General features: G+C 43.2%; 2 protein-coding genes across 7 annotated transcripts in view; both read right to left on the bottom strand.

The window, feature by feature from the left end:
* Positions 1–15,006: 15,006 nt before the first annotated feature.
* HTRA1 (HtrA serine peptidase 1) lies at positions 15,007–51,481 on the bottom strand. Its single transcript, XM_082486663.1, has 9 exons — positions 51,002–51,481; positions 34,330–34,429; positions 33,798–34,002; positions 22,192–22,386; positions 21,459–21,491; positions 19,400–19,514; positions 19,234–19,291; positions 18,270–18,365; positions 15,007–15,731 (listed from the first exon to the last, which is right to left on the bottom strand). Exons 1-9 carry the CDS (start codon positions 51,468–51,470, stop codon positions 15,563–15,565), a joined length of 1,440 nt encoding a protein of 479 aa, XP_082342789.1. The 5' UTR covers positions 51,471–51,481; the 3' UTR covers positions 15,007–15,562.
* A 10,946-nt stretch (positions 51,482–62,427) lies between these two features.
* PLEKHA1 (pleckstrin homology domain containing A1) overlaps positions 62,428–72,089 on the bottom strand; it is a gene marked incomplete at its 5' end in the record, with an annotated part of 24,282 nt that continues 14,620 nt past the window's right edge. For 2 of the 6 annotated variants that reach the window (XM_082486197.1, XM_082486195.1), the window contains 5 exons: positions 64,661–64,963; positions 67,127–67,167; positions 68,311–68,400; positions 69,631–69,694; positions 70,548–70,612. In XM_082486197.1, coding sequence (XP_082342323.1) covers positions 64,738–64,963; positions 67,127–67,167; positions 68,311–68,400; positions 69,631–69,694; positions 70,548–70,612 — 486 coding nt within the window. In that variant the 3' untranslated portion in view covers positions 64,661–64,737. Of the gene's footprint in view, positions 64,964–67,096; positions 67,202–68,310; positions 68,401–69,630; positions 69,695–70,547; positions 70,613–72,089 lie in introns of all 6 variants that reach the window. The other 4 variants (XM_082486196.1, XM_082486194.1, XM_082486192.1 and 1 more) reach the window with 3 other exon arrangements.

The following is a 72,089-nucleotide window of genomic DNA, read 5'->3' on the forward strand; positions in this document are numbered from 1 at the left end:
TGAATTTGAAGACTTATCATTACCATCCAAGACAAGATCATGGTGGCAGCCATCGCCTCGGAGATCCTGATAGAGGAGGGTGCCGGAATTTATAGGTAGAGACGTTAAAGGGTGTAGTTCAGCAGCCCAATCTGTCCCTTCAGTAAGTCAATACCAAACACATTGCCTCACTGCTCTTACTTCCCTAACTTCCATGACTTTATGTTTGATTTGTTACCCAACATTTATAGCTTCCTGGTTCTACAAAAAGACAACACCTGACATCTTCCTCAGGAGAGGTAGAGATGAAAAAAGGTTGCAATAGCTGCAATTTTTCCATTCCATCACTCCTTCAGCTGCGAAGTTCTGCTGCTGTCACAAACGTAACATGTCCCTTTCTCGGGTTTGAGTTGTATTTGAGCCACAGTTGCTTTTTACATCTGGGTAGCAGGGCCTTCCTTTTTGTGACTGCAGATATGGAACGGTAAGAGCACAGTGGCAAACAATTGAGGGGCTTACAGAGACTCTTCTGATTGGCCTGGACTCGCTTGGGGAGACAGACCCACCAGCTGCTGGGAAGGCATCACCCAGAGACAACCGTCACATCTACCGTCCCTTAAAATTTTTGTGAAGCTACAGTTTCAGGAACTGTCAAATATCACACATAACTTAGCGTCAACTGAACTTAAATATTAGTTACACACTAGTTAAATTTCTGGAGGTAGAAGAGTTTGGAGCTAGGATGCTGAGCTGCCTTCAGTTCTCCTAGGCTATTTTTATGAGTGTTTCTGTCCTAATAGATGTCACATACAAGTGCAGTCGAAAGTGAGTACTTTAATCTTTTGATCCCCCTTGTTCATCATTCAGCATGCTTTATCTTCACCAGGGTAGCAAGACTGACAGTATGTTTAAGGTCTACAAGTTATCTACCGCAAAACTGAAACCACCAAAGTCACCTTCTGAATTTTGTCACAAATTCAAGTTAAAATTCAATGGTTCACTGTTCACTGTCAAATTGCACAAACCTTCCCAGAGAACGAGGTGTTTAACTCCGAGGGTAGGGGCAAGTATAGAAAATAAAGGAAAATTCCTCCGGAATTCTCTATTTTTGAAGCTCTTAAGAACTTTACAGATTCCTTGGTGCAGTCGTCCCAGTGGGATTTAAAATGTATTTAAGATAACAGACAAATAATGGGATCCAATGGAACTCTACAATGGATTTTTACAAAGAGAAACTATATTCCGAGTCATGATCAGGTTTCAGTGGATCCAAGTGCCCATCAAAGACCCTGCATTTGCACAGCACTGCTAAATTTGGCAACATTTGAACAATACATGAAACCCCAGAGCCACAGAAAGATTTAGCCTAGAAAGGGCCTCTGGAAACCATCTGGTCCAACCCCAAAGTCAAAGCAGTTTTAGCTTCAAGTTTGACCAAGTGACTCAGGGTCTTAGTTATTCTGGTGATGTAGAATTCTGCAGGTTTGTTTTCTAGACAAACTGCAAAAACTTCTAGTAAATAAAGATTTGACATGCTGGTTGTTCCTGCTTCTAATTTTAGATATGTTTGGATTCATTACTGATGATAAACGCATTACTTCTCAGGAACTCAGAAATGTGTTTCTTGTTCTTCATGAAACATGCAATGCAACAGTCCTGGTCCAGAACAGCCGGGACCCAAACTTGATACAGTAGAGGAGAGTCAGAAGATGAAAAGAAGGAAGGAAGCACAAACTCCACAGTGGGAAGGGGAAAAAAGAAAGAGTTACTTTGTTAGACATGCAAACAGTTCATTGACTCTGTAAACATGGGTGGTCTTCTCTTATCATGGTTTTGCAAGCCAGATGGGAGAAATGGTCATTCAGAGGGATTGAAGGAATTAAGGGAGGTGGCTTGGCAAACAAGTTGGGGCAGCTGTTGCATACCCAGAGATATGAAAGAAAAGCAAAACCAGATTAAAAACCTTGAAAACTCAACAACAGGTGTTAATATTTGAATGGAAAAGGACAGCACGTGAGACAACTTCAAACCCAATACAGTTTGCTTGGAACAGTGAAGAGTAATTAATTCAGTCAGCAACTGGAGACAGCCATGCAGCTTGGCCATGGGATACCGGCTTCTCTCCTCGTACAGAGGCCCCTGCCACCCCTCTGCTGCACTCGCTTCCAGCAACGGTCATTTCTCAGTAGCCGTTAAGGAACAAATATGTACAAGTAAGGTGGTGCATCTGACAATTTGTGAACTCTAGAATATGGTGTCAAATTGACTTCCCTTGTAGATGACTTGCTTGCACTTGGCCCCTGTCCTCTCCCGCCACTTTGTTCAGCCATACAGCCCTTTAGCTCACACGGTACAGATCTCCCCAGCACCACCTCTGCAAGCTTGTTCTTCAGTTCGCCCCGTGTTTTTTATGTTACACAACTCTGGCTGTGTTCACTATGGATGTCTGAGAGCCCATGCACAGCCAGAACAGAACTGATTAAAGGTATTACTTGATTGCAATGTACCAGCAACAGAGAAGTCACAGCCGTGGACAATGTCATAGACACTGCATTCCCCACCACGTGGCTATATGGGGGTGTCCTCTTTTCATTCCTCTTCTGCACCTCCTTCTTCTCTTGGCTTGCCTTTCCTCTCTGCTCCATGGCTGGCTCCTTCCTCCCCCAAAGGAGTGACATTTAGGTCCACAGTAGTAGCTCATAGAAGGGCACAGTGCAGGAGAGCAGCCAGTGTTCGGCCAAGACCCGTAGCTGGTGTGTTACAGGTGAGAGTATCCAGGTGAGCAGATGAAGACAGCAATTTGTGAGAGTCGAGTTGCATAAGGAAATAATTGCATTGATCTTATGATACTCAGGATTTATGACATGTTCCTGAACAGTAACTGTAGCCCTGGCTGGAGTGAATACTTTTGAAAAATGGGAAGAAAAAATGCTGATCATAAATTCACATCAAATTCAGCAAACAATTTAATTCAAGCAAAATGCTGATGTGTAAAAAAATCCTGTTCTGTATCTGTCATAACAAAATGTTTCAAATGAAGTTGTTGGGAATTGACCCAACCTATTTTTTTAAAGCTTGAAGAACCTGAGAGCAAAACGACACTGTTCCTTTGAGGCAGTGTAAGATTGCAACTGAAAAATTTGTTATTCACCGGCTCTGCTATTATTCAACTGCTTGGCCCATGCCTAGAAGAGATGTTGAACTGTTGAGGGAGAGAGGAGACTTGGGATTATCTATCATCTGGGAAAGCTACTAGGCAGATAGTCATGAAAGACACAAAACTTGTGCCTCGTCTCCATTTTGTGGTCCTGTTGGTTGCCCCCCATCTGCTTCCAGCTCCTCTCCCTCTCCCAGACCTCCACTGACTCCAAACCCCCCAGCTAATGAACACCAACCTCTTCTTCCTACCCAAGTGAGGGACACAAGCTCATTACCACATCTGAATGCAACGAGATCTGTTTACCAAAGGTCTGTATGAGATAACAGAAATCAATTGCTTTTACCTAACAATGAGGGGACATCTTGCAGAGCAGGAACTGTTTAATCCCTATTTACTTTCTGGTAACAAACACCCCAATGTATTATACAGCGTGTCAGAGCACAACATAGTTCTTATATTCATATACACTTTTCACTCCTTAAATCAACACGCTCAGACCTGCAGCTGGTAAAGACAGATAAAGGCTCAATGGCAAAGGAAAAATAAATGAAAAATATGATCTCAGAATATCCTTGACACTATGAAGTCTGAATATCTAAGGTTTACACAAACAGTTATCAGAACAGAGACAATAATGAGACCTAGAGCAGGGACTAGGACGGAGGCTTGCATGCTTTTAAGCAGCCTTTAGTCACTGCTAAAAAGCTGCTCTTTACCCTGAAACTCTTTGTGTCTGGCACCACGCAGGTAGAAGCACGGAGACCTCTCCTACCCTGGCCAGCTGATAGTCAAGTGTTTAGATTGGTTTTCTGGGATGAGATAGCTGGATTTGAGCCCTTCTAACCTTGGGCATTTCCTTGCTGAGCAGACTAACTTTTGAGCCTTTTTAAGACGGGAACCACCCATGCTCAGAAGGGAAGTGGCTTCTACTTTCCCATCTGCGAGTAGCCTCATCCAGTCACAGGGCACGCAGCACTTGCTCAGACCACCCACCATTTCAGCGCTTTTAGGCAGGTACTAAATGTCTGAGTCCCAATAATCAAATTTAAGTGCCTCCAAGGTTGGTGGCAACTGGCGCCAGCAAGAGAGGGGAAGGGCAGTTCAGCTTCCATCCATCCAAGATGGCCCTTGAATCTTGCCTTAAGCTTGTTGAACAAACTTGGTCTAATACCTGACAAAACAGCAGAAGTCGAAAGAGGCGAGCAGTGCCTTGCAGAAGGAGGATGGCTCTGAAACAATTTATTGTTTGCTGAACACAGTAAGGAAAATAATTCCTAGAGTGAGCCATTAAACCACAATCCCATAAAATTTCACTGAAACATAAAAGGTTTACCATAAACTTAAGGATAACCAGAAGCATTTGACAGATATCACAGCTTGAAAACTTAATGTTTTCTTGCAACCAAGAACTCCAAAACCAAAGCTGGTGCTACAGTTCACAACCTGTCATGAATTGCTTCACCGCCAAAAATGACAAAACATTTTGTTTTGTCATTAAATAAAGTTTAACACTGATTTTACACAAATATTGACAATATTCTGACATTGTTTATGCAGTGAGAGAGAAATTAACAATGCTGCGTATTATTAACACATACTTTTTTTGGCCTATACAGTTTGGCCAACTTCCTAAACAATCCATCTCACTTAGGTTTGAATTTAGGGCACGAGTTTCCTGAACTCAGCTGGGCTGGGCTGGTCACTGCTAGCTCTAAACTTAGCAGTTATGCCCTTTTTTCCCAATATGACTTGTAATTGCATCAAATACTTCTGCCATCCTGACAAAATAAATAAGTCCAGAGCCAGACTAAAAGTCAAAGCCAAGGGCATTTCTATTAAAAAGGAGAGAGACTTTGCCCAGAAGGACACTTAGAAGAAAAAAAGGAAACCACAAAAATGTGCTTCATGGGGGGAACAACTGTTTGACCAGCACAAAACCATGACTGAGATCTGCAGTTGTGTCCTCCTTCATTATCGTAACGTGTTTTCCAAAATACTGCGCAGCACTTGCCAAGTGTCCTTTGGCCTCAGAGCAATATTTGGAGACAAAACTGACTTCCAACACCAAATGCCAGAAATGTGGATGTTTAAGGCTGCACACTGGGAGTCTCCCACTCAGAGAAGCCCAAGCACACACCAAAGCCATGAATGACCACCGGCACCCAAATACAGGTCGCTGCTCTGAAGGACCAGCCCCTGGCCACGGCTCCAGCCTGGCACCGATGCTCTTGGTGGAGGCAGTCCCAGCTCTCCTTACTCCTGCGCTGCCCTACTACAGGAGGTTTGGGATGAGATTAAAGCACTTTTCTCTGCCTTGGGTTTCTGTGCCACTTCCCATTGCCTTGATCTTCAGAGTCACTGCACAGTGTCTGGGAATAATTTTCCGTGGCCTTTGTTTTAAATAAATTTATTATATTTCTTTGCTGAAGCAGACTTTCCTGGAAGCACAATTTCCGCGCTGTAGCTGAGGGTTGGCAAGGGTCTGATTCAGAAACAGAAAATCCCAACCCAATTCCCTGCAGGGCAGCAGCTATGAGAATTGCAAACACCATTTTATAAAAAACATAGAGGCAACATATCACAATAATGAGGTGCCAGGCAAAACTCAGAGGCAAAATCCTCCCAGAAAACCATGTTTCTTACCAACACCCAGCCCTGTCTGACCCTTCGAATAGGACTTTGAGTCCCAGGGGAACTCCAGGGTGGTGCCACCCTACTTGTTGCACCAGCCATCTGCCCAGTATCATGCTGATCTACTTCATTTTCAATGACACCCGCAACAACAGGGCACCTTTGCCAAGTTCACATTCGAGATCTACCACAGAAGGGCTCAAACAACATACAGAAGAAAAAAAAAATGTCTTAATATGGTGCATTTTTGTAAATACAAAGCTGTCCGACTCCTGCAAAGCCCACCCTGTGTGTCTTGTTGACTGTGTGTCTTGTTGACTTTCTGAGCAATGCCCAATTCCATAGAAGAACCTATATACGCTTGACTTGGACATCAATTCATCTTAGAAAGTCTGTATTAACCCTTCTGAGTTCTTGTTGCCTGGGAAGAAATGTAGGCACAGGAAACAAACTTAAGAAATGAATTGCCATAAACCAAATTTTGATGTGGACGTCCTGAGTGGCCAGAAGCTCATCTCTTCCGAAAGATTTAATTCTCATTCAAAAGGTTAATTGTTTTGTTAAGTGTAAATATTTGGTAGGTTGCTGGAATTGTTTTCCTGTAATGAGTTTCAAGTTTTAGTAGTAGCAGCATAGGTAACATAATAAAACGTGTGGATGTAATTTTGACCAAAGGGCGTTGCACAGACAATTATTGTATTTGAACGTAATAATTAATGGTTGATTCTAAATAACGCGATTTACAATTACATAAAATAAGTGGTTAATAGCATGTTATAGTTATTTGATGGTTATATGAAAGTTATGTAAAGATTTCCCTACAGCAATATCTGGATATCATGACATCTAATCAAGATAAATAAAATAAATAACCCTTTCCATTTTAGCAATAAAGCTTCTACTACTTGATTTCTGTTTAAGCAACTCTAGGATGCCTGTAATAAAGATGAGACAGTACATGTTGCCTTGTTCAATCCTCAGTTTATTTATCTGGTGGCCAACAACTGTGTGGTATAGCTGCAGCTGCAGGGAAAAGCCCTTTATCTACACAGATTTTCTAATGCGGGAGATTGTGTGTGATGCCCTAAATTGTGAGGGAAACAGCTGAAGAAGAAGTGAGTCAGAGCTACAAAAAGACTGGTTCAATCAGCACAGACAGCCTACAGACATACCTAAGAGCAGATAAGACTACCGAGAAAAAAAACTATCCCACCAGAAAACATGTTATTTGCAGTAATATGAGTAGTATATTTATATATAATTATACCTATCTTAGTATACTGTATGTAATTTAATGTGGAAGCTATCTAGAACTAAGCAGTAAACAAGATTCTCTGATAACGTTTTACTGCTGAGATGATATGAAGAGTGAGAAATGAGGCACAAAGGTCTCCCTGTTCTCCTGAAATCACACATAAAATAAAGTGTGCAATATCTCTTCTTGAAAATGGATTAATAATTGACTGAAAAAAATAATCGTAAATTGTATTATGCATTCATCAACTTGTTACTACATATCCACATTGCATTGAAACAATAACACTAAATATTTAACATAAACAAGAGAAGTCTAGTTGGATGGTGCTAACGACCAGCGAACACGCTGCCACAGACACACGGGGTACACGAGCGCTGTGAGCTACCACAGCAGCTCCTGCGGAGGGGAACCAGGTGCCAAAACCGGGCTGCAATTTCAAACCCTCAGAGACTGAAGCCAGAGTGAAAGAATCAATATTATCCTATGTAACATGGCTCCACTGCGAGCCGCAGACAAACCAATTATCAGTCCCCCCTGAGTTGCTAGAAGGTGCAGCTGGACCACTGCGTGTGGCTTTACTTTATCCATGTGGCTGCAAGTGATGCCCTTCGGCCAGGCTGGGCACCTCAAGAAGGATTTGAATCAACCGAAAAGAGCCCAGTAATGAGGACAGGTATAGAAAACGTGACCCGAGAGAAAAAAGATTAAAATAATTGCTGAGGACAATTGTCCTCTGTCTTCAGAGGAAAAAAATCCCAAAGGGGGGGATGTGATAGCAGTCTTCAAATATACGATAAGTTGCTGAAAAGAGGAAGCAGGCAACACGCGATGCCCACGCTCATAGCAGACAGGGAAAGTAGTAAAGCTTTTCAGTAACAACCTGAAAGGTTATTCAACATCAGGAAAAAAATTGACTGTACAGCTGGTGGGAGTCGGCAAATTTATGGAACCCTCAGACAGGACTGATACGAGTGCGAATGGCTGGGCTGTGCGCAGGAGATGCATCACCTCCCAAAGCACATCTGCCGTGGAGATACTGCGCGCGGTTGCAGGAATATCCCTCCTGATTTGTAAGGCAACAGTCCTGAGGTCGTTCTGCTGTAGACTGGGGACTGAGCTGGTGACATGAGGCTCCAAAGGAGAGTGAACGCAGAGGTTATTTACAGCTGCTCCCGCTTCCTATCTTGGGCTGTGCCAAGAGTGGAGCTGCAGTACCTAACATTTCTGGTAACAAATCAAATGACACTATGAACATCTGTGGGTTGAGATTTGCTCTTACTGTTTGGTTTTTTTTTCCTCCAGGACAGACAGTGTTGAGCAGAGAGCTTTGGCAGACTAGCTTTTAATTAAAAAATTTTAAAAAATAAAATATCGCTCTGTTCTTCAGGACATAAAGCAAGTTGAGCAGAGGAAGCCCTCGCGTGTGGTGGCAAGGTTTGTGATGTCCCTCAGCGCTTGCAGGAAGTCATTGCAGAGGCTGGAACCGACCCCAGCAGAGCTCTTCCTTCTGCGAGAGAAGGCAGGAGTGGTGCGCAATGTGCTTTTCTGTTAAACAAAAAAAAAAAAAAAACACTTATCTGCGAATAAATAAAAGCAAAACTAATAGATTGTAAGAAAGGAAGAAGATGCGTGTCATTGCTTCAGTATATTGTTATCTTTTACATAAGTCTGTATATGTAGTTATAAGCTTTACATGGTTTTAAACCCTTTTCTGTTACATCAATAAAATATCCCTCTCCCACTAACGGTGAGGCTGCGATGCAGCATTCTTTTGCCAACTCCCCTTCAAAAGGAAGGTTTCCTTCAGGATCCCAGCCTCCAGTTCAAGCCAGACATACCCTTCTGGGCCACAGATGACGACTAACCCTGCTGCTGGCTTTCGCGAGCCCCATCTCATCGGCGGGAGGAGCACCGCTGCGATTGCGCTGCCACAGCCGCGTCCAGCTACTCAAATTGCGCTTGAGCGCTCAGCCTCCCTCGGCCTCAGTGGGTCCTCGTCTTTGCAAGCAAGATGCTGTCTCTGATCATGCTTTCTGATTCAGATGTGAAGAAACGTGCTCGTATTCTCCAGTTTAATTCCGGGCGCGTTTTATTACAGATTGCAGAGTGACAGCTAGAGCTTCTTCTGTGTTATATTTGCCCGTTTCTGGTTGACTTGCAGGTTTGTGGGTTTTTTTGGTTTTATTTCCTGTAAGAGCAAAGCTGTACAGGATTTCAAACATCACAGCATTCTGAAACTTGCTAAGTTTCCAGCCCAGACTGTCAACTCTCCTTCCTTGCCAGATACAGGAACTTACCCAAGAGGCAGACAGAACCTACGCTTCCCTCGCCAGACCTGCCCAGTCCCTCTGAAAGTTGGAAGCAAGTCTTTTATGAGAACAACTTGCAGCTTTTCTTTCTGAACAAACGCTCAGTTCAGGCTTCCATGGGCATCTGCTTTTCCCCCTTCATCACCCTCCTCCTGTGAGAGGTCACCCCCACTCAACAGCACCAAGAGAAAGTGCTTAATAATTGCAGTGGGATGTCCATACTCAGCTTGTGCAGCTTCCACAGACGATGGTGTTGAGATTTTAGCTTCAATTCGCCCCCTCGTGGACTCACCTGACCAGAGGTTTTTAAAAATACCTATTTATCTGTGCAGGTGGTGAGCCCCTGGCGCAGGTTGCCCCGAGAAGCTGTGGCTGCCCCATCCCTGGAGGTGTTCAAGGCCAGGTTGGACGGGGCTTGGAGTGACCTGGGCTGGTGGGAGGTGTCCCTGCCCATGGCAGGGGGGTTGGAACTGGATAATCATTAAGCTCCCTCCCAACCCAAACCATTCTGTGATTCTATGGGATGCTGCTCCTCTCTCAGCTTTTGGGGGCTTTGGGAAAGGGGGGCAGCCAAGCAGACACAGCGAGACCCCACAGCTTCCCCAGGGACACACCCTAAATCCAGCTTTCTCAATCAGTAACATCTCACACCTGCATTTTCCTCTGCAAAGAGGTGGTCTGCACCATTAGCTCCATCTCGCAGGGGGAAGGAAGGCTGTGCTTCCACTGGAACCAGCCACAGCCCATGAACAGGAGACAGAAGACATGCAGCAACCCCGTGGGTGCCACCTGCCCCAAAAACTCAATGGGGGCAACCAGGACGATGCTCAACTTCACTTCTCATGCAAGTGCTGCAAGAAAGTCACCAGTTAGAAAAGGTCTGAATTTGCAAGGTTACCCTGGAGTTCAAAAGAAGATGGGATGAACTAGTGCTAAGTAATGGTGCTTAAACTCTGCATGCCATGGGGCTTCCGATGAAAGCAAGGGAGCACATAAGAAAAATGCAAAGTGCAGGATCAAATTCAGTGCTATGATAAGCCTGTTTGTTTTAATAGCAGTTAAAAGCATAAACCTAAGAAAAAAAAAAGCAGTTAATATGAATTAAAAGTATGAAGGAAATGGAACAGAGAAAGAGAACAAAGACTGGTCTGGTTGTATCAGTAAGATGGACCAACTGCTTTAATTATTCAGGGAAGGTAATTTTATGTATTTGTACATGAGTCTTTGAATAGAAAGTCCTTTCTGTACTTAAAAAAAAAAAAAAAGAAAATTAACTGACATGGTTTTCCATGAACACTTTTCATCTCAATCTGCTTTGAAAAAAAATCTGAGACATTCATCAGAAGCTGCTGCATGGAAGAGCCAGACCATTTGGGCCATGTCTGCCCAGTGAGCGCAGCAGCAAGAGGTACCGGTAAACCAAGCCATTGCCATTATGTGGTGCTCTAATCCCATAGACTGAGGCAAATACATTCCCTTCCTATGCACCAGTAGCTTTGTACCCACACCCCTGGTAAGATGGTAATTCACGTAAGCAGCAGCTTTCTGGCAGGTTCAGAGAGATCAGTTAATTGGAACTGCTTAGAGCGACAGCCACGGAAACCTGACGGAGCAGGTTCCAGCAGCAGCGCACTGCTCTAACACAGTCCATTTCCCGCAGATACTCACACTGTAAACTTTCTGAAAAATCACTGTGCTCTCTGCACAGACACCGAACAGAAAAGGTATGAATAGAACAAGTATTTAATTTTCCTCTCCAGTATGTTATGCAGTATTTCCAAGCTACTAAACTTAATTCTTTACCAAATTCTGTAAATGTGACTCCCATGCTTTAGCTGTGACTCACTTTCTCTCTAATCAATTCCTAATTATTATCCACTTCCTCAGAGAGTCTGTGGGGACAGATACTGCAGTACCCTGACTACTAAACAAAACCATAAAAATTGGAGGAAAACTTTCCAGAAAATGCAGATTAAAATGATAAGATGCTCTGGTAGCTTCTTTCCTCGCTTGCTCTGTCCAGTTAGTGGAATTAAGTATGCACTGGTTTTAGCAGTAATTTTGTGCAATACGTAACACTTAACAAATCAAGTTATTGCATATTCACAGAGTAACAGTGCAAAGAGGCTAAACTGGATCACTTCCAGTGGGTCCAGCCCTGACTTCCCAGCATCTTGCACAAGAGAACGGAGTTTGGGGGTTGAGGGGAACAAACCAGATGGGGGGGAGGGGGGATGCTAGACACCTGTACAGCACAGCTGGACACACAGTGCAGGATGTACAGACATACAGCTTACACACACCAAGAGTGTAAAATCAGCAAAACTTTCTGCTCCGCATTTCTATACAGTCGAGAACGATGATGCCCTTCACATTATGAGCAATCCTACCAATCCCTTCATCTCCGGATAACTTTATCCGATGCTGGTTGAATTTTGGGATCCGGATGGGAGGTGGCCAGGCTGAGGTTTGCATCCTGACCTCGAGGGTACAGCAAGATGAGGCAGACCTTTAGCCATCACTTCTCTGCCTAGCTCCTTCCTGTCTCTTAGGGAGGTTTCTGCCTCTCGGTGCGATGAAAGCCTCTCAACAGCTCGCTGATATTTAACTTCAAAGTCTGACTTAACGTCAGCCCAGGGTGCAATTTCGATTTCCTTTCGCTGACATTCATCAGCAGTGCTAATAGGGAGAGAGTCGGAACAAAGAGAGGGGGGAAATGGAATAAAGGATGCCACGTACCATCCTTATTTTCTGGGTGGAAGAATGGGAAATAATATGGGAATTTAGGAACAGCAGGAATAATCTCAAATATAATTCAATAAAGGAGAAGCCTGGAACCTCCAATGAACATTTCTTTATTCTCACTCTAAGGATGAAAAGGACTCCTGCTGTGACCTACCATCACATGCAAATAAGTACTCAGTGGCACTCATCATTCACTGCTCTGGACTGGTGACTATTAACTTCTTCATCATCACTATTTCTCCCGGACATTTGCAACTTTTTAAAGTTTTAATCACCTCTACAATATTTTTTCTGATGTACAATAAGAATACGTATATAATCTAATGCCCTACTAGCTGTCTCTCTCAGTCTAATTTAGAAAGATATAGTTTTATAAACATCCTCAGCTTCCTTAACAAATACAAAATAGTTGGGGGGAGGGGGAACCAGAAGAAAAAAAGGAAAAAAAAGTCCTCTGGTATTGAAATCACAGGACCTTACTGCTTGGCATATAAGCCACAGAAACCAGACAATTGTTAGTCATGATCATTTCTTTTACAGCTCGAGACATTTCCCTCATGGAATAAGTGAACCAGCTTTTCAAAACTACCTCTGAGCGTAGCCACATGTAGCCATCTACTCGGCACCACATACGCAGCAACTCCAGTTTCCATTTCAGACATTCCAAAATACTGAAAATCAATCCAGAATGTCCAATGTTCCTGATTTAGCATCCAACACTTGCTAAAATTTCCAGGAAACCGGTATTTATACAAAGTATTTTCAATTGCACTTTGGAAAGAACTGTGTACTGAAGCAACAAAGAATAAAACCCATTCCAAATCTATAACCCAATAATGCATCAAACATACATGCTAATTAATTTTATTAAAGACAAACTTTGCTTCCATGTCTCTGCTTATCAGTAATCTTATTTTAAGTACTTAAAAAACACCTAGAGACAATTTTGATTGTGAGAAACCATCTGAGTAGCTGCAAACATGGTTGGATACTAGAAAAGTAAATGCTAAACATTTTTCAGGATGTGCATGTGGTTATGGGTATCTGATGCAAATAAATTAATTACAAATACAAAAAGAGATAAATCAGAAAACCACCTTCCAATATACGATAGGAAATGACTGGCTGCAATAAGAGACCGTCTGGTATCCCACTAGATGGAGCTACGGACCTTGACTACGCAGCCTAGAAAGCTGGTCAAATATTTCACTGATCCCTGTGGCGCAGGAAAACCGTTGATGAGAGAAGTCGAGTTAATTCGCCTCTTTCCTAATGGACACGCAAAAACCCGAGCCATTGTCCCGAGGCATTTGTGCCTCGCAGCCGTGTCCATGTAAAGCGGAGGCACAAAGATGGGCTGTGCTAGCCGGCATCGCAGGGACACCATTGGGAAGCCCAAAGTAGCTAGCCAGAAACCAAGAAAAAAAAAAAATTAGTGGGTTTGCATGTTAAGAGACCACAACAACAAACAATAGGAACAAAGAGAATCAACCAGCTCGGTAAATTATGCAACCGCTTGTTTTGAACTAAAAGGGCAGATGAAAAATAACTTCTGTTGTAAACACAATTTCCTGGCTTTGGGGCTTTAGCTCTATTTGTGCTAGTTGGGTTAGGTGCAGTAACAGAGAAGGTAGGTGATTTTTTAATTCATTTTTGCTGAGAGCTGTCTGTCACCACACTATGCACTACACAGGGCACGGACAGTCTGGAAAATATAATAGCACTTCAACAGGAAGCTGAAACGTTAATCAACACCAGTGAGACGAACTCGCAGCGCAAATATACTACGAACAACCCCGCAAGATCATCCTACTTTGCATCTTTCGTGCTAGAAGGTATTGCAGACCTTCAGCGCTTTGGCGTCATAGTATCTTGGCAGATTTTGAGACTTGTGTGATTTACCACAGCAGCGGACCAAGTAAATCAGTAATGAGGTGTTCAGTCACATCAAGTGTCAATACACTGTATGACTGCGTAAATTTATAGTGACCCAGGTGAGTAAGGGCAGGCACTGGCGCTTGGGGATACAGAAGCTCCCCAAACTGGGAAAAGCTGGCTGAAACAGAAGAAGTACAGCTGGTGGGAGAGGAGCACTGTCAGGGATCCGGGTCTAGAGGATTTCTTGCTGTAACTGTGTGGAATACAGCCCTTTCTTTAAAAATCCTGAAATGCCAGTTACCCAGTTGAAGAGTTTTCCTAAGAAGCAGTTTCCAAAAGAGCATGTTAAGGAATGACTGTCACCAAAACTTGTCCTTAGCCCTTGAATTTAAGAGATGCGTATTTCAGCAGAGGAAAGGAAAGGAAAAGCCGTTTAACCTATTGTTTACCCGATGAGTAATTACACTGTAATTAAATGTAGTTGCTTGTTCTCCTTCACAGCAAGACAATCCCATTCACCACCCAAACTTCGAGGGCATCCATTAATCTGTGTATAAAGATTAGTCTCTATGTTAGAGGAATGCTCCATCTCGTAGTCAAACCCAGGTCCCATCATGTGCACGCACCAGCGTTCAGATTATGACTAACGTAGCCTGTTTGAAAGAGCTTAAGGCGAGATCTACAACGGTTACAGACATCCTCATATCTGAACCAGAATGGTATAGGATCCACGATCCACAATATGGCAATTTCTATAGTGGGGAAACAGATTTCAGGCATCGGTGAAGTTGTAATTAAAACCATAAGGAAAATGCACTAACATCTGCAAGACAGGCGATCTGGGATAGCCAATATGACAAATTCGACCAGCCATTCTAAGGAAATCAGACGCACAAGAGCGCAAATCCAAGCACATACTGAAAAGTAAGCCTTTTGGCTCATGACGATAAAAGCGAGACCATCAGGAGGACATCTTTTCAGGCAGACGTGCTGTTCAAAGAAAAACACTCCACCGGGGAAGTAAATGAATCACTCACAAGAAGAAGTACTGTTGAATTCTTTTAATAACACTAGGAAAATATCATAGTATTAAAATCCTGCACGGGATCCTCAAAGGGTTATTTTGGTTGGGATTTCTTTGTGTTTATGAACCAAATTTTTTTCCCAATTGTGTTTTCTTTTAAACCAACTACTCCTTTCCAATGGTATTTCCAGTTAAAACACAGCTAACCTATAAATACCTGAATACCACAACACACATTGTGTGCGTGGGTTTTGTTTAAATCTTAGCGGAAATAATGGTAAATCTATTCAACACGGGGAAGCAAACGTCAATTTGTTAAGCAGGGAATGTAACAGCCAGTAGAGAATACATTGCATACATAATACAGAAGGAAAAAAAAAAAATTATCATCTGGAGTATGTGAAATTACACTGATTTTGCACCTTAAACCTATTAGAAGTTACTCTGTTGGCCAATACTAATCCACTGAAGAAGCAGAACGTTGGTCAGAAGTCTAACGTTTCCTGTACCAGCACAGAGAGAATATAAGCAGTCCAATGCTGTTAAAAGAAAACATGAAATCCAGCTCATGTTTCTGGTTAGGGATCGATTTCTTCGGGAACTACTGTTAACATAACATCTTCGTTGCCCCTGCGTACGACCATGTTCAACGTACTGTCCTTTTTAATAATGTCACTGACATCACTGGCTGAACTTATCGACTGTCCATTGATGCTTATAATCACATCGTTGTCCTTCAGGCCACCACTGAAAATACAAAGCAGCAAGGTATTATTATAATTGCCATTTGATTGTCTTTACAATATTGTTTAAAAACAACCGAAAGATTGCTGGATTTTTCCTATTTCCCACCCAACGGCAGTCGTACAGAGACACAGCGGACATGCAAAAAGCAATCAGAATTTATGAAGCGGTGAAGATTACAACACAATGCAGAAACCTCAGAAAATGGGATGGAGGCACAAGTTTGATGAATCCCGTATTTCGCCGTCTTTAAAGGAATTCACTATTGCAAATAGCTCAGTAATTCTGCAATAAAGATCCTACATGCTGATTTGATAGAAGAGATAAAGGCGTATTTTTCTTTTAAAATAATTGCAACAAGGCACTCATTTCAGAGGGGAAATTTTCCAAGCTTTTATTCACGTATATATAGCAAAGCAATCTGAGTGGCACTGCGTGTTAACGCATGAGGAATTTCAGTCCCGGATCCATGCTGTTCTCCATGCATAGCTTATTGGCAGCCACTTCACTTTACCTTCGTGTCTTAAACCTGAGCAGCCATCGCACAGCCATCCAGCCCACTCACCAAAAATGCATGTGTGTCCTTCCCCCGGCCCACCTGCCCATAGCCCCCAGAACCCCTTCTCCTGACTTCAGCACCGTAAGCAAACCGAAACCAAAACCCTCCTGACTCAAAGCAAGACGGGGCAGAACCAGAGCCGACATGGCAAGGCTCCCCTGCCCCGGGCCGCTGGTCTCCTCCCGAGCTGGCTGAGACTGCTGCTGGGACCGAGATGGGGTGGTGAGGGATGCCATCGACCACAAAGTCTTGCCCAGTCTTGCACAACGATCTGGCTCCGAGTTATGGAAATATTAACCAAGTAACCAGATCAGACATGATTCAGCCCTTCAGCATAATCCTTCTTCACAAAACCACAGAGCAGTCATTGGCCCCTTCCGCCCGCAGAAAATGCCTTACATGAGTGTCTCCTGCAAGCAGGATGCCTTGGCCAACGCTTGCAACAAATCCGGTTGCCTACCGAAGGCATGGCTTAGAGCATTTTCATGGGAGAAACCAGTCAGATTATCTTGGTCTCTCATGCAGCATCTCCTCTTGACTCATACCCAGGACAGGTCGCTGCAGAACTGCTCTGTTCCCCTACCAGCAGGTCCACACAACAGTCATCAGAGAGGAAGTCATCAGAATGGGGAAACTCATAGGCAAAGGGGCAAGGAGTGGGGGAGACAGAGCAAACATGGGCTGCCTTCTAATTGCCAAGCCAGCCCTCGGATGAAGCATCCTGATTTGAGTTTGCCTTCAAGTTACGAGGCTACATTGCCTCACGTTTCTTCTACCTCTCTAACGTCCTTCTCCCACTCTCTGCTTATTATCCGTACTCCGGTAATGATTTTTCTGCACCTTCAGATTGGACCTGCACGTCAAGGCAGTAAGTTCAGTCCCACGCTGGAGCAGCCACGTTATTCCTACGCTAACTGCAGTTTAATTTCACATCACATTTTAATTTCACCAGCATTCTGCATGAACAGCACTGCCAACCAGAATTATCTACAAAAAGCAGCAGTAATTTAGAAAGCAAGCCAGACAGCTAACACTGTATATCTTACAGTGGCGTCCAAACTATAAGAAAAAGACATCATCCAACCATCCTCGCAGCCTCCCTGAGAGATAACATATCCCTGCTCCAAGCAGCTTTCTGCCAATGTGCCTTTGGTGCTGCACACACCTCTTTCTTTCCACAAAGGTTTACTTTTCTCTTAAATGATCTCCTTTCAGAAAATGAATAAAGTTTCCTATTTCCTACCCTGGATTACTAAGCGGGTTTGTATTAACCAACTCTGAAGGGAAAGCGTCTCCAGCAAGAGCCAGCCAGACCAGTGCCGGTGACCACAGACCAGATGCCGTACTTCAGCCAGGCATCTCGTGAAGCGTGGTACCAACCAGCAGGTGAGGTTCTGAGCAAAGACGAAGAAAAAGATCAGTTGGTCAAATCCAAAAGCTCTTCCCAGTAACGTGACTCCTGACAAAGCTCTTGCATGGAAGAGTGTCTCCTGCCAAGGGAGGATTTCACCCCCTATGGAGGAACGCCAGGAGAGCTGGTGGGTTTGCCCAACACTGAGGTGCTTCACAAGGTGGGAGCAAAGCTTCTCCCTCCCTCTCCGACAGGAGGAACCAGCAGGGCCGTGGGGAGCATGCACAAGCGAACGTCTTTATTCAGCACTGGCAACGGTACAACAGATGTCTTGGAAGCAATCACTGAGAAGAACGAAAATTGAGCTTTCACGCCCACTGAATCCTTGTCCTTTCGGCCGGGAATGCTGACAGGGCTTCACTGCAATACCCTGATACGTTCGCAATATTGCCCATCGGGGACCGGTCTGAAACCACAAACTGATTTCCAGCAGACAACCTAATAGCTATCAGATGGTTGTAATTTTGTTAATTTAGCATAATCAAGATAGCCAGTTAAGCGGGGAACATTCTCCATCATTAGCCCCTTAAGTCAGTGGCGGTGGTTTTGAGAAAAAAGTAGTTCAACTTACGCTTCAGCTGGTGTTTCTGGAATTACTTCAATAACATAGGCCCCAGAGACAACATCAGGAAAGTCTTTATGGCGATCCTTCAGCTCTCTAGCTTTGCTGGAAAACAAAAAAAATACAGCAACAAAAGTATTTTGACAAAATGGACGGGGGCAAAAAAATCACGCATTTTTACTTAGTTAACTCCCTTAACATTCACTAGCTGAGGTATTTTACACGTGTTGATGTGACGCATCACAATTCATGTTAACCCTTAAAAGTATTTCAAGAATTATTACACTTTTTGCATGCATACAGCTTTTTAATGCCTATTTCTGGTAAAAGTGATTATTTCAACAGACACAGAGGACCAGAGTTAAAACATTTCAAAACTTGGTGGTTACTTTAGCACTAGCAGATCGTGAACACCTAAAAAAACCCCTTCAGTTTTCAGTGTTTTGTTATACCCCCGAACCTGCACATGTGAAAACTTCTGGTTATTTCTACAGGACACAGTATCACCTGCTCGTGAGACTTTTCTGGTTTGAGTATGAATAAGCAAGTCCACACAAAAGCTTCATTTTACATTAAATAAATTGTTTAATGAAAATAATTTTATGGAAATGGAAATATGCACGTAGCTGCTGTAATTCTTGAAAACATACTGTCCTGTTTTCTCCTCGACCCACGTGCCAGCACAGGACAGAGGGTAACAACACTAACAGAGCCCTGGGACAAATTGACGATCGCTAGCATTAAGGAAAAGAAAAAGCCAGGGAATTAATTTACAAACTAGCTCGTACAAGAGACTACAGGACAGTTCGACCATGTAGCAGATACAGAGAAAAAGGCAGGGAAAATCGGCTGCGACTTGTCACCAGCACCTACAGAGGCACACGCTACCGGTTCATCCTCCTGGTTGTTTCTGCAGATCAGGAGCTTGATCCAAATGCACGTGGAAAGGGGAGGAACCACTGCTTTTACTTACCTAGGAGTTAGGGACATCATTCGTATGCCAATGTATTTCTTTTTGGTTATAGCTTTTCCTACAAAAAGGAAAACAAGTCTCGATAACTTGCTCTTACTAAAAGAGCCTCAACGGCTGTTGACTTTCTGGTTTATTATTTCTCTTTCAAAGTGGCGAAGTACAGTACCTTTAGCTTGTCTGTCATGGGATTCAGTTAGGAACTTTTTGATTTTATCCGATGGGATAGCAAACGAGATCCCTGCCGTAACTTTTAATGTGTTGATTCCTATGACTTCACCATCCTGGAGAAATAAGAAATTTCTTGAAGAGAAATGGATGATCTCTTCCAAGCAATCACATACAATGCATTCCATAGTTGGTTTTCAATTTTCTAAATAGTTCCTTTAAGTCTAATTTCTCTGAATCATCTATTGATAAAAATCTTCTACAGTTTTGGAGAACTGATGGGGATGTTCATATTGCCACTAGCAGAAGAGAGATCAGAATCAGGCAGCTCTCCTGCTTGCAGCAGACAAGCAACAGGCAATTTCAGCCTGTTTATTTCAGCAGGCTCCATGTGAAGTGTGGCGCCAACTGATTCTGAGCAAATACTGCATAATAATATAAAGAAAAACGACAGTTCACCAAAATCAAAGTTTTTACCGGTTACGCGACTCTGAGAGAATTTCAGATTACTAACTCTGCTCTCACCCGAGGATTTGAACATTTCTGAAATCTCAGCAGCTTCCTTCCCTGATCTATCCCAGACAAAAACTATCCAACTACAAATTTTAAAATGGGAGGTTACCGGTGCTGAAACTCTACTGCGCATCAAAAAAAAATTTGCCAAATTTTTTCTCCCCCTCTACTCGGCACTGGTGAGGCCACAACTGGAATACTGTGTCCAGTTTTGGGCTCCCCAGTTCAAGAGGGACAGGGAACTGCTGGAGCGAGTCCAGCGAAGAGCAACTCAGATGATTAAGGGCTTGGAGCATCTGCCTTATGAGGAAAGGCTGAGAGCGCTGGGACTCTTTAGCCTGGAGAAGAGAAGGCTGAGGGGAGACCTTATTATGGCATACAAGTATCTAAAGGGTGGGTTGAAGGAGGATGGAGCCAGGCTCTTTTCAATGGTTCCCAGTGACAGGACGAGGGGCAATGGGCACAAGTTAGAACACAGGAAGTTCCGTTCAAATACACGGAAACACTTCTTTACGGTGAGGGTGACAGAGCACTGGCACAGGCTGCCCAGGGAGGGGGTGGAGTCCCCTTCTCTGGAGATTTTCAAGACCCGCCTGGATGCAGTCCTGAGTAATGTGCTCTGGGCAATCCTGCTTTAGCAGGGGAGTGGGACTAGATGATCTCTAGAGGTTCCTTCCAACTCTGATGATTCTGTGATTCTGTGAAATCTACAAGGCAGAAACTTGGACTAGCTCTTTCTTCCAATTTGTGTTGTCCCTCATTGAGGACCACTGCTGCTCCTCCGTTCGACCCCGCGTGCCCCCACCCGAGAGCTCTCACACAGCAGTTGGGTTGTGCAACCTGCTGCAGTTGTTCTCTCTTGGGCTTACCCACAGCTGCTGCAAGGTCATAGAATCACGGAACGGTTGAGTTGGAAGGGACCTTAAAGGTCTTCTAGTTCCAACCCCCCTGCCCTGGGCAGGGACACCTCCCACCAGCCCAGGTTGCTCAAAGCCCCATCCAACCTGGCCTTGAACACCTCCAGGAATGGGACACAGTCAGCTCTGACTACGTTCTACAATATCAGCAAATAAACCCTAATGTCCTCATAAATACATGTTTTTTTCAACACCCTCAGTGTGGTTCAAAATAAACGGGTAGATTTTTTTTGAACCATTAAGCTGAGTTTCAGTATGCAAAAAAAAAAAAGTGCCAGCTGTGTGGTATACAGTGAGTGCAAACGTCTCAACTTTAAAATGTGCTTTTTACTTTTTGCAAGGCATAAGCAAAAAAAATTGGGCATTACACTTGCTCAAAACTATGCAAACCATAAACACCTTAAATATTGAAATCCAAGCATATCTTGTGATTTGCCAACATAAACACGGACAAGTGATTAAGAACCATGTGAATTTTGTGTAGTCAGCCAGATACCGAAAGCTCTGAATCACATTTGTGGTGTAAGGTTTTGTTTGTTTGTTGGTTTGGGTGGGTTTTTTGTTTTGTTTTTAAACTAAAACGTAAAAAGTAATAAGCTTGGCACTAAGCAAACTTAAAGAAACTCTTACCAGATTTACGAGGGGTCCTCCAGAGTTTCCATACTGAAAATAAACATATGGCAAGAACATGTTTTAATATCTACCTCTTAACTCATGGCAAGCAAAACATAAAAGAAATTTTTGAAATATTTCTTTAGTAATTTTTTCATTGTCTATTAAATATGTGCAATAGACGGTCTTAACATCCAAACCCATTAACTACACTCAACTTCATTGCTTTTAGCTGAGCTTTGCAAAAGCTTAGTCCTTCTTCTCTTGCCAGAGTAAGTTAAGAAGGCCAAGGTTTTTCTTTTGTTTTAATTGCACTAGCAACTTAGAATATTTTAGGACAGCTCTGGGAGCTGTTAGTGAAGATTTCTTACAAGGCCAACAGTAGAAGTACAAAAACTATTGTTTTCCCTTTATGCAGAAATAAGCTTGCATCCTTAAACTAAGCTTGGCGTCCTTTTAGAAAACATGATGGATTTCGAAAAGATACTTATTCGCCAGAGAATATTGCCTCCTCCCTTGTAACTTGCAAGAATTTTGAAGTTAAGGCAGATATTGTACTCGGTGTGGTTCCTTGGGGGATTTTTAAACAACAATCAAGTGCTGCTGCACCGCAGATGTCCATATTTACACGGGTAAAAGAAAAGCCAACTGTGCTCACTGTTCTTCAGAATTGTATCTCTGGTGAGATTTTCAAAGCAGCTATTCAAGAAATTTAAGAGGTGCAGGGGACAAGGCTCAGAGCGGGACATACGTTGATGATGGCATCGGTCTGAATATAGTCCATATCGGAGTTGCGGAGCCCCAGCTCCTTCCCTCCACGCTGAGTGGTACTGACGATCCCCGTAGTCACTGTGTTTTGAAGGGAAAATGGACTTCCAATTGCGACCACAAATTCTCCTGGCCTCAAGTCTGCAGACTGCCCCAGCAGAAGAACCGGCAATTTACCCTACAAATAAAAATAAAATACATTTTAAAAGAAAAATATTCAAATGTTGTTAAGACACTACTACACTGGTAGAACAAATTCTACAGAAACATGAATACATTAATAAAGCAGAGGGAAAGAGAGAGGCTTTTCATCCCTTGGGGATTTTGTTTGCTGTGTTTTATTCAATTATTTCATGTGGTTCTGTACAGAAACATCCCAACGAACTTCTGCTCCTAAGAGCGGGCTCATTAGACTGCAGCAGTACTTTTTCCACAACAGGTACACATTAAATCAAAAACAATTACAAGACCAAAGGAATATTTATGCTCCACTGTACAAAGCAAACATCTGAGGATACTAGGAATGAGTTGTTTCCAACAGCTTCTTGAAATAATTAGTCAACAGCTGCTGAAATAAAAATAATGTATTGTTTAAGAGGGAACGCTAAAGAGTCATGAAAGCAACAGGCGAAGTGTATCAAACATGGATCTGTATAGTTATGTATAGTTAAAAGCATTTTACATTCTCATAAGACACCAGCTAACGTTTCATCTTACTTTTTTTTCAGTGGAGTATCTCTTCTAAATAATTATATTGCCTCCTACGTACACTGATGTCTTCTTCTGAAGATGTTAGGATTTAAAGCCTTCATGGGATTTTTCTGTTATGACAGTAGGGGATACCATTATATTTTCCTTTCAAGATCCTATCTCAACATATTAACTATCACGTTATTGAAGACATTCCCACTAAGACACAAAACATTCTTAAAATCCAGCATCAATAGAGATTGCTGCAATTTACAGCAATTAAAAAAGAAAAGGGAGGCAAGGTTCGATCCACACACCCTCGTCAATGCGATGGATCAAGGCAATCAAGTACGGTTTCTCCAAGACACGTTGGATCTGCACAGGGACTGAACTGGCTGGATAACAGACGATTCAAGCTAGACCACTAACACCCCTGCAGCAATCAGAAAACTGCTGGGAAGTTCTTAAGGCCTCCTACTCACCAAGTAATTAAGAAGGGTGTTCTGAAACAGATCGTATTTTAAATAAATACTTTGTCTTTATTTATCACCCGCCTGTAAAATACTCATTGAGTGCCATTTCGCCTTTTCCTCGCATTTTTAAAAATCAGTCTTTACTCTTTCAGTGATGTAACACATTTTTTAACCTTGTTATGTTTAATCACTTGTCCAAATGATCCTTGAATCATTGGATCTTTGAAGCTAAATACCTCCCCAGCTCTTTACATATTTTATCGTCAATATGGCGGCCGTGCCACCTTGCAGCAAGACCTAGACAGGCTGGAGAGTTGGGTGGAGAGGAACTTAATGAAATTCAACAAGGGCAAGTGTAGGGTCCTGTACCTAGGGAGGAATAACCCCATGCACCAGTACAGGTTAGGGGCTGACCTGCTGGAGAGCAGCTCTGCAGAGAGAGACCCAGGAGTCCAGGTGGACAAGTTGACCGTGAGGCAGCAATGTGCTCTTGTGGCCAAGGAAACCACTGGTCTCCTGGGGTGCATTACAAAGAGCGTGGCCAGCAGGTCGAGGGAGATCATCCTCCCTCTCTACTCTGCCCTGGTGAGGCCACTTCTGGAGTACTGTGTCCAGTTCTGGGCCTCCCAGTTCAAGGACAGGCAACTGCTGGAGATAGTCCAGCGAAGGGCTACAAAGATGATCAAGGGACTGGAGCACCTCTCTTGTAAGGAAAGGCTGTGAGACCTGGGGCTGTTTAGCCTGGAGAAGAGAAGGCTGAGAGGGGATCTCATCAATGCTTATCAATATCTAAAGGGCAGGTGTCAAGAGGATGGGGCCAGACTCTTTCCAGTGGTACCCAGCGACAGGACAAGGGGCAATGGGCACAAATTGGAACACGGGAAGTTCCATCTGAACATGAGGAAAAACTTCTTTACTTTGAGGGAGACCAAGCACTGGCACAGGCTGCCCAGAGAGGTTGTGGAGTCTCCTTCTCTGCAGGTATTCAAAACCCGCCTGGATGCGTTCCTGTCCAACCTGCTCTGGGTGACCTTGCTCTGGCAGGGTGACCTCCAGAAGTCCTTTCCAACCCCTACCATTCTGTGACCATGTCACTAGACTATTTCTATTACCATCAATGGGCCTGGGCACATAAATTCAGGTTTCAATTTAAGGATTTGGAGGATCAGGAGATTACTGATCCTGAAATCAAAACAGAAGTCTGGAGAGATGTATCTTTTGCTTGACAAACCTAACTTTGTCGTAGCTTTCCTCTAAGCTTGCCCCACTCCAAAATGCTTTCATTTGCTCAACAAATCCAGCCCCAAAAGGAAAAAGCATCAGTATAAAGTTTCAGAACAGGGCAGTGATTCTAGATGCAGTAGAAGCCCCACCTAGAGATTAACTTAAACCCATTTCCAAGGAGTGGATATCATAATGACTTTATTAAAAACCGGGGTACCTTCAAGGTATTCTTGAGTGGTCTACCTAAAATGGAGGTTCAAATTAGCTTAATACCCCTTCTTATAATTCATTCCTTCTGGAAAACTTGTAAAGGTGTCTTTTTCATCCCATAGGTGTTCCAAAGCACACAGATTTACGTGCCTATACTTGATGAGATCATAAAGCTATATACTGTATGCTCACGTAGCAAAGAAACAAGGCAATATTTAGTATGACCTGATTATTTGTACAGATGCCCCAGTTAGTGATAATTTTGTTCCAGAAGTTAACAAAAGCTGACTCCTTACTGCATTTTGGCAAACAGAAAAATATTACACGTTTAAATTGGAAATCAAGAGCCTGCTCTTTAGGGGTCTTTTATCACCAGCAGTTTGAAAGCCTGTATCGACAAGTCACCTGTAGGGACAAAAACCTAAAAAAAATCTAAACTAACCCAAATGCCCATCACTTTGTCTTTTTCACCTACAGTTTTATTTCAAATATCCCAGGAGATACACAATGTCTGTAAAGTACAAACTAAAAAAATAAAGGCATCAGTCATCACTATATGCTGCTGCAAATACAGAAGTTATGGTTTTAATATTTAACAAGCCTGGTCCTGTGTATCCCTTTATCCAACAATTCCACCAGCAAAATTTTACTCAGATGAACAGATTGTTTCAATAAAACTCATTGCCAAATCCCAGACAGGATAAGATGCTCTCTGGAAACTTATCCTTCAGTCTCCAGACAGCAAGAAAATAATTAACCAACTGCTTGTTAAACAGAATCAGTTGGAAGAGCAACAGAATAGGCAACACAGTAAGGAGCAAAACATTTCCCTTTCTAATTATCTTTCAGAGGAAAGTTTTCACAGCCAGCAAGGCCTTACTATTAAATTATAATTATCTGTGGTCCCTATCAGTGCCACAGCCATAGATAAACCCAACCAAGGCTGTGGTTTAATTCTGAGAAGGATTCAAGGGCGATACCCGGATTCCCCATCGTCTTTGCAGGGCGGCAGGCGAGCAGCAACATCCCAAGGCAACACCGCTGAGCAGTTCATAATGTCAGACCACAGCCCTGACTCCAAGGGACCTCTCCAGTACAGCGGGGAAGAGGCGGCTACGATTAGCTGTGCTGGGAAGCACGCAGTATATGCAACACAAACAGCCCCATATGGGTATTGTTTGGATAGAGGGAGCACCCTGGCCCTTCCTTCTCCCGCCAGATGCTATTAAACTTACGTAGCACGTGTTTTCAAGATGTCGTTGGCCAAGAAGAGCATCTCTTTTTGGCACTGCTTTTCCTTATTTAAAAAAAAAAAAAAAAAAAAAAAACCCAACACAAAAAGTGACTTTTGTTTGTATCCCAGTGCACTGAAAATGGATACTTTATAGAGAAAGAGGACGTTTATCAGCACATGATAAGCAAAATAAAATAGAAATCTTTTTTCTTCATAAATAGAACAAAAAGATTGGTCACGTACAAAGTTAAAGATTTATACAACGTTCCTGAGTTATAAAAACAGTCACAAAGCCAAAATTGCATTTGGCAGCAGAAAGAAAAAACATGAACTATCTCTGACTAATACAATTATTTTTGATTGTGCTGAGTTTTCAAGCCTGTGCCTATACTAGCTAGGCTCCGGTTCAAAGTCTAACGCTGTATGGATTGGCTGTGGGTCATCCATGTGATTCAACACGCCTTCTGGAAAGAGTTTGGCTAACCTTTCCTTTGCTAGGAACAAAAATCAACTGCAAAAATCGCACTGCTCTGCAGACATTATGAAAGATAGCTTTGGAAAGCGTGTTCTCTATGCAGTACGTTTCTGGAAGAGCTATAGTCTTATGTAAAAATACACTATCCCAAGATAACTACAAAAGTAACAAATGCATTTGATTTGTCATATTCTGTTAATCCAAAGAATTATTTTTTACCTGTTACATAGCCCTGTGCCATGGGGAAGGGATGGGAGGACCACCCACACGGGTATCAACCACACTTAGAGAACAAGAAGGATGCTGAGCACAGGTGAAAAAGGGCTCTGGGGTCTGGGAGTCTATGTGGTAAATGAAAATCAGTGGGGTTTGCGTACCACTTGAAATGCTATTCCTTATGATTTCGCAGTGTGCTGCAGAGCGCACTAACAGTGCTGCATTTAAATACTCTCATTAGTGCCTCTACAAGTAAACGCCATGAAAAATTGGTTCTGATGAATATAGGCATAGTAGTGGCTCTAAATTTTGGTTTTTCTCTCTAAAAAAGCTTAAAAATAACGTTGCCACATTCAGAACTAAACTTTCCACCATCGAAAAAAAAAAAACAAACAAGTATTTAAATTGTAGAGGCGGTTTTGAAGTGAAATCATTCAAAGACCCCCCAAAATTCCCCGTGCATCGAGTGATCGAGTGGGAAGTATGTCCTTCTGCAGCCCCCAAGGAGAGGGCTGGAACTGCAAGGCAAGCAGGCAGAGCGGTGGCTGTAACCAGAATGGTATCAGAACACCCTGCCTGTGTCCTCACACCCTTCCATGGCGAGGTCCCGCCTGGGATGTCCGGGCAGTCCTTGTAAGCCAAGCTGAAGGGCTTGCGTCGGGGGCCCTTAATAGCTATACTTAACAAATGGTCACTCTTCCATTTTTACATAACGTCCGATGGTCATCAGGATGACGTAACTCCTGTTACAACTCGTGATTCTCTTAGCTATAGATTTGCCACAACAGTTAATTAAAATCCCAGGCAAACGAGCCTGCCTTGCAGCACAATGAACAGGGAGCCAGCAACACCCAACACCTAACCCCAGCTTTCCCAGTGACTCACTGCACGACCTTGGGCAACACATAACGTCTTTTCTTTCCCTCCTCCCTCCGGTTTTCATTTGATGAAGCCTCGGGGCTCTGCTGGGACCCGTGTTTACTCAATACAACAAATCTGCAAGCCGGCATTCTGCAAGCGCACAGAAATAGGACTAAACATGCAAAACCATAAGTGGCACATGAGTCACTGTTTACACCCAGCCAGAGAAGGAGCCATTAATTAGAGTTAATATTTTAAGTCTTTCCCATCCCAAAGGGCTTCAGACACTTTTATATATGGATTTGACTCAAACCCTGGATAAACAGAACTCCCACGAAACGGAGAGCTGCGCACCGCCACGCGAAACGGCTTCACGCAACAATCAGCTGCAGCTACCCCATGGATGGGAGGCAGCAGCGTGCCGCGGGAGACTAGGGCAAGCATAAAAAAGCAGCAGCAGCAGCCAGGAGCCAGATGTTCACCTCTTAGATATTAGCAACACAACTTGAGTCGGGTAGAATAAGTGGAGCCTTGACGAATCAGCTTTGAAACTAAAAGAAGCAGCAGCACACAACCACCACTGAGCGTCCTAGAGAAATAAAAACCAAGGGACGGGCGACTATAACCAGTAGGGGTTTCAGTTGGAACCTTTTCATCCATGAAATAGGTGAATTGGTCTTTATGTTGGCACAGAAAGCAAATAAATCCCTTCTCGGCTCTGTAACACCCTTCGTTCGTGGAAGGGAGATCGCGAATTGGCAGGAAGCAGTTTGCAGTTCAATAAACCGATGAAGAAGAGACAAATGTTCCGAGTTCAATTTGTGAACTAGCGACAGATTTCCTTCACGCTTTTTATTTTTAGGTGGAAAAGAAACAGATGATTGTATGGTACGCTAATTCAGCTGTAAGTAACCCTGGCAAAACACGTAACTTCCCTGGGAATTGCATTTCCGTTCTCATTAATGAAACTATTTAACTTTCAGAATATGTTATGGCAAAATAAAAACTCAGGCCATGAGCATATAAAAATGTAGAGTATCATCTACAATCTAGAAACTGCTTGACAAAACGCCAAAGCAAATGAAAAAACCCAAGCTGAACGCATTACAAGCCTCCGAAAGTATTTCATCCATACTTAGAAAAACAAAACCGAGTCTCCTTATCTAAATACGGAGCATGGGAAGCTGGCAGAAAAAAAAAAAAAAAAGAAAAAGGATGAAGCGCTGTTTTGCTACGTCACCAGGATTTCAGTTACCTCGCAAGACATTGCTGTTCTCCTATACTATACTATACTATACTATACTATACTATACCATACCATACTGTAATAGAACCTGGTGCTGGTAGACCCAGCACGGAGGAGTGTGAGCGTTTAACTGTGTGGGGAGCTGGACCAGCGCATCGTCCCCACAGCGAGGACTACCAGGAGCTGAAGACGGCAGGAAGCCGCCGCTGCCTAAACTGATGAGTAAACAGGAGTTAACATGCAAGCTTTTTACAAGCTCTTTCATTTCTATGGGTCCTGAAGACTTCTGGAACCAATATGTGGGATTCCTCGGGCTCTCGAGAGGAAGCAACGTAATATCCAGCGACAGATTTCAAAGTAAAATAACGTTTTAGAAAAGCCACTTACATCTGGTATTCAAGTAGTCTGGTTTTTCAAGACGCGGGCTATTAAAATATTGATACATAAACAGGAAAGTTTGCTTTCCTGCTTCCTTCAGTTTGTACACACAGGGGAAAAAAAAAAAAGCAAATCCCCTCTGACCACAAAGATACAGGCGCTGCATTGCCTCACGAAACCACCGAAGGAACGAGGGCACAAGGTCTTGTTGATTTAAAAAGTGTCAGACTAAGTGGTTATTAGTAAGATGCAGGAAAAAACTTGAGCAAATGGGCCGAAATACCACCGCAAATTAGAGATCGGTCACAAACCCGCGACTGCTCTGCCATGTAAATGCCAAATCCTGCCTGGGGTACAGGAGCCAGTAACTGGTCACGTCGAGGAACAAAAATCTTCAGACCCTGGCATGTCTTCCAGGACACGGGTGCTATTTCAGAGTCGGTGGCAAGTGTCTCGTGGCTGGTTTTTTAAGCGTGTAGGAAGAAGATACACCTCAAAATAAAGCCGTTCACCGTGTTCCCCCCTTCCTGTACTCGCTGCTAACCACAGGCACCTGCCACAGAGATCATTTCTGCGGGCAGAGTCCAATTTCCAGGGGTGAAAGGGGTCTCCAGGCAAAAGCCACCTCCACCTTCCACTACTTTTGGCTTCCAGCTTCGATTTGGGTGAGGGCACAGGGCTCTCTTAGAATTCGGCCCTCCATTAACCCTGATGCTGTCCATTAAAGCACCCCTAAAAGTTTCTTCTGGTGCTTACAGTTTTCAGCAGCTGTCTCACACGTTCTCATTCAACAAGGTAGTCACTTGTCTGGAGATGAATTTCATAATCAAGTTCTGCCAGCTCAAAAGCACGTGCTGGCTTTGGAGCGTTGTGCAATATTTTTGATGGGTTTCAGGCTCGCTGCAGTTATCACCGCTGTGACACGGGATGGCTCATTTCACCATCCGCCGCCCATGCTGCCAAAGTCCAAATTTTTTCTAGGGAAGTTTTATAAATTTTGCATGTTCGTACCCAAATTGTCTGCAACCTTTTCTTTCTAGCATTGCTGCCTCCTCAAAGCTGTCTGCATTGGAAAGGACAGTTATATCGCCTTCGCATTTGCCACGCGACTCCAACCTTACCTCTCACTTTCACCACTTCAGCGAACTGCTGCGTCTCACTATAGGCACAAGAAATACAGTTCCTTTATAGAATGTAAAAATAAGAGTGTTTTAAGATTAGAAGAAAAACTCCAAGATTTCTCTTCCTCCTTGACTGCAACATATTTTTCCACAGAGAAGAATTTAATCGGGGAAACGGTTCAACCTTACTGGTGCCCAGATTTTACCACCCTCTTTCACTTCCTATTGCGCTCAGCGAACCCAAATTAGTTCTAGTAATGTCTTTGGCCAGATGTTCACACCTTAAAGCAAAACAGCATGCAGGCTGCTGCAAAAGCTTAACAGTTTTCGGAATACCAGCTGACAGCCTAAACTCATACTTCGAGCCCAGCTCCGTTCCTAACCACAGAGGCATTCTTCGCCCTTCAGATCCTGCCTTAACACGCCACAGAAAAACAGAAGAAAAAAGAATAAGGTCTGCATCTTTGATGTCACCTTCAAATAATTTATTCAAAAGGAAGAACTCCACCTCTTCTTTCAGAAAAATTCTTAGGGACGGTTTTCATGCCATATCCAGATATTTAAAAGGGTTGTTCGTACAGTCACATTGACTTCTTTAGGCATCAAATACATTTCAACTTCAACAAATTATTACCACTGTGATTTTAAAAAGCCTTTTATGAATCTGAATGATCGTAAGGCATTTCAGTACAAAAAGGAAGGCTCAAACACTGAACTTGAATGGATATATAAAAAAAGATCCCATGAAAGTTCAGTCTGAAAATCAACTTTTCAGCTGACTGCATTTCCATTAACTTTTTTGTGAACATTTAAAATTTTGTGTTTCTTATTCTTCAAGCGCAAAGCATCATCTGCCCTGCGAAAGGAGGTGCCTCAGGCCTCACCTAGGATTGGGATTTCCCAGTGCCATGTCGCCAGGGCTAGCTGGAAAACTGGTCTCCCACCCCAGAAAAAAAAAAAATGAGTGATACAAGAAGTTTTCCCCAAATCTTCTCAAAATTATCTGGAGACGCGCCAGGCAGGGGCCAGGGGGGAACGCCACACAAGGTAAGGGGTTGTACAACTGAGAGGACACTTACCGAGGGTATGTCAGACCTAAGTTTATATCCATATTCTATCTAATTTAGAGCAGAGATGTGAAATGTGATCTCCTGCTACCCAGAGAGATGTGCTATGCTGACGTTACGCGAGGAAGACAGCGGGGGCCGGCTCACCTCTTCTGCGAGAGCTCAGCCTCCGGGCACTGAGACACTTCCCAAAGTTTCATTAAAACCAACACTTTTTCTCATCAAGAACTGAACGTTAACGGATCAATCCTTCCCCTCTCCATCCCCCAAAAGAAAAATGTAGCTCATTTGGCTCTAGACAGCTCTAGGACAGAAAAACTTTCCTGCCTTAAAGAATTTGCAAATATATGTAAATTAACACGGTTGCAATGCTCATAGGCTGAAGCACGTGCTACATCGGCCCGCTGCAGCAGTCAACACATCAAGCCAAAGACACATCCTTGTCCCTTGAAGTTAATAAGTTGTATATAGATAGTTATGACTTTTTGAATAATTGCTTTTAAAACGGTAAAAGCTGCCTCATGTTAGATCAAAAATCATATATTTTTTCCCACTCCACGACTGCACAATGTAAAAGGATAATAACCTGGGATGATCAACACTTGCAAATGACCAGCTGATGCGCCACTTGCAAAACAGGGTCACAACGACATTCAAAAATTAAATTGATGGAAGATGTTGATGACTACCATTTAATTACATGGCAGTAATTTTAAAAAAAGAAGAGCATCTGCCATCTTGCAAGTCATAACTAGAAATGCCAACCCCAGTCCTGTTTAGCAGTGATTTCCACCATAGGCAACTTATCTGGCTGCATTGTCTTTTTTCCCAGCTGCTTCCAGTCTTCCAGGTTCTCCCTTCCTGCAAGAAGTTTACCAAGGAAATTTTGGAGCCATTTATTTAGGCTCCAAGAATAACGTAAAACTCTATGTTTATGTCTCTTCTCAAGTCCTCAAAACAATCCGTCACATCAGTTCAATGTCTCCTCTCATTGTCTCACCAGCTTCTTCCTTCTCTGAAGCTCACCTTCCTACCGCTGTAAGTCCTTTCCTTCTCACCACCATTTTCTGGTCTACTTTCCCCACCGCATTGTGCTTCCAATTTTAAATTACTTTTCCAGCTGCCCTTCACTCCCTTCCTGCCATATCCAACTCAGCCTAATGCTGCCAGATCTCATTCTGGGGATCTTCTCTTTGCTTTGTTACTGCAGATCTGCTTTTGCTTATTTTAATTTAAAAATGAGAAAATAAGCGGTTGCTAAATGTGTAAATAGGTGACCTCAGGAAAACAGGAAAAAAACAACATGGCAAAAAACATTATTGGTATTTGCAAAAAACCTTAACAATACCAAAAATGTTTTTTGCCATGTTGCTGTTAAGAAGCCTTTAAATAAGAAAAAGAAAGAGCTTTTAAATGACAAAGGTGGCAAGGGAGCAGCAGGAGCACTTCATATCTTGGGTCATCCAAGAGTTCTGCATTAGACGTCCGATTTAGTCATGAACTCTGGCACAAACATTTTTGACCTCACTGGGGAATAGGACTGAACTAAAACAACACTGCAAGATCTACACATTTTTGAGTCATGTGTTTTAAATGAAGCGTTCTTGCCCGTTAAATTTGGAGGTCATTAACTAACTGTCTAAACAAGGGAAACCAATATGAGCAGCACCCCAAGCAATCACATGCATCTAATTGCATCTACATCACACGGTATTTCGACAATATTCCACTTGCGCTATGCTGTCGACGTGTGCAGAACGGCACGACGGCTTTGCTGCTGCTGCAGGAGGCAGAAGAATGCGGACAGCCCTGTGCTTGGTATGGAGGAAGACTGCGGATGGGAAGTCGCATCCCTGTTTGTTCAGAAAACCACCTGCAGGGTAACAGCACCTTTCCAAGCAAGATTTAATTCGCGTGTTCAAGACACGTCCTGAGATATTTTCCATTTTAATATCTACATCAGTGTGGTACACAGCCCTTCACAGGCACAAATATATCTTCTAAAAGCAATTTGTGACTTCCATATAGGCACACAAGAAAGACTAATACACCCATCTACTAACCACAAGGGAACAACTCCCGTTTCTTCTAAGGGGGAGAGAGCTATCTTCGCCAATGCGTGTGTAAACCAGCCAGCAAACGATGTTGGGTTATATTTTGAGGATGCATACAAAAGTGCGACGTACTTGCTCGCACTACGCTGACAGGTGATAAAATTAACCCCTACCAACCACAAACTTGGCTTTGAAAAACGTGTATCCACCTAGCTCAAAGACTCTCTGTAACTCAGACACTAAACTATTAGCCTTTCCTTCAAACAGGACAATTGGCAATAGCTTTTGGAAAGGATACTAAGTCAAGAGGACTATAATGTGTCTTGCTTTAACGACTCACCTGAGAATCTATTTTAATTAGTGCAATGTCAGCTTTTTCATCAACATCTTTAATTTTAGCTTCATACGTTTCGCCATTCTTCAGTTCCACCTTCACCCGGTTTTTGTTGGTGACGACATGGGCGTTTGTCACGATCAGCCCGTCTTCTGAGACAATGAACCCTGAACCACTGGCAACAGGAATCTCCCTCTTCGAATAAGGAAGTCTAGAAGGCATGGGAAATAAACATTTATTGCTGCAAAAAGTTGAAAGATCACAAATCATTCCAAATAACACACAGCCAAAAAGAGTTTGATGGTTTTTAATGCTTTAGGATATCTGCTGTTACTTACTATCATTAACAAGATAATGCACATGCATTAGTTTAACTATTTTTTTTTCCAGGATTCTTAAATTACCTTTAATTCTTAAGCATGACAAATATTTATCATCTCAAAAACCTCTTTGCTATTACATAGCATCAATCAACATTTCTGGCACACTGGCAGCTGTTTTCAAGAATACAAAAATCAAAACTGGGCATCTGGTTTACTTGCGAAATAATTCAATGTGAACCACAGCAGGAGCTATCTTCTCTACCACATCTGCAATGAAGTTGTATTTGTGCCGCAGGCTATTAGGATGTTCTTGGCCTGAAATAGAAACAGAAAACATGTCATGAGTTCTTCAAGCGACACGAGAAGGGTCATTGCAAAACACCTGAATTAAAAAAAGCTCCAAGCAAATATCTTTCCCCTCCTTAAAAGTCATCTGCAGCATAACCCTTGCCCCCGGATTTCCCTTCCGCCTCGTGGCACAGAAGAGGCAGCATGCTTTAGCGTTAGGACAAAGGGAGTCGTGAAACCTTCTTGTTTCGACCGCAGGTAGTTGGCCCACGGGGCAGCAGATCTGCTGCTCCAAGCTTGGCTGCGGCCACAGCCCCTGGTCCAGCTCGCCCCATCGCTGTCGGCTCGGGGACGAGGGACCGGAGGAGCCCGGGGTTTGGTCAGTGTCCGCACTGCCCTGCTCTTCCCTCTGTGAAAGGCATTTTGTACTCGGATGCCTCCGTTCCTGCTCTCACCTCTTTTCTTTTCTGGATGGTCTATTTAGCTTGCATGGTCTTCTCACGTTAAACAAATGGGCTCTGTTCCGCTGCCAAAATACGCCGCCTTAGTGGTTTTTGGAGTCTCACGCTGCTGCATTTGTTAAATGCTGAGGACAACAAGGTCCCAACCCCAGTGTAAGCCTACGGCAGCTGCTGAGGAAGTGCAGCTCAGGTACAGGGTCTGTGCCGCCTCTCCCACCGCTGTCCCCACGCAGGTGGAACCACCAGCCCCTGCCAGGCACCGGAACGTGGATGCACATTACGCATGCTCTGCACAACCATACTCAAGGCATCCTCTCCACTGCAACCACCTGTGGTCCATCAGTTCCACAGAGCTGTAGATCCCACATACTGTGGAAGTTACTGAACCACCCTCAAGGCTATAAAATAGATTCGCACAGGAAAACAATGGGACCGCAAAGCTCTGCATTCCTGGGCAGTGCTGTAACACAAAAGCTCATGGTCACCGAGTATTCAAGAGAGGTCAGTGGGATTTTCAAAAGCAACTGGATACCAAACTCCTATTGTGGCCATCAGAAAACCTGTCTGCACCATCAGTTGTCTAAAAATCTCTAGAAAAAAACCTCACAATTCTGACACAGCTTCCCCTTCTCCAGTAGTTTGGGGGCAAAACATTATTTATTTTTTTTAATGAGGAGCGACTAAGCAATTGGAACACCCCACAGAGTTATCCTCTACTTCCCTAGAGCCAAGAAACACCCTTTGTTTTCATTAGTCTTCCCATTTTATCTAATGCATCCATCTCGCGTTATAAAGGCACAAGCCAAATCTGCAATTGACTTGCAGATGAGTGCTGATGGGCTGTGCTGCTCCCATCCATCCTTGCCATTTGGCTTCTAAATCCGTCCAGAGATTAAAGCAGTAAGCAGCTTGTGGATGCTCTAAGTGCCTGTGACGCTGTAACGGGACGATTTATTTGCAGAATTGTAGAAGGAGACACAGGACTATCCTATAACATCATCCCAATACCTGAATGACCTTCAGTGTCTGAAAACCAGACTGGAAAACCATGCAAATTTTTAAGTACACACTGGAGGCAAAAACCGACGGCAGGAGATTCAGAGGAATGATTTAGGAATAAAACACTGCTGCTTTTAATGCTATGCAGATACTGGTTTGATTCAGAGGTGAACGACAGGTTTCAGGTGACTTACGAATGCCAACCAGCGTATACTGCCCTCATGAGCAGGGTGGATGCTCAACCCAAACACGATCTGATCACTTAAGAACATGTTTTTTCCCATATATACCCTGTGAAGCATCTCAAGGGCTTTTAAATTCAATCAATCACGAACAGCAACCACAGCAGTAACCACATAATCCGCTATGCAGTTTCAGGTCGCAGTTCAGAGACGTGAATCTGCTTTATGATGCAGGAACATTGATCGGAAAACTTGTGGCCTCACCTACTGTTTTCCTCAAAAGCATTCTGTGCTTCGTCTGACTCACACTTAAGCTGTTTTCCTTGGATTTTTATGCCAGAAAGTCAGAAGGGCTTGCTGATTGACAAACATCAATTTACCAAAGGATTTCTCTTCTCTTTATTAGAAATATTTCGTATCTAATGAACCACGTCATCTCTATAAAACTGACAACTCTAATGGGAGTGGTTTGGAAAACTGGTAGGAGAATGAGACCTGCAGTTTGGAAGTATTGACTCGCATTAAATAGGAGCTTTGACGGATTATCAGATTGGATTAACACGATGCTGGGATAAAACGCCACAGGGCACTACTGTATCCATCAATATGCTTTTTTGACCCCTGCTTATGAAATGATTTCATCTCTGTTTCAGTGCTGTGGACATTCAAAGGTCACATCCTGCCCTTGAAAAAAGGGAGCTCCCACGGATGAGGGAACCGCACAGGGAACACACAGCTTTTTTTTTATGCCTTCAGTGCACTCAGCTATTCAAGAAGAGAAAGGATGCCTAAGCTGTACATGGCGAGACTACTAATACTTCATCTCAGAGCTGCCTTCGCTTTGAGTCGCAGGCTACGGATGCCAAGATTTCAGAAGTGACAGTATTTTGCGTGTAATCCACCTCCTCGTGCAGTCCCAAACTAAACTGCACAGTTACGAGGCCAAAATTTCATACTCTGAAAAAAGTTAGATAATAAATACTGATTCATGGCATACTGACCTAAAAAGCTTACAGCAGCTTGCCACGCCTGCCGATTGCTTATGCATTAGGAATTCTTGCATTGTGTAACACAGTTTTGCAACAGCTCTTGAACAACTGCCCACTTAAATGGAAAACATACCTTTTTAAAGCAAATAAACAAAAGTCAAAGTACCATTCAGAAGACAAATTCATTGATGAACGCTAACAGAAAAGGTTCCTATCGACTGGTCTTTACCACTGCGTAACGACATAAAATCTGAAGGCTATAGTAAAAGTATCAATATGTTGAAAATTTCTTCCGTCACTGAGAAAAAGTATCACAGGGGGAGGAGGGGAAATGAGACCACAATGGACACGTGTGCATGCATACCGTTTGCCCGTTACGTACATACTTAATGCTCACCATTAGCTAATTGCCCTTTGGGATTACTGAGCGATGCACGTGGGAGCTGAAAGGTGCACTCACGTCTCCTATAAGCAACCACCACCATGTAAAATTTCATCCTAGATTTGAATCACCAGTAGGTCCAGGCTGCTACGTGGAAGCCTAAATTGCCATACAAGTGCCAATAATACCAACCTAGTACGGGCAGGTGCTCAGTCCTCAACAACGGTATCGTTGTTTCCAGCCATCACCAACCGCTGTAGAAGACAGCAGTGAAATTCAGAACTTCTCAGGAGATACTTTCCTATTCTCTCTAACAAACATATTTTCCAGCCGCACTGATAGTTCAGGGCTTTAATAGAAAATACAGTTTTAGGAGGAAAATGGGTTTCAAGCAACACCCTCCAAATTTTCAGGTTTAAAGACCTGGAGACTCTTCAACGGTATAGCGGACTGTGTTGGACTATTAAGCAACAAAAAAGCAATAGCTTTAAGTTTTGATTGATGATATGGTTTTGACTATTTAACCCCCACTGCCTGTGCACTCTGATACAACCACCTAACCACAATGTCCGTCCTGACTTACACGTACCACACAAGCAGGTGGGTAGCTCTGTAATTCCATACTTTAACTGGTCCCCAAAATGTAGATTTCCGAGTTAAAAACTGCTGCTTTGGTATAACCAGTGTTGAATCCATGTGAACAAAGTTTCTCCAATTTTCAGGCCCTTCCTTTTTGTTTTGTTGGCTTTGTTTTGTTTTTTTAAGAACAAAACTCCAGGAGGGTGTGGTTTAATAGAGTCTTTTCATTGTTTTTTTTTGTTTTGTTTTGTGTTTGGGGTTGGGGTTTTTTGTTGTTTTGCTTTTTTAAAAAAAAAAAAAAAACATTGAGAGGTGGGCCTGAATAAAGCCTGAATACCTTCAGGCTTTGATGTTCAAACCTTTGCAGACTGTTCCTCTTTCTGTTTATATGCTTGATTATTTGTGTTTTGTAATGTTTTTATTGAACTATTGCACAATGCCCTAAATGCCCATGAGCATGGTTAAGAAACCTTCATTAATGACATTATGAAGATGATTGCTGTGAATTCAGTTAATGATCAAAAATTGACTTAAAAAAAAAAAAAAAAACATAAATAGGTTACAGCATGAAAAATTCCCAAGGCAACTAATTCTTCAAGGACTTCAAAGGTGTGCTGGCTGTCAGCCCTCGAATGAAAAGGAAAATCTCTGCCAACAGACACTAATAGGGCTAATATCGGTAAACAAACTGCTAGGAGGCAAGACAGTATACCAAGCCATGGAAAAAAGCACACCCAGCTGTAAACAACTAAAATAATTTGGTTTCATAAAGATGAGCCAAAAAGCACATTAAGATCTAGGTTCTGATTAGGTCTTTACTCAAAGTGGCATTGATGCTTTAATGCTTACTTGCTGCTTTTGGTAATATTTTGAGCTAAACTGAAAGGATGCTTTGGAGATAGAGATCTCATAAAAGCAACCTCTCTCCTGAAGTTGTGAGAACTGTATCCGCTGTTCTGAAAGGTCTTCCCTCAGCACAGGTCCACCAGCTCTTCAAGCAACACTTCAGGCACGTCTCAGTCAGAAATCTTTTTCCCACCCAGTTTTCATGTGTTTTCCCCCTTTCAAGCAAGGGCATTCTGCTCTCATGCATCAGGATCTGCTCAGCTCGCTGCCCGTTCTCTTCTGCAGCCTCTGCAGCTAGCCTGTGCTAAGGCATCCTCAACACTCCCGGCTCTCCTTTCCACTGTCTGAAGTTAGAACCAACACAATTATCTCATTCAGTGGGACTTTTTATCCTAGATAAATCCTAGAGGGAAAAAAAAAAGGCACACCCCAGCAAACACCAGCAAGTCTTTCCCTCCCAACCCTCTCTTGATGTGACCACACCAGACATCTCCACATCCTAAGTCAAAAAAGCTCAGATTCAGTCCAGAATCGAGCCTTCAGTTTCTTTAAAAACAGCAAGAAACTTTCAGTCCCATTAAGATTTTAAAAAAAAAAAAAAAACAAACAACCTTCCCATGAAACCATAATCACCTAGACAGCTGAAATCATTAGGATTCCTGTTTTGGTAACTGTTCAGGAAGATGCTTATATGCAAATTGCAGGGAGGGTGGAGCACCATCCCTGGGTTCATCATTAAAGATGCTTCATATCGGGAAAGCGCAACACCCCTGTCCTTCCAGGGGAGACAAATTAAAGTCTCCTTCGGGTTTTCTCCATGCTCGCAAGCTCAGCCAGGAGGGATGTTTCGCCTCCACCCCGTTCATCAGACCCCATCTCAGCTGGTGGGGCCCGTGGTCTGCTAACATCAGGCTGGTGTCAGCGGAAGAAAATGGGGCTTGGATCCAGGGATCTGTGCTAATCTATCTTTTCCCGTTAACTCCATAATGATCATAGGTGATTCCATGAAACCTTTGCCCAGTGACACAGAGTATGAGCAGCGCCACCACAACCTGCTGAAGGTTATGGGCTAACCAAATGTATTAAGCTACCCAGGTCGCCGAAAGGAGATGGTTACTTTCTCCTGTACTCGCTGCTTGCTTAATCTTATACTCGGATACACAACCCCAGGTGCGCACACGCACCGGGGTCTGAAAGAACAGCTTGGGTTTCTCTGCAGAACGAAACCAGAAGGGCTTAAGCACTCACGAAACCTCTGGGCTGGCAGAATCGGTGACTACTAACACAAACCACAAGACTGTAAAGTTTTACTTGGAGAATTTCCACCCTCCCAAATAAAACTCCAACCGCTGGTGTTTGTACAAACTCCCATTCATGTCATATAGGACAACGCTAAACCTCTGACGCTGCTATGGAAACAAAAACTTGAGCAAATGTGCTTAGCTCACACTGAAAATGGTGCTATCAGCAAGCTCTGCTGGAGAGCCGCGAGGAAAAAGTGATGTATGGGAATCTGCTGCCACTCTTTTTTTCTTTTTTTATTTTTTTTCTAAACGGCATAAAACTGCAAGCCTAAATATTCCACTTCCTATTCGAGGATAAATTGTGTAATACACCAAAAAAGGATATTACGCAATGAAAACGCTAAGAAAATAAGAAACAACATTCTACGTATCGCAGACGATTCGCTTAAGAACAACTTTCAGATCGAAGGAGGGAATTTCGAGAGGTCTAAACCACAGCACCTCGCTAATAAAGCTGCTATTACATCAGTTATTTTTTCCCCGTGTAATCCAAGGAGAAACTAAAGACACTTCACAGATTTCTGAGAATAAAATCAAGTAAAAAAATAAAGTATTACTGTGACATCCCTAAAAGCAAAAATATTTTCATAGCGCCAAACAATGGAGAGATTTCAAGCATTTTACTCTAGCAAGCAGTAAACTGTTTAAATCTGGTATTCACTTAAAAGATTTCCTGCAGCAAGTACCACCGCAAGATTAAAGCGAGGAATTAAATTAAAATTGCTTTTTGGCATGAATGCAAACTTGCAAAGGGAAAATAAAGTCCATTTTCATCATCATAATATTTAGATGATCAATTCTTTCTTGGCACCCTTTAACGAGGAGTCCGTCACACGCACCAGAGATCGTGCAAGTAACAGGCTTTGAAATTTGTATTTTCCCTGCTAATCCGAAAGCCTGAAACCATTAATTTTAATCACAGATTTTAAACAAACCGAAAAAAAAAAAGCTGCCAACTTAAACAAAATAGAGAATCTATACAAAACAGCTCTCAAATTAAAGATAACACAACACAGTTTTCAGACCAGCGCGTGGTCGCTTATATAACACGGAACTTTTTGAGTACAAAAACGAAGGTGAATAAATCGCATGTTTTAATTGACGTTCTTCAAGAACAAAAGCTGACTTTATTGACTTCCAGGGAGAAGGGTGCTGGTGGCGCAGAGGCTGGAGCGATGCGCTGGATAGCTCGGTCTCTGCCCGCACCCTATTCCCAACTACTGGTCACAAATTAACGCTTACCCTGATCAGAGGTTGAGAGGATAAGTTATTGAAAATGCAAATGTATGAACAAGTAAAAACAGATATTGGCAACACGTGAATGACCAGGCTACGTGAAGAGAACGACACATACGGAGCTCTTCTGCATTTATAAAACAAGAAAACCAGAAAACAAGTATTTGACGATAATTAAACTCTAAAGCACAGAGTCTTCAGAGAACTTTGGTCCAGCTTCTTTCTTAGTATGAAACAGACCTCTTTGGCATCCAGTTCCAAAGTAACTCAAGATTTTCTTGCCACTGAAAACAGTCAACGGGCAATGTCCTTGGGCAACGTGCCTACAGCTTTCTTGTAGGAACCTCCTATATAACTTCAGATATAAAACCTAAAATTTTAGCCAAACAGGAACCTTTCCTACCACGTGTCTACAAGGCAGAATAAATAGTAAATGCTTTGGATACAGAGTATCTTCTGTTGCAACTCAAATACTGAATTTCTAGACTGATGTCAACTGGTCGGAAGGTTCTGGAGCAGGAGGAACATCAAGGACGTGTGCGTCTTGGTCTGAGCTGTGTTACTCAGTCTCTAGGCAACTTGTGAAAAGTATTTTGAATCTTCAGTGTCTTCGATTTATCTTTAAAATGGGCATCACCCCTATTCTATCTCACGGGAAGAGTCTTGGGCTTTAACAACCCTTGCAGAACCTCACAGGGAGAAAATATGTATGTAAACACTCTCAAAAATGCCAGAAATTCGTCTACGAACCAAGTGCACTGGCTGCCGGCGCAAAAAGTCAGTCTCACAGTTATAGTAGTAGTGAGCAAAAGCAATAAGACTTTCAAGCTGATGAGGCTAAAAAGGAATTCGGCGTAAGCAGGGAGGGCAGGAATCCAGAGCGGAGCGACAGCTCCATCTAACACAACAGGAAACTGCGATTCCTTCTGTAAACACCAGCGGTGAGGTGGGAGGAAACCCAACTTCTGCATAAACAGCCAGGCTGGAGCCCCGGGGCCGAAGGAACGCAGCCCTGCGAGGAGGAACACGCTGTTCCCGGAGCAGCATTGCCATATTAATACAATGCCGAGCCTGGGCTCCTCTCAGGAGATGACAAATTAATCGCAAGTCAGCAGCCTGATGCACGGCTCGGGGTGGCCATGCCAGCATCCCTCCCAGTGCCCTGCACGGCTGCTCTGGTCTGTCCGGGGGATGAGGAGGGAAGGCAGGGTGCGGGCAGATGCTCAGGCACACACACCAAAAAAAAAAAAAGAAAAAAAAAAAAAAAAAAAAAAAAAGGTGAAGAGCAAATCAGGTCAAGGGCAAGGAGTGCTGAGGTCAAAAACATCATTAATGGTAGTCCTGCCTGAACTGGAAACATTAAGAAATATAAGTCAGGTAGTTATGGAAAAGAGTCTGCCCGATTTCCTGCAGACAGATTGAAAAGAATATTTCAGTCAAGAGGTTAAAGCAGACGTGGTATTCTCTTCTCTGCAGAAGGCTGAAAATATAACAGATGACTCAGGAATAATTTCTCCTCTCCGTTTTCCAGCCCTCCTCAGTTTACGTCCCTTCCAACCCAGGTCATCACCCAGCTCTGCCGCCCAGCTCCACGCATCGCGGGCACAGAACCAGCAAAACAACCTCAAAATGCCTATTAAGTAACAACGACGTGGTAATTCCTATATCCTACATGTAACCAACAGCTGTCTGATCTTGAAAATTCCTCTTAACATTAAAAAACCATTAAGGTCTCATTTTAAGTATGTGAGAAACTTTCGCACTGCATCTTTAGAAGAAATCCCTGCTTAAGAGAGACTTAGTTTCAACTTCCAGGAACCCTGTTATGAAGACACCAGGGAATAAAACCAAATTATTTTTTTTTTCATGCTTTTAAAATATTTTTTCCTCTAACAAGAAACCTAAAAAAAGCTTCTTAAGATGCATGCCTAAAAAAGCCTCCAAAGATGCTGCTCCTCTGCAGCTGGAGAAGGCACCGATTTCACCGCTTGGCTGTGGCAGGACTCCTCTTACAGTGACACAGATGATACACAGAAGGATCAAATCTATAGAAGAAACCTCAAAACAGTAATAAAACACACTCCCCTCCTACTCTGGGGCTTCAGAATTGTGCAATAAATAAATTTAGCATCACTATATCGCAAAAGCCACAGAATACCTACGTATTGAACAAATTGGCAGTATTTCCCACACGTCTTAAGAATCACTCTAAGAGCGCCCAGATTTGTTGTCGTGTGGACATCAGAAATCAGTGAGTGTTTGGGAAATGAAACTGGATTAACACAGACAGTACCGCCGCCATCCTATTTTGAGAACTACAGAGAGGAGGAGGCAGTGCCCCCGGTGAGCCAGCCACCGTCACACAGCGCCCCGCTCCCCTGCACGGGTAGTTTCTCTTTAAAGGTTAAAAGAAGAGCAGGTTTCCGTTTCACTCTCTCGAATGTGCATCTTTTTTATGATATTTAGCGTTCTAATTATTTTATTCACTGCTCCCCTTTCAACATTAACTCTTATATAGCGGCTTTTTTTATCGGCACATCTATTCAGCTTTATTTTATGGGTCATCTGAATACTTTTTTTTATTTTATTTATAAGTGGTTTCTGCTCGCCCACCTTTACTGTCCGAATGCGCGAGAAAACAAGGGTAAGCCAAGTGTTACCTTTCTAGATAGAGGTCTACACACAGATCTCTGATACAGAACGGGCAGACATACCAAACAATGCATATGTCATCCTGGGAAAAGGAATGAATCATCCCTTTACCACCACAAATGTTGAAGTATGAGATTCCTGGGGGGTTGTGTTTATTTTTGGGGGTGGGCTGGTGGGAGGGGAGAGACTTGTTTGGGTTTCTCTCCCTTATTAGTGTTTGTGCTTGGTCCACCCGCTTCTTTCCTTCTCCAAAATTACTTTCTGCAGATGCAGATTGACAGATCATCAATGCTGTTTGCAGAACGAAGCCAAAACTGCAGTCTGCAAGTTTAAGAAATGGAGTAATGGAAAAGAAAAGTAATGGAAAATGGAGCAGCAATGCTGGCAAGGGGCAGAAAAATGAGCAGGGACTCATAAAAGCTCAGTTAGCTCTCAGGTCTGCTGCTGGCTTACTGGTTGACCTTGAGCAAAGCTCTTTATCTTCCCCTGCCCTAGATTCGCTATCTGTGAAATGGGGTAATGACATCGGCCTCTGGAAAAACATTGTGAGCTTCTCCTAATGCTCTCCTATATAAATTATTTCAAATTTAAGACCGTTGGATAATTTTATGCACGGTTACTAGATTTAATATGCATTATTTTATCTGTCAGTTGTTGTCAGGAAAAATGGGTGCAAATCCAATTGCTATCAGAAACATGGAGTGCCTTTTTTTTTTTTTTTTTTTAATTTGATGAGCTCCGTCTCTTCAATATTTCTAGTAACAATCCTGTAAAACTGGATATAGGAACTATTCGCTGCTTTCCGTCTCTCCCACCTCACCAAAAAGGCACCTTTACAAGAGCGGGGAAATGGAAAGACTGAGAAACCCTGTGAGAAGTTGATGGGCAAAGCTGATGGACAGAAGAACGAGGTTTGGTCAGCACAGAAAACTTTACCAGGGTGCCTATCGCGTAGCTCAGCCATGGCATTCAGCTCAGCCCCAGCACTGGTGCCATTAACTCGCCGCTGCCGGCCCCGACAGGACCGGGTACCATCCCAGTGCCAGCCTGCAGGGCCGGCGTGCAATAAAAGCAGAGGTTGATGGATGTGCTCACACCTCACACACACGTATGTGGGTTTTTTTCAGCGCGTGCACACATTTTTGTCTCCAGAAACGAGCTCCTGGCAGAGCACTCGCAATGAATTGCGCAACCCAGCTGGCTTCCAGCCTCCTGCTTCGCCTTATCAGTGCGCCGGGGGTATCTGATATTAACCCAAAATTCAAGAGCTGCTCTGCCTGGCTGCCTAATTCATCTCCAGTCACTAAAACACGGCAGCCAAGATCTTCTCAATTCACTATAATTTTAAAATGAAATAATTAGTCACTTGTGTCTTACGAGTTTAAGACATATGTCTACTGTTACCTACCGATATGAGGTCAACATCACCAGTTTGTATAAGAACGATGCGTTATTTTATAGCCCTTCTGTATAAGGGAGTCGAGGCTTGTTTTTTAGTTATATTCTCCTCTTTGAAGCAGCTGAACCAATTTGGGAATCGCGATGACCTGTATCCAGAAAGCAAAATAAAGTCTTTCTTTTTTTCTACCTCCTGAACAGAGCCTCCAAAACAATACTAGATATTCACTCGGGCCCAGTTACAAACGCTGTGAGACTGCCAAGTGCAGCCAGGGATCCTAGAGGCCCCAGCAGTTTATGGGAGTGAGGAACGACTTTATTTACAACAAAAGTTAAGTTCCACAGTACCCCAGTTTCTATTTCTAACGTTGCTTTTCGTTCACTCTGAGCACACGTAAATTCACATTTGAAAAATATTTTCCAGCTTCTCCTATTTCTTGGACGGCAGAGTCTTTCCTTTAACTGCTCGGGATTCGCTGCCTCCATCACATCCAAACTCGATTTAATAAGACTCCTGCTGCTTACTCATGCCTTCAAGTATTCCTGTCCAGTCCACAGGTACCCTTAAATTTCAAAGCCCAGAAGATGAAAGGATTGAATCTTTCCTCGTTCCAAATCTGTATTTACCGACTGGCCTGTTTGAAGTCTAGAGACTACAGAATTACTGCCGGCTCCCCGGGAAGGAAATCTAGATGTGGAGAGGGGAAAAGGTGAGCTTCTTCAGACAAACCACTTCTTACAGTTGCCTCCTCTCAGAGCCGAATGCTTGGCTTTGGAAAAGCTTTTTAATCCCACACTTGGGAACTGGTTCTCTTCTGGAAATATGTTGCTATTTATTTCCATTGCCTTCAGCTGCCTCTTCCCTCCCTCCCTCCCCTTCTCCTGCTGCTGCAAAAGAGGCTGAGGAAAGTCAGAAGATAATGACTTTCAGACCACCCAAACACAGCAACGGAGGGAGACGAAGGCGGCTAAAAAAACTAACAGCACTGGAGCGCTTATTTGAGCATCCCGTTCCTTAACGCCCGCCCGGTCCTCCCAGGTCATTTTTAGCAGACTCGACACGTGCCAAGTAAACCGTGAAGCGCTCTCAACCCTTCTTCAGCACACCAACCACGGTGCGCCTGTTGTTATCTTTCGGGAAACAGCTGAAAGCCCAACTCATAACAACAATATCAACTTTCCTCTCGATAAATATCTGGCTTAGTTCCTGACCTTCCCAGATTTCTCAGCCGAGTTTCTCTTCCTGCCCCGATTATTCCTCCCTGCCGGGCTTGGCACTGCCGGCCCGCGAGCCCTACCCGTACCGCAGGCAAAAGAATTCAGGCAGGTCCACCTCCTGCTCTTTTCCCATCCTCCGCTGCACGGATCTCATGCTTACGCCTTTTTTAAAGGAGTCAATTAATGACCAATTGACTCCAGTTTATTAACTGGAGGTCCTTTTCTTCCGCCAGATAATTACACAGAGTCACTTGGACGCAATTTTGCCTGGTGCATTTCAAAATACAAGGTCCGCCACTTTGCGAGAAACTGAGTTTGAGTGATGGATTTCACACACCCCCCCTCAATCTCTGGAGCTATGAAATGATAATGTGATGAAAAGAAATAGCAAAACCTGTACCTGTAGTGATACACACCTTCCTAGAACTGAGAGTTACCCCTAAACTCGCCTCCGCCTTCCCCCAAAGCAAGCAGCGATGACCTGCTTAATCTAAACCAGAAGAGCACGCACTGAACTCCAGATATGACATCATGGTGCGAGCACGCCTGTGACAGAGAAGCATGAACTGCCTGATGCTAGCGTGCTGAGGACTGCTGAGGTTACTGGGATACCACACTGGACATAGTAAATCTAATAAAAATGCCAAAACCTAAAAATCCGGTTCAAAAAGGGGCAGAGGAAAGTTAGGAACAGAAAGCAACCACGAGGAACTTTCTTCTTCTTACTCTGGTTAAAGGTGAAAAAACAAATCCAGGTTAGTTTGTACTTTACAGTGTAAAGAGCACGACGTGGAGTGATGGATTTTAGGCACACTGTCCTAAAACGCCTGCCAGCATGTGCCAGTAGAAGCAAGGAGGGGAAGGAAGACTGGTTTAAACTGTGTGTTGAACATCCCGAGCCTTCCTCTCTTGGTCAGCGGGAGGGATTTCAGAGCACCAAAAACGTATTTGCAGAAGAAAAAGAAAACATCCTCCCAGCGCATTGAACCTCATCACACAGAATACTGAGGTCTCGTTGCACTGACCTCACTCCCGGGCCCGGGACAGCATTGACGTGGTCACGGTTTCTCCTCAGAGGATGTTTGCCTTTTTGTGCCTTTGTATTTTCACAGGTCCCGACCCACTCCGTGCTGCCCCACATGCGCTGAGCATCTACCAGCACGTGCTTAGCGGGCCTGAACGCCCTCTGCCAACATCGCTCATGTCCTTCATGGAAAGTTAAGATTCCTTGTGTGAAAGCTGCAGATGTACACATGAGGTACCTACACATGATGTATCTACCACAGTGGAAGTTTCCTACACAAGGTCTGCATGCAGCCCATGCATTTTCTGCATGGCTTGTCCTCATCGGCCAGCAGTTTTGATATGAAAAGTAAGGCTACATGGTCCTGCTGGAGGCAGAGGGAAGATCTGCCTAGGGTACCACCGGTGACACTGCCCGTGGCCACAATGCAGGGGGGGAGAGTTGGGAAGGGCGCACAGCCCCAGACGGGGACACAGCACTAATGAAAGTTGTCCATTGGCCACCGCACGGCGTGTCCCCCTGCTCATCAGCTGCCTGACTTTACCAGAGGTGAGCGCAGGCAGGGTGTCCTTCAGCCCTGCTCCCATCCTGGACGCTCATGGTACTGGTTTAACCGATGGATTTCCCAGCTAACAGCCACAGCTGGGCTTTCCCCTCGCTGTTCCCGGGGTTTCTCCGACCAGAGCCTGTTTTGCCCTTTCTGCATGTTTGGCTGGCAGAGCAAGCTACGGGGCTGGTCCTGCACCCCAGAGCACATCGCCACAGTGCAGGAGACCTGCTCAGCACTTCGGTACCTGCCGCCACCCATCCTCTCAGCAGAGTTTAGGGACGAGGCTCGAGTAAGCTCAGAGGCTTGTGAAATATTTCTCGGGCTTTTTAAGACTCACAACTCCTGTTTTGCATAGGAAAACATCTCCCTTACGCACACAGACCCAGAGCAACCATCCCCTCCCTCCCTGCATCCTCTCCTAAACATGCCGAGTATTTGAACAGATGCACTGAGGATCACCGCAGGAGAAAAGCACCACCGAGAGTGGACTGTAGTAGATGAAAATCGAAAGACAAAAAGTTTCACTTTATTTTATGCAATATTCAGAATACTGTACTTGACCAGCTACTAAACTGATGTGAAACTTAAAAAGACAAAATAAAGTGTTTTCCAAATGCTTTTTCTACATCGCCATTTTCCCAGTTTCCCTGGGCCATTGCACTGTATTCACCAACTTATTTATATAGATATGTTACTGTGAAAGCATAAAAATATTTTACCAAAGATAACTCCACCTCTAGGTAGCAAAAGCACTCCTGAAAATGAACTCCATGTAAAATTAAAAATTAACAATTTTAAGAAGCCACATATTAGGCAATGGCTTTTCAAAACAGTGGTTCAATCTGCCTCCAGGGAACAGTGCTTTACACCCTACTCCCCATTTCTTTTCATTTTAAGTTCTTTACATATGAAAAAGCTTCGCTTGCAGCAACGCTCAGCTTCTCTAGCACCTTCCTTTTGTCCCTACTGATACAGAAAGTAAGCATCGCTCCAACCAGAGATGCAACAGGGCAAAATGATTGTCTGGATGTACACATGATGTATCTACTACAGTGGAGTTTTCCTACATGAGGTCTATATGCAGCCTGTGCATTTTCTGTACAGCCTCCCGGAGGCACGTATCCCTCTCCGGCTCAAACACAGCCCGAATTCTGCAAACGTTCAGCAGAAAAGACTGAGAAAACAATATTGGTTTCATGAATTGAGAACAAAAATCACAAGGCATTATATTATACTGGAGATCAGGAAACTGTGGTGTGAAAGCTTTAATTGTCTCCAGCGTCAGTAAATGCCAGCAATGTTCCACAGAGCACAACGCAGCTTTGAAACCGAAGGGAAAATCAACGGTACAAAAAATTGACTGCACTGATACCAAAGTTGTTGGTTTGATCCGTAATGCAGGATCAGACTTTTGCCCCAAGCTGAACATATAGTCACTACACACCAGAATATCCTTCTGCTGGAGAGATGATGGCTAAAGCTAGAAAAAGATTTCTTTTTAAAGAAAGAAGCGCAGAAATGGTGCAACCTATACCAAAAGAATCAAGCCTCAGTGAAACAGCACCCACTTACTAAAAAGTGACTACCACTTCTGAAATAAAGGCTTAATTCACGCTAATTTTTACATATTTCCCCCTAAACGTGCCGAGTGGCTCGGAAGGAACACGCAGCCTTAGCTTACCAGGTTTAAGCCATCCCGTATTAGGGGTCGCACCTTGCAAAGATCATCCCCAGTTTATCCCCCAGCCCGCTTTTCCTTGCTGCGTCCCAGCCCGCACTCATCCTTCCGACAAGACCCAACCCTCCACCGGGCCGTTCCGCCTGCGGAGCCCATTTCATAACCCAGCGAAGCGTCTTTCTATGGTTTACAAATAATTAGCACCCGTCCTGCCGCTCCGAGTGCTCAAGTTACACCCGATCCAACTAAAATAACAACTAAAGAATAATAACGCTGAAGGAAAAACACTAGCGGTTATATTGTTACTTCTCGGCGGCCACTCCCATCCTCCAAAATAAAACAGAGTCAGTTTAACCCGCTGTTTGGCTACGAGCATCCCCCTCTCTAGCGAATCTATTATTAATAATCAGAGCGCGACTGCTAAAAGGGGCCGAGGCAGGCAGCTGCCTGCTCTGCCGAGGCGGACACGCCGCATTCATTCGCTGCGACCAGATTTTAACAGCTTCTACATTCCTGGCTTTATTTCCCAGGGCACTGCTCGGTGACACAGCGCCCGGACGGGAGCGCACGCAAGGACTGCTCCAAACTCTGCTGGAGCCGCACAGCCGGACTCGGGTCCTCAGCCGTACCGGCTGCGGGAGCTTTGCAACCCGATTTTGAGCCCGGCATCACTTCTCCGGGGGCGGGGGGGAGGGAAGGGAGATGTTTAGTTTTAAAGTTGGATATGGGTTGTTGGTCCCCCCCCCCCCCTCCGACGGTTGGCAGACGAAGACAAACACTGCATTCTTGCTCTAGTTTCTCACTGAACTTGAATACCGAACTTGAATACCAAACTTGAGCCAAGGACAGCCCTTTTCTTTGCCTCTCCTCGTGATGCCAACCCCCAACCGGGCCGGGATGCCTTTCTCCTGCCCCGCTGCCCGCGCCCGATCCCTCCCCTCTCACAAAGAGCTGCCTCCAGCGCAACCCGAGGGATGCGAATCCTCATCCAGAGGACGGCGGGCCCAAACCCCGGCGCCTGCGAGCTCCCGGCTCCGCAGCGCCCACCGGGATGCGCCCACCCGCCTTATCCCTCCCCCGTCCCCGCCCGCATCCCCTTACCCTGCCCGCAGGCTCCGCGCTGGATGGCGATAATGGGCGGCTGCCGGAGCCGCTCGGCGCGGCGGCTGGCGGCCCGCAGCTGGCAGGGGCTGGCATAGGTAACGGCGTCGCTGCCGCACACCGGCTCGCTGCTGGAGCACCGGCAGCGCCCGGCGGCCGCCCGTTTACGGACGGTAGCCGAAGCCGGCAGCCCGCCGCCGGGCGGCACCACGCACTGCAGCCCCTCGCCGCAGGGCTGTCCCCCGCCGGGACCCCCGCAGGGTTCGCCCTCCTCCGCCCCGCAGACGCGGCAGCAGCCGCAGCCGTCCAGCACGGCGCCGCCGGGGCAGGCGGCGGGCAGCGGCGGGCAGCGCGACCGCTCGCAGCGCTCCGGGCAGGCGGGAGGCGGCGGCGGGGAGGAGGAGACGGCGGCGGGCAGCAGGGCGGGCAGCAGGGCCGCCAGCAGCAGGCTCCAGCCCCGTAGCGGCATCACGGCGGCGGCGGTGGGGAGAGAAGAGGAGAGAGAGAGAGAGAGAAAGAGGGAGAGAGGAGAGGGAGGCGTGGGGCGCGGAAGGCGGGCGGGCGCATTTAAGCGGCGGCGGTGGCGGCGGCGCGGGGGGGCGGCGCAGCCGGGGAGGGCGGCGGGGCGGGGCGGGGCGGCAGGACGGCACCCCCCCTCTCCCCCGGGGCTGTAATCCCCCCTTCCCGCCTCACCCGGGATCCGGACACATACACCTCCCTCTCGCCTCCCCCCGGGACACCGACATCCACCCCACCGCCCCCACCGCCTTCCGTCCTCTCCCCCGGGACCCCGACAACCCTTTCCCCCCATCTCTCGGACCATGACACCCTCCCTTCCCTCCTCCCTCCGGAACCCTGACACCCCTCTTCCCTCCTCCCCCCGGGTCGTAACACCCTCCCGTTCCCCTCCTCCCCCGGGACACCGACAACCTCCCCTTCCCTCTTCCTCCCCCCGGGGACCCCGACAGCTCCCTGCCCTCCAGGACCCCGACACCCTCCCGCTTCCTCCCCCCGGCACCCCGACAACCCCCTCCCCCATCTCTCGGGCCGTGACACCACCCTTCCTTCCTTCCCCGAGGACTCTGACACCCCCGTTGCCCGCCTCCCCCCGGTCCGTAACACCACCATCACCCCCCCCTCCCCTCCGCCTTGTGTTTTGGGGGCACACTTAAACGGTCCTTCACAGCTCGGAGCTGTTGAACTTGGCGTTGATGCAGCATCAAAAAAAAAAAACAAACCAAAACCCAAATCAAAACGACAGAAGAATGAAGAAGGGCTGACAACTGCCAACGGGAGGGGGGGTGGGGGGTGGAGCTGAACGCTCTTCCCTACTTCAGGAATTACGGGAAAGGCAATCCAAAGTAAGCGTCGATAACGTCTCTATCTGATAAGAAGACGGGTGGAAAAGCAGATGCGGAGGGCTGGGCCGCCAGCTGCTCCCCGGGTAGAAAGACTGAAGCGATACATGCAAATGTATGCAAATCTCAGGCATTCCCGCCGGGAATGGCGGGTACTCCCGCATGCGGCCACCTGAGCAATGCCCGGCGCTGGGAGGACTCGGGAGGCGATGGCCGCCACCCGAAGGCACCCAAAGGCGCCCAAAGGCGCCCAAAGGCGCCGGGGAGCGGAGGAAGGATGCTCCCGGGGCGCTTCTGCTCGCCCCCTCACTCCACCGGAGGTTCTCAGAGCCTCGGGGCGAGGTGGATACCAGCAATTAGCAGAAGGTTAATCAACCAAAAGAATTAAAAAAAAAAAAAAAAAAGAAAGTAGTTTTCCATCATCCCACAATCGAGCTCATCCGATTTATCCGGCAGCTGTGCAGCTGCCAGCACGTACGGACAGAGGCCTCTTCGCCATGTGCTATTTTAGCACACACGAGGTAGTTTGAAAGGTGGTTTAATTACGCACGAGTGCCTTCCCAGGGAAAAGACATCATTTCCAAATCTAGTTGGGAAAAGTATAGCAAGAACTAATAGGTGGAAATTGAGCACAGCCATTTTTTTAATTATGAGCCGATTAAACTTTTGAACAATCAACCTGTAATTAAGTGTATCTTTATCAGGCACTCGATAACCAAGGACCTAATGAACTTTACAAACTTAAATGCTGTTAACTGGTAGATGAGCTGCAACTCAGAAATAGAGGATGACAGCAACTACATTAATAGAGAGGAATACAGAGTCTTTTGTCCTATGAAGAGTGGAATAACCTTTAACAACCTGAGCAGGTGGAAGTAGCATCCCAAGTGTCAGAATTCAAACTTAATTGTTCCAGGAAACATTATAAAATCTTATCAAACCATGACCACAAAACTACAAATGTGCAAAACTTACTTAACTGCTTGGTTTAGTACCTGAAGGTGGGAAACCACGTAGACTCTGACATTCCCAGTAAAAGCTCCAGCATGAGCCCCTTATATCTGCTGTTTTCCAATAACTTCTATGCTGTGCAAGAAAAGAGATTTCAGAAGTGACCAAAGTAGTAAAGTAGTAATCTGGAACAACTCACAGCAAAACTTCCTTAGTATTAAAATCATTACAGTGTTAAAAAGTCTAAGAAAAAGTTTGAAAATGTTTACAAGTTTAAATATTTGTTGTGTGTATATATATATATATGTTTATCCATATATAATATGGATAGATATCATGGTGAAGTGTTTCCACATTATTGTTTATCCATTACTTATTGGCTACTTTTAATAAGCTTCAGGGTTGGGTTGGTTGTTTTTTTTTTTTCCTTTACTTTGAACGAAAGACAAGTCTTTAAGGAAAGATGAACCGAGTTTAGTATTAAAATCTAAGAAATGCAGGTTCAGAAAAGCTCATATAAGCTCCTAGTTGGAAGCAGGAGCAAAATATTCAAAGACCAAGCGGTGAATTACTGTGGGCTCTAGTCCTACCCTGCCCAGAAAGGCTATCTGCTTTTCGATCTCCTTGCCTTTGTCAAGTATCTCACAGGAGCTGTTAGAAGCCATCGGAGCCTTATCTCTGAAGGTAGGAAAAAATTACGCAGTGGGGAAACTCCTCTCTCCATGGATGTTTGTGTCTTTTTTAGCTCGGTATCCTTTGGAATCGGTCATTCTAGGGAGCAAAGGCAAAGCATGAACAGAGGCTCAAAATACATCAACAAAAGCCCCATTGACAGAAACCCACTCGGAACAGTTATAATTCAGTAACTCAATAGCCCGATTCAAAACCTAAATAAAATGAATGCATCCTTGGCTCAAGAAAGGAGTAATTAATCAATGAAAGTAGAAAGTGTTTACTTAACTGTTCAGCTTATAAAGTTTGCAAATCTTAAGCTAAATATTTAACTACTTCAAGAACTACTGCAAGTTTATAGTCTTCTCACACAAAAGTTTGAAACGTCAGTAGTTGAGTATATTTATCTTTTCCATGATGTATGATTCTTTTTTTTTTTTTTTTTGCACAATTCAGCCAGCGCTATCAGCTTCAAGCTCTTTTACAGACTCCTAAAGACCTCTAATACACTAGCCAAGTTTGTTTGGGTTTTTTTTTGGTTTTTTGTTTTGTTTTGTTTTGTTTTGTTTTTAAATAAATAGCACAGAAAAGGGAAGTACATTTGTTGATAGACAGACAAGGGTTAAACACTGCAAAGGAAATAAAACATATCCCAAGGTCTTATGTGAAAACCATTAATTAGCAGTTCACTTCCAAATAAGTGGACTGGGATTGAGGACCTTCTGCTGTTATGTTTTTTGTTTCTTAAACCAGGTAAGGACGTGAATTTTAATCTGAGTATTAAAATATAAATTTTTTATAATATGAATTTTGTAGGTTTCACATGGGTGCACACACCACTGAAAATAAACATCTCACTTTCCAGAATAACTGGGAGAAGTCTTTGGGGGTTTAATAACTTAGTTTACTGACAAACGTATTCGTTAATTACCCATCTAATCTGTGTAGAAGTGCCTTACACCTGAAAGGCGCTGTAATTATTATTTCTCCCCCATCGTAACGTTTTCACACAGAAGGGCTATCCAAGCCAGCAGGCATTTATCCATACTCAGAGAGACCAAAAATGTGCTCTGAAAAACATTTACACCTGAGAGACTTACCAGTAAAATATTTCACCTCCTATTTTTCAAATAGAACTCGACGATAGGAGGCTCCACCTCGAGACCACATGCTCCAAATTCTTCTAAAGGTACGGAAGTTTGGGTCCTGCTGTCGGGGGTCCAGAATTTGCCTCGCCGTTCAGCCTCAGGACTGCTCCTGCAATATAAGGATATACTTTATATGACCTATTACGAAAGTATGTTTTCCTGGATGCCCACGAAGGTGTTGCCATGTTACCCAAGATGTATCATTTACCACCTCTGAAATCTCGGGTTTGCAAAGCAGCAAAACGCCTTGTGGTAAGAGCTGCTACCTCCAGCGTCTTCCTGCGCAAAGATGCGCTGGGGCGCTTGCTGCGGGACTCTTGCGTCGCTACTGCTCATGGAGGCCAAGGAGGTGGCTTTGGAGCAAGCATCTGGGCACACATGGAAAGAAGCGGTGGGAAGGAAGAAGCAAGTAGAGGATGAAAAAAAAAAAAAGTGTACGCTCGGCAGGAGAGAAAGGGGTTAATATTATAGCCTGGGGCTAGAAAGATCCCAGCCAGAAAAGAGGATCGAGAAGTTTAGGATGGCCAGACCAGCAAACTTACATAGCTTGGACTTTGCAGAAAACTTTTCTAGGTTTATTTTGACTGGGTTATCATTTTGCTTCACTCATTAATGGCTTTCTCCCAGATTTTCTGGAGGGAAAAAAGTATGCTGTCCCGCATACTTTTGGCCAGGATGTAACATTTCTACTCCCACCCCCCAAAACCCCAGGACTTCTCTACTTTGTAGGATTTCTCTATTTGGTTAAACAAAGATTTACTTAAAAACAAACAAACAAAAAGACAAACCAAACCACCTTTTAAAGAACATATGCTGGATTCATTGCTACATACAGGAAAAAAAAAAAAAAAGCCGCCATTACTTTGAAAGAGAATGGCTGCAAACCGGGGGATTTAAAACTACATGTTCTTTTCCAGATGCGAATTCAGCCCCGGTGCTCGAGGAGCAGAGCTGTTGGCATAATTTACAAAATAAATGAAGGCTTAGGGTGTCTCTTGTAAAGCCTCACACCAAACCCGGCAACCTGCCCCAAGAAACGACTGCTAATCTGAACAAACTAAATATATATTTGTGTACACATGTTTGTTCCTTGATGTCAGAGGGCAATCCTACAACCAGGAGTGCAAGTATTACACTACGGGCAGGGACTGTAAAACAAGCCTTGAAATTTCGTAATTAACTTAACCTTAATTTACAGAAAACAAACGCGCTGCTGCAGTTGACACCCACCTGTTGAGGACAGACGTTACTCAGGTGTCCTATGTGCTCAGTTATCATTAGGAGAATGGGGACAAGAGGAATGTAGTGCAACAGAGTGGTTTAAATTCTTCAAAGATGCGTTCACTACGCATATTGATATGCAAAATTAGAGCGCTGACGGTCGTTTTCAATGCAAATCCCTAATTACAGTGCCAAAGGTACCACTTTGAAGAGCAATATTCAGCTACTACTAGACCATTACATAGTGCCTTTACAGACAGAGTACCAGTTTCTTTTTCTCAGGGAGGTTGTACGGAAAATCTGAAGTGCAAACCGAGGCAGACGTTTTTGGACACGATGCTGTTACAGAGCAGGACCCACACTCAGCTTTTCCCGCGAGCAGCCTTCACCGCTTCCGTAGAAGATCTCGGAAGTACTTTGGCAGCTTACTGGCTTGGAGCATCGCAGAGTTATATAGGTTGTGCTCCAAATACAGATGAACATTAAGTCATTTAATAAAACTGATAAAAGGTAAAACTGTACATAGCACAAAGGGCTTCAATTTTTTTATTTCATTTTAATTTTTAGACTAAAAATGCCCTGTCCAAATTTCCCCTTCCTTAATTTCTTCCCTCCTTCACACCTCAAATTAATACAGAATCTTTATACGAACAGTAATATTTCTGTCCCACACCTTCAGAGTGCACATTTTTATAGTGCTTATTAATTTCTCCATCCATTATAATACAGACTTCCTCTAAAGCCTAAAAAAAATTAGCCTTCGAATACCAACATTTTATACTAATACAGCCGTTCTTATGACAGGAGAGACACTGTGATGCCATACACACTTTGAACTCATTTCTGTATTGAATTTTGACTTCTGAACCTATATATGCAATGGCAAAACCCCAGAGCCAAGAAGTAAAATTATTAAAATGGCAACCGGGTTCATAAAGAATGAAGTTTCAAAGCTGGTTAGCTCCCCTTCTTCGGTCTGTAGCCCCGATTACTCTGGTCTCCCTCCAAACTCTTATCTTTGTGTTGCATCACTTTGCCTACCCAAAGCAGCAGAGACGCTCCAGCCCTGCAGTTGCACTCGAATGACACATTTTAAAGGTCCTTCTGACCCGCTGCAGTGTTCTGGATAACCAGTTTCCCAGGTGCGTTTCAGAGATTTAAGCTGCAGTAACTGAAAGTCAGCTAGGTCAGCTCAAGAGCTCTTAGTACAGAAAGTTACTGCCTTACGCTGCTGGACACACACACGTCTTTCCAGCAATAATTAACGTTTTGAGCATGTACTTTTTATACAATCATCTAGCACGTGCTTGCTTTTCATTCAAAAAAGGCTACTCTTATCACACCGAATATCTAGCGATTAGCAATACCTTTCTCTTGGACTGGTTTATCATAGGAAAGTATCAGTTCTTTATCATTGATATATTTCATTAGGGCTGTGGTTTGAGTTTTGCTAGTTTGTAGTATGGAAAAGCAGATTCTCCAAAGTGTCAGTTCTTCAATTTCTTCTTTTTCAACTATTTTTACAATACTGTGATTGACTAATTGCTTTCCACAGCCAGTAACATCACAAGAAGCCTCACACTTTCATTGTTCACTGGACCAGTTAACAGATTATTCAGTTTTTTCCTATAACATCACAGCTCCCTCAGGAGTAAACCCGTGTCACAAAGAACAGCAGGGAGAAAGGGCGATTTTGCTTTGTTGTCAACCAGTTCGCTGCCATTGCCATTCAAATCTTACAAGGAAGGGGCGGGAGTTATTTTAAAATAACTTTGAGTGGTCCAGTGACTTAGCAACTGGAGTTTCAAAACTAATTTTTAAGATTCAGAAATACACTTAAAATGTAAATGCCCGACTTGGATAATTTTTAAAGCTAGAGCACGACCTCTAGGTGGTGCTGACAACCTGTTATTCCATGAGGTTAAGGCATATGACAGTTTATTAAACTATAATCTGGACCCTTTGGCAGTTACCTTCAGGCACGCGGATTGCAGGTGTGGCAGTTAAATTACTGCAAATTTCCTATTGTAACATGGTGGGTTTAAATTTATAACCCTAAAGAATAACTCAATACCCTCATCAGTAAAGGGGCAGCAGCAAGAACACAGCAAATGCAAAAGTGCGAGACAGCACATAGTAAGGCAAAGCACCAAAGTCGTTTCAGGGACTACAGTTCAGGTCTCAATGGGCTGTGAAAAATAACTTCAGATTTTTACGGAAATAATTAGAGGGTAAAAACAGTTGAAAGCCAAACAGTGGAGATGCCTGTGATATGACAGATGTACTAGAAATGGTATTTTCAGCTCCTTTAAGTGAGTTTGTTGCAGCTAGTAATTGCATTTTAGTCTGACATTTATCACTAGGAAGAACAAACCGTATTGCATGGGTTAAAATCATAGAGTGGTTTGGGTTGGAAGGGACCTTTAAAGGCCATCTGGTCCAACCTCCCCCTGCAATGAGCAGGGACATCTTCAACTAGATCAGGTTGCTCAGAGCCCCATCCAACCCGACCTTGAATGTTTCCAGGGATGGGGCATCCACCACCCCTCTGGGCAACCTGGGCCAGTGTCTCACCACCCTCAGCATAAAAAATTTCTCCCTTACACCTAGCCTAGATCCTCCCTCTTTTAGTTTAAAGCCATTAACCCTTGTCCTATCGCTATAGGCCCTATTAAAAAGTTTATCCCCATCTTTCTTGTAAGCCCCCTTTAAGTAACGGAAGGCTGCTATAAGGTCTCCTCAGAGTTGTCTTTTCTCTGGGGCTGAACAAACCCAACTCTCTCAGCCTGTCCTCACAGCAGAGGTGCTCTAGCCCTCTGAGCATCTTCGTGGCCCTCCTCTGGACCTGCTCAAACAGGTCCATGTCTTTCCTGTGCCGAGGGCCCCAGAGCTGGAGGCAGTGCTCCAGGTGGGGTCTCACGAGAGCGGAATAGAGGGGCAGAATCATCTCCCTCAACCGCTGGCCACATTTCTTTTGATGCAGCCCAGGATACAGTTGGCCTCCTGGGCTGCGAGAGCACATTGCCAGCTTGTGTTCAGCTTTTCATCCAGCAATACCCCCAAGTCCTTCTCGGCAGGACTGCTCTCCATCCCTTCATCCCCCAGCCTGTATTGACACTGGGGGTTGCCCTGACCCAGATGTAGAACCTTGCACTTGGCCTTGTTGAACCTCATGAGGTTCACACAGGCCCTATTCTCAAGCCTGTCCAGGTCCCTCTGGACAGCATCCCATCCCTCAGGCATGTCAGCTGCACCACTCAGCTTGGTGTCATCCACAAACCTGCTGAGGGTGAGCCCGATCCCACTGTCTGTCACTGATGAAGATATTAAACAGCACTGGTCCCAGTATGGACCCCTGAGGGACACCAGTCGTCTCCAATCTCCATCTGGACATTGAGCCATTGACCACTACTCTCTGGATGTGAGCATCCAACCAATTCCTCATCTACCAAACAGTCCACCCATCAAATCTACCTCTCTCCAATTTAGAGAGAAGGATGTTGTGGGGGACCATGTGAAAGGCCTTACAGAAGTCCAGACAGATGACATCCATAGCTCTTCCCTTGTCCACTGATGTAGTCATTCCGTCATAGAAGGCCACAAGGTTGGTCAGGCAGGACTTGCCCTTGGTGAAGCCGTGCTGGCTGTCTCAAATCACCTCCCTGTCCTCCATGTGCCTTCGCATAGCTTCTAGGAGGATCTGTTCCATGGTCTTCCCAGGCACAGAGGTGAGGCTGACAGGTTGGTAGTCCCCAGGGTCCTCCTTTTTACCCCTTTTAAAAATGGGTGCAATGTTTCCCTTATTCCAGCTACCAAGGGCTTCACCTGACTGCTATGGCTTTCCAAATATCACGGAGAGGGGCTTGGCAACTACATCAGCCAATTCCCTTGGGACTCTGGGATGCATCTTGTCAGGTCCTATAGACTTCTGTATGTTCAGGTTCCTCAGGTGGTCACAAACCCGATCTTCTCTTACAGTGGGAGGGACTTTGCTCCCCCAGTCCCTCCCTTGCGGTCCATCCCCTCAAAAGGTGCGGGGAGAGAGGTTGCCAGTGAAGACCGAGGCAAAAAAGTTGATGACCTCAGCCTTCTCTCATCCATTGTTACCAGTTTACCAGTCTTGCTTATCAGGGGGGTATGCTTTCTTTGACCTTCCTTTTCTAGCTGACATACCTCTAGAAGCCCTTATTATTATTCTTTGCATCCCTTGCCAAGTTCAGCTCCAGCCGTATCTTGGCCTTCCTGACCCCATCCCTACACAACCGGGCAGCATCCCTGTACTCTTTCCAAGGATACCTGTCCCAGCTTCCCTTGCCTGTGCATTTTCTTCTTGCCCTTTAGTTTGACCAGCAGGTCTCTAACTCTTACCCATGAGGTTTCAACCACGACTATTCTTCAGAGCAAGCCCTTCACACACTATCCATTTCTTGAGGTAGACGGCAACAACCCCACCCCTCCTTCCTCACCTGTCCCTTCTGAACAGCCTGTAGCCATTGATAGCTGCACTCCAGTCATGGGATCTGTCCCACCAGGTTTCAGTAATGGCAACTAGGTCACAGCTTTCAAGCAGCACAGTGGCTTCCAGCTCCTCCTGTTTGTTGCCCATGCTGCGTGCGTTGGTGTGGAGGCACTTCAGCTGGGCTGCTGGCCCCGTCACCTTCTTAGAGAAACATCCTTTAATTCCTTTGGGGTATTTCACTGGTGTATCCCTCTTGGCTCCTATTACCTCAGGAGCCCCTGGCTCATCTCCGTAAGGTTTCAAGAGTGCTGCAGCGTAGCCAGCAGGTCTCAGAGCAACAGGCTGAGGGCCCTCGCTAGCACCCTGTCCCTCTAACCTCGGCCTGTCATCCCACAGCTTGTCACAGGCAAGCCTGATATTATGCCTCCTCTCCCTTCAAACCTAGTTTAAAGCTCTGTCAATGAGCCCCGCTAGCTTGTGAGCAAAGACCCTCTTCCCCCTTTCAGAAAGGTGAATCCCATCTGGCACCAGAAGACCTGGTGCCACGTAGGCCACCCCATGATTGAAAAACCCAAAAGCTGTGGCAGTGACACCAGCCATGGTGGGAGCCGTGTCTGAATAAACTGGGTGTGCCTGTTTAGTACCTAACTTGGTATACCAACCACCTTACTGAAACGTCAACTCCATACAGCTGCAATCAAGCTGCTTTTGGAACTTAGTGATGCTAGAATAAAGCTGAAAATGTCTAATTTAAATGGAGATGGGCAAACCAAAGGTACAATTATATACGTGTGTCAGACCAACTCTTGCCTGTGGTGCAACGGGTTAAAATGGAAGCTTCAAGACTCTCAGTGCAGTGACTCCTGTAGAAGTCAGATGTTACGGAGTAAGATGTTGGGGGCAACAGCACACACATTTTGATACTAGTGTAACTGCAGATGTGTACATACCTGGAATAATTCACAGTGAGAAGATGTCACAGTCAAACTGGAATTTGGGTAACTATGTACAGCCTACATAAAATCTCTTACTCAATTACCATACTCGATGTGAAGCCTGCATACTGTTGAGACAGATCAATTAACTGCGCCGCTTTACAAAAGGGAAAAGTGAACTTCAGAAATGCAGTCACTCAAGTGTGATCATACTGTCAGCTGTAGAGATAGCGAGGTGCTCCTGGATGTCATATAGGTGCTGTTATTTCAGGAAAGCATTTCTGAGAGAGAAACTTTGTTATGCAACAGTATAATGCCAGAAAAATGCATGTTACATTTTGTTATTGGGTTCCCCCCCTCCCTTTTCAGACAGCACTTGCGTATTTCCAAATGGTTACCTTGACATTACTATGCATCATCTCCTCCCTTCCACTGATTAAAAAGAAAACTGACAGACTTCCCTTGTGTAACACGTAAAAGTTCCACAAAAGAAACCCAGAGCAGTAAAAGAAAATCAGCTCATTCTGTTCCACTTCTTTCTTAGGCTACAAAACCTGATCAGATTTGAAGAATTAAAAAGCCATTAGAGCTGGATAATCTGACCTCTTATAAGCTGAAACTGAATATATCTTTCTGATGAAATATTTAACATGGTACAAGGAAACTCAGTCAGATGTTATTTTAAGTTACCCAAACTGATTTATTGACAATTTAAATGTGACATATTTACAGCACTGTTTCTAAAATAATTTAACAATTTTCATAGATTTATAAAAGTACTGATAAATAGGAGACCCTGACAATTACCAACCACAAATATTTCCCTATGCTACTGAACTACAACAGTAGTTCTTTTCTTTTTTCTTTTTTTTTTTTTTTCCTCTTTTTATAAGTCCCATAATGGAGCTGCTTTACCTCCACCCAATGTGTAAAATTGCCAATACCAAAATATAATAAAATGAACATGCAGTGTGAAAGCTGTACCAGAAGTGATTTCAGATATTAGACTACAGTAAAAATATTTCAATGCTAAGTGTCTTCCACACAGAATGCACTTGTGAAAAAATAAGCTTTTAAAGAGCTACTGTTTTATCTTTATAGAAGGTAAAATCTACAATACTAGTTCAGACATTTACAGTAACTTCCAATTCTGTGCTAGTTTCACATATATCCAAAGAGTCAAACAAAACCAGTAACTTACAAACACCACTGCCTTAAGACAGCAGTTAGTTAGCTTATGGATGAAATTAAAAAAAAAAAAAAAAAAAAAGAAGGTGCTGATATAATTGAAGGGTTTGGAATTAGATTATATTTCATTCTTATATGACACCAATTATTCTATCCTTGGATCAACAAATTATTGTGGTAAAGCCATCCATATCTCTCAAGCAGAAAGTCCGTTTGGAAGTTGGAGAGAAGATGGACTTGTATGATATGTATCTTAGGTTCCAGTAGACAAAAAAAGTATCACAAAGCTGGACAATCTGAATCACAATAAGCAGCAGCATGAGATATTTGTGGGGTTTTGATTAAAGCAAACATTTTTCAAAAACGATGAAAAGTACACACAACTTAATCCAATACTTGAAATGTAAAGGTTCTTTTCATTTGCATCACTGAAAGCCCCATAACACAGTGTACACAAACAACAAATACTCATTTTTTTAAAAAACATATATTGCACAGCTAGTAGGTGCAATACCAGAACCCTGGTACCCCTAGCATAAGTTTTCTATTTTAAATAGCTGTTTCAAACTATGCCATTCAGAGCAACTCCAAGCCAACGTTCAAAACCATTAAAAATGGTTTGTGTACATAACTAATCCAAAAGTGTTTCAACAATGTGAGAAAAAACACAGGCACTTACGATTATTAGTGCACCGAAAGTTATAGGCCACAATTGCATGACTATGAACAGTTCAGTACCAATAATGACAAAACTAAATGAGGAGGTCTTCCACTGATCAGTACAGAAACAAGAACTGTCCACAAAGCACTGATAAGAAAACCATTCTCAAAACAGTAATCAAATGATATGTTTAGACATTTAAGAAAAATAATTGCTGCAAAGCCTAATGTAACACAATATAAACCCTACTTACTTCAAAAGATCTAAAGTGTCCAAATTCAAAAGTCCAATTTCTCTTCTCCCCCCTCCAAAACACCATTACATGCAGTCCATTAAAATCCAAATGTGCAAAAAGTTATAACCCACCTTTAGGAGTGCATCAAAAATAGGCTGACTATTCAAAATATTATTTTAGTGGAAATTTTACAGCACCATAATTAGAATTCCAAGGGAGTTCAGAATTCTTGTTCTGATAACAAATCAGTTGACACTGTTGATCCTAAAGAATAGAAAAAAACATTTTGTGCATTTCCTGGTATCTGAAATTCATGGAGAGAAATCGTTCTCATCTATGCCCAAAATCTTACTGTAGTTCAAAATGAAATTAAGTAATCACATTTGTTGGCAATAAGTTCTCCACAGTATAGCATTAGTTGTAAATTTAGTAAGTTTGCCAGATTAGGAATGCAAAGTTGCTGGTACCTTGCTTACTTGCAGAAGTACTTTTTTGTTTTTGTCTTTTGCTTTTTTGTCTTTTGCTTTTTTGTCTTCTAAATAGTGCAGGTTGGCCCCCTCCCTAGTAAGTGATTTACTATCAGGCTTTGAGAAAATGCGTAAGGTCCATTTCTGACCCTCAGCTGAAAGGCAATATACAAACTTTATATATACACATGTGTGCACAGAAACACACACATACATATATATAAAAATCAGTGTTCCGGTTTTTTGTTCTCATTTCCTATAATTTTCTTTGGTTAAAAGTCCGAGCAAGGAAATTAGAGGACCGAACAAAGGGATCATTCTCCAAACACTTCCATCACTACACATCACTAACTGGAAGGCTTGCATCATCCAGATCCACAAGGTCAGGATCCTGTTCCTGAGTGCCATTTTTACTTTGGGGTTCTGAGAGGCCCTGTTCAGTCACTTTGGAAGCTGATTCTCTTGGAGCGACAACCTGGATCTTGTAGCTCCCTGGCTTGGCCTTGGTAAAAGATTCGTGAAATCCTCGCTTCTCCAAGGCAGGGTATTTGGCGTGAGGGTTTGGGACCAGAGGGCTGCCGTGAGCGGCTGTGGAATGTGAGGTGGCTGGGGCTGGGACGGCAGAACGGAGAGCATGGTTGGGTTCGGAAGCAGACTCGGTATGCTCCTGGAAAAGAAGAGCGCATGTCAGATGAAGTCATCGACGTCACGTTGGAAAGATGCAGTTTCAGATTTCACTCTCAGGAAAAAAAAAAAAAAAAAAAAAAATCAAGACAGAAAATACACAAAGCGAAGCATCAGCCACAACAGCAGGAGGCAGGTGCTTTCTCAAGGTGGTGTATTATTAAATGTGAGCTTACAGCAGTATGTGACAGCAACATCAGTTTCTTCATTTGAGGAAATTAAATTTCTCAAATCAAGCTCAGCAGCTCTTCAGTCTTTATAATGCAGTCCAGCAAATTGAAGCTTCTAACTTTACTAAGATGTTAACTAACCTTTTGAAGATATGCACTTTAAACACCAAAGTGACATCTTTCCAAGAGAAAAAATGTATTCAAACATATTCATGCACATCAGGCACTCATGCCCTAAATCCTGAAGTAATGAACATGGTACCCCAAGAAGAGGGAACAGTAACAATCTCCCCAATTTGTTCCAGGGGCCAAACAACAGCAGTAACTATTTATCCTATCAAGACTGTATAACAATTTCCAAAGTTAACGGACCTACAAAACAAACTGATCTTTAAGATATTCCTTCTAATTGTCAAGTTGGTTTTTTTTGTGTTTAGTATTGTTAACTGCCATTCTGTTGACTTTTACATAAGTCTATTAGATTGATACTGTGAAAATAATCTTCCACCATGTATTGACTGATAGAAACAAGTTCCCTGACTACCTAGAAGTGGTTTAGATGTCTAAAGCATAGGGATAGTGTCAATTTAGATGTCCTAGGATATCCCGCCTGACCTACAGCTGCGTTTCCAGAACAAAAAAATTCCTCGGGTTCTGCATCGTATCTATCAATTCTGTAAGGATGTCTCAAATACCTAGGGATATTGAAAACAGCGCTGGATATAGTGTTAAATGATACGATCAAAATGATGTGCAATGATGCAGTGAACGCTTCCCTCTACATGCATTAGGAGCTGTAGCTGCTGCCACTTCTGCCATCACCAGTGTTAGTATGTGAACTAAAGAAATCTGCGAACCCATGTGTGCACACAAATCAAGTCACTTTTCAAGCACATTTATTAGCAAACAAATCATCAGATGTGTGTCCAAGATGCAAATATACATCCTAAATGAAATACTTATTTTTTCACAGGAGTTTTCCAAATGTCTTTTAGAATGCTATGACATGAATTCATAAATTTAATCATAATGGATTCTGCCAAGTACTATTGCATTTCTTTTTATAAATTAACTAATATTATTGCATGAAGAAGCTGTGCAACTTTTTTTGGACTTCAGTTTTGTATTCAATTTCAGTGAAGTATTTCACATTATTTACATTGCCTTATTTCATACCTGACTTGGTAGTCCACTTTAAGAAAAACATTTGCTTTAGAACATACAACTCAGTGATTTATATTCTTCTTACTAGTAATAATTTTAGATCAACAAATAGGACAAAAGTAATGGATATTAGGACAAGATTTCTAAAATAAATATTTTGCTAAATTGAACTGAAGGATACTTAGATTTTACTACCCACACTGACTGTAATTTCAGTCAAGGGACTATGCTGCTCTATTACTCCTAAGGCGTACTGCTTTGAACAGTGTACCGATTATACATTGTAACACTTCTACATTTGAACTAATAGTTTCATGCAGAGACTTACAAGCCATGCAAATCAGGCTACAATATTATCCTTCCAATTACTAGAGTTACAACGTGCATTTTTTGTGTGCACGCATCTGTATTAGTTTGTGGGTAGCTTAAATTTAATTTTGCTTTTGAGCAGTTTCAAAAAAAATGTAAAGTAAAATGGAAATATGAACTCTCATGCAAATTAGTTTTAATACTTTCCTATTAAAATGACATCATATAACTTACATTTAAATATATAGTATGCTTTGAAGTATAAATAAGTGTTTTTGCCATTTTTAATTTCCAATTATTTTAAAAGTAAGAAAAAACAGTGCAAACCTGTAAGTGAATGATATAATTTATGAGTTAGTTCTCAGTAATGGTAACGACAACAGGTAGCATTATTTTTAGTGTTTTATAGTGCAAATTAGTCTCTAGTCCTAGCCCTCTGTTAAGAAGGCAAGTTTACATGAGAGCCCACATACGTGCTGCATTCACCAGTTCTTGATGTATACCTCTGTATACAAGGATTCGACAGCCTTCTGGCCTGCCGCATCTGGAACACAGTGCAAAGCTAAGATTAGAGTAACCTACACTTGGGGAAAGAAGAGAAGAGAGGGGAAAAAAGAAAGTAGTAATGCAGACAGTAATAGCCAGATTGCTCAGTTAGCCCCACAAATAAAAAAAAAAGTCATACACAAAGAAAAGTTATCTGCATATTTTCATTGCCCCACAAAGAAACAAAATTTATGAAAGGAAGATTTATTTAAAAGCATGAAGCTGCTCCCAGCTGCAAAAAATAATTTAGAGCTTTGATTGAGTTAACAGAAACACAGTATCAATGCAAATGTGTAGTCAAAAGCCAGATTTAAATTATTAGACCTCAGATTATGGGGTAATGATATATTCAGCTTATTACAAAACATCCCATAGCCAGAAAGTGAAAACCATAGCTTGCAGCATCTGAACTGTAAAGTATTCCATTTGTTAAATTTGGACATACTTGGAGACACTGTGACACTACAGTCGCAAGTTTTCGCAAGTTAACGTACTTTGTACTGAACATCTAATACAGCGTAAATGCACATTCATATGAGGTGCTGGCACACATACGGCTTCACAAATAATAAGATTTGTCACAGTGCCTCAGTTCAGTAGTGCTAGATGGTGTTCACACTACATTTCCAACAGCAAAAACTAATTCATGCGGGCAGAGATCTTTTAGAGAAGTAACTTTAAATTTGAATCTGTATCTGCATATACAATAAACTGTCAACAACCGAGAATGAGAATTTATTAGAGTTGTTAAAAAAAAAAAATAGGATATTGTCATTTGATTGCAAAACTCAGCAATTAGCAGAAATACCTCGCAGGAATTAGAAAGTTTCAATTTTACTTCCAAACCAGTAGCAGCATAGTGACAAAGATCATACTGAAGAGATGTTCTAGGTTAGCACTTGCATTATCTACACATTCAAGGCAATACAATGCACATAAAGTTACATACATTTAAGACCAAGATAAGCACTCAATTAAAAATGCAAAATATTTTATGCCAGCCTGTATGAAAGCTCATGCAAAGATGCTACGTTACTACAGGACAGGATAGAGGTCATGCAAAGGGAAAAACAGCTAGAACTTCATGAGCACAAGTGAACATCAACTAATCACATTTTCTCTGAGGTTCAGAATAACATACGGAAGCTGCTGATCTTCCAGGTCCCCGCTGTGCCACAATGGCCCCAGAAATTGCTTTTATCCAACTGTGCATGTCTTCTGGACTGTCCGCCTGGATCAAACAATATGTGTTATATTTAACATAATCGGCTCTCAGTTTTCCCAGTATTCTGACCATCTGCATTAAAACGACACCCTTACCTTACTTTAGTAGTCTTATTTAAAGCCATAGGGACTTCCATTTCTTAACCCCGGCATTTCTCAAAATCTTATCCTGAATTTACTATATGTATATAGTTATATAAAATAGTAAGCAAGAAATTGGCATACTGTAGGCTCAAATTTTTACTTTCAACAACAACAAAAAAATTAAAGCACCCCCAGAAATTCTTACAGGAGATCTGCTGACCCCTCTTAGCAGACTTTGGCCAATGACATAACTTCTGTACTTTTCAGTCACTGTTGCACTTTACTTCTATGAGGTAGTTACTGAAGAGTTACAGCAAAATAAAAATCAGTCTCTGTTAGGGGTCAGCTGTACGTTTTACTCAGAGCAACAATCGAACAAAGATGCAATAGATTAAGAGTGAATACCAAGGGTGTGCACATCTGGGATTAAGACAGATAAAAAGCTAAAGCTATCTCCTAATTAGGTTGCAGCTTTATTAAACTAGCACATTCACCCAGCGAGAAACATCTGCAGCATGTCACTTAATTATGTTCAGCCATAAGACAGCTTATAACTCAGCATCTGGCACCACCGCCTGCATTAGGCTACACAGACCTTTCTGATCCTACAAGAGAAACTCTAAAAATATTTCCAGTGCTATGAGCATCACATTCTCACAGAGCTAGGAAAAGCAAGTCTGTGATTTGCATTATATCCAAACATTTAAAAGATAACATGGTAAGGAAGCAGTGAATACAGTGCATATGGGTACATATTACCAAATAGGTACTGAAATCTAAATGTTGCTGTGCTTTAGTAGATATTTCAATGTGGCAACTAACTTGAATCTGAGAACTCAACTGTTACACAAAAATTCATTACTTCAAAATAAAATTTTTAAATATTGAGTTGATCCTACAGAATCTGAACACCCGAATGCCAACAAAATCACATTAGGATTTATTGTTTATTGCTTTCATACACCAACAACATAACAGTTGCTGTTACGTGGAATATTTCTTATATGCATCTTTCTGAAACATAATGAAGATTATATTCCCTTGGAAAATCATGGCATAGCTAAAATACAACTTAAAAAGCAAAACAGCAGTGCTTCTTTGCTTTGACTATGGCAGTCTCCTGGTTTTGCCCAAAGTTTAAAGAAGAAATTACCTGTACATAAAAGGTTCGAGAAGTTGTTACGATTTCAAAGAGATTGTCTCTCATCATTATATCACTGTAAATGAAACACACAGAGATACATCAACAGCAAGTTCAACTATCTATTCTAAAAGCACTCTAAGATGTACAGAGAACCAGAGCATTTGTTGTCTGAAGACCTTTGCATGTCTTTATCACTCTACTGTTGGGTTTTTTGGTAAATACCAAGTAGAAAAGGAAAGCCATCTTCTCTTACTCATTTTAGTCCTAAGACTCTTTATCAGTGGCATGTGTACTGCTATATATATATTTTTAATTGGAATGTTCTAAACTATGTTAATCATGTTAAGTTTAAAAAATATCTATTGTTATAGTCAAATTTCTATGAAGTTTCACATTTATATTTTGCTATGTCTTCGCAAAGTATTAGTCCTAAGCAGTAGCCTACTGAAAAAAAAACCAACCCTACTACAAGTGCAATTAATTCCTTAGTATATTGCCATTTGGTGGGAGGGAAACAGCAGGAAGAAGTTTGTTCTCATCTACATTCAGACATTTAACATAAGGTAACATCCTCTAAAGGTTTAGAGATTATATAAGCAGAATAGAGACTCCTAAAATTGCTGCCTCAAATCAGCCAGCACCCATGCATCTCTAACGCATGATTACATGATACTCCTTTGTTCCACCCTTGTCCAATGCATTTACATTCTACTGAACGTTACAAAGTTGAAACACACACCAATACAGAACCCTCAAAACCAATTTTATGCACAAAACTACTTGCTGTCCTATAAGTAAAGAGTATCACACATGCATACATCAACAAAAGTTATTAAAAAGTTCGCCGCCGTTTCCAGTGAGCAGTCTAGCCATGAAAAAGCAGTGTACCACATCCCATGTAACCACATCAGTGCTTCTCTCCTCACCTTTGCTTGCATTCCTGAACTTTATGGACCTCCTTAAGTGGTATAACCCTGAGAGGTTCCTTTTCCTAGGGGGAAAAAAAAAAAAAAAAAAGCAAAAATATTTCAGTAGAGCATATCTAACAACTAGAATATAGTCAAAAAGCCAGAGGTCAGGGCAGTTGATGGCAGCAGACTTATGTAAATGAGTGACTTTCAAGGCAGTCACTTATGCAAAAGGTGATGTCAACAGAAATTTAATTTGCTTTTGTAAGTATTAAACCAAGCATGACACTGGCAATGAAGAGGAGGTGAAATCAAGAACTAAAAAAACCTCAAACACATTCGTTCACCTTACCATAATGGAGACAGCCACCCCTGTCCCCTTCTCCTAACCAGATCAGAAAGTTGAATCTGGCCTCAAACAGCTTATTTCAGTAAAACCGTGACTATATTCATTTTCTATGAAATGCTATGATACAAGATGCTTTGTTAATTGTACTGCATGACATGGCTTTAAGTATGATTAATTGTATCCTATACTCAATACAATTAAAAATACATAGAAATCAATTCTACCAAGACCTGCAAAAAAGCAAGTATTTTTAAAGCACACAAAAGTTCTGTTACCTTAACAAAAATAAGTGTTACAATTCTGTCAAAGTTTCACACAACAGGAAAAAAGTGAGAACGTTCAAACAGAAATACTTTCACTTTTGCCATGACAACATAATGTCATACATACTATGATTTTTCTGTGGTTGTTGCAGTAAAACACAAACAGACAACAACTTATTTTATCTCCTAATGTGTTTCCTTTAAGCAATGTTACAATGGACTACTCCAGTTGGTTTCAGCTTACAGACAAAACAAAAGCTGTCAGCTCCGGAATGCGTACTTTCTCTACAACTTCTATTACACATACTTCAGAGATTTATGTTGTTAGAGCAAACAGCGAATGTCACTCAACTATAACCTCCCTCAGTTTTCATTAAAACACTTGTCTCTATCGCAGATCAGATGTTCAGAGTTTAAAACTCGGTGTTTTCAGTTATTCTGCCCCTCTTCTCCTCCCCCTCTCCCTCCCCCCCCGCTCTTCCTAGGTTCACTCATCCATTACAACAGAGTTTTCAAAGTAATACATCAAACATGAACTGCAAGATCATGCCTGGAATACAGACACCTGTTGCAGGGAAGACCTCAGCTCAGAAATTATAATCTTCCAAGTCTGATATTGCCCATATTTCCCTATGCTCCCCCTGAAGACTGGCATGGGCTCTTCCCCAAACTGAAAAGAGGAGATCATTAAGGGGGGGGAAGGGGCAGGACACCAACCAACCACATTAAAAAAAAAAAAAAAAAAAAAACAACAAAAACACAGAAACAATTTTAAAAAACATTTTTTTTTTCACTTTTGAGAGCAGAGAACTCAGATATATTTCTACAGATGCCAAACAGCAGCATCTCAAGATACTCAGTAAGAATTATCTGAAGTACTGGTGAGCAGGCTGGCTGCCAAGACAAACTAACTTCAAGTAAGAGCCATACTTGACTGAAGACTGCAGC

This window comes from Vanellus vanellus (assembly GCF_965231255.1).
Source record: "Vanellus vanellus genome assembly, chromosome: 7".
Classification (NCBI taxonomy): domain Eukaryota; kingdom Metazoa; phylum Chordata; class Aves; order Charadriiformes; family Charadriidae; genus Vanellus; species Vanellus vanellus.

Excerpts from the sequence above, each read along its gene's own strand:
- HTRA1 (XM_082486663.1), bottom strand. The coding sequence starts at position 51,470 with ATGCCGCTACGGGGCTGGAGCCTGCTGCTGGCGGCCCTGCTGCCCGCC. Across the intron at positions 34,003-34,329 it reads CACATTGAATTATTTCGCAA|ACTTCCTTATTCGAAGAGGG; the intron begins GTAAACCAGATG and ends CATGCCTTCTAG. Across the intron at positions 19,515-21,458 it reads GAGGACCCCTCGTAAATCTG|GATGGTGAAGTCATAGGAAT; the intron begins GTAAGAGTTTCT and ends TTATTTCTCCAG.